The following is a 72,089-nucleotide window of genomic DNA, read 5'->3' as shown; positions in this document are numbered from 1 at the left end:
ATAACACTGGTGAACTTTCTGGGTAATGAAAACCTACTGCTAACAGTTCAATATCTGTACTGCAACGATGATGCTTCACAGTAACATGTCCTGGATTACACCATCTATTGTTGACAACTATTGCTAGTCCACCTCCTTTGTATTTACAGCTCCTCTATAAATCTCTGCCTGCTCGTATGGTCAGAAAGCCTGGCAGAGAGACGCTGGAGTCAGGGATATTTTCCTCCAGCCATGTCTCAGTGAAACACATAATACTGCATTCTCGATACTCTGGCTGGGTCCTTTGTAAGCCTTGGAGTTCATTCAACTTGTTTCCCAACGATTGCCCATCATGATCAATGGAAGAGATGGTTTGAACTTAATCCTTCTCTCTCTCTTCTCTTTGCTCCTGTTCTGCATTCACGGCCCCTCCTTTTCAACTCATCAGGGATTTGGGGTTGTAGTTGATGTATTATTTGAGCTTTTGAGATAATAATCAGCTGCTCTGGCCATAAAAAAAAAACAATCCCGTTGCCATGGTGACATCACAACAAATGTCCAAAAGTAAAAAAGTATCAGCGAAAATCCTTCCAGCTGCGTAGCATCTGACACCGGAGAGGATAATCGTCTAAAAATCAATTTTATCCACCACAAGAGGAATTTCTGTTGTTAAAAAGAAATCAGAATAAAAATAACAGAGCCACTCAACCTGGTGCCACCTTGAGCGGCTTAATTCTAGAATATCAGAACATATATATGTACATATATATAATAATATATATATATAATACATATATAATCTAATCTATAATCTAGAACATCAGATTGCAATTGTTGTCCAGCTCCTCCGTGGGAAGCCCAAGGTGATCCCAGGCCCGCCGAGAGACATAGTCCCTCCAGCGTGTCCTGGGACGGCCGGGTCTTGCTAGATTTGCAGTAGTCTGATACTCCTTCCATTTCAATATTATTGCTTGCACAGTGCTCCTTGGGATGTTTAAAGCTTGGGAAATCTTTTTGTATCCAAATCCGGCTTTAAACTTCTCCACAACAGTATCTCGGACCTGCCTGGTGTGTTCCTTGGTCTTCATGATGCTCTCTGCGCTTTGAACAGAACCCTGAGACTATCACAGAGCAGGTGCATTTATACGGAGACTTGATGACACACAGGTGGATTCTATTTATCATCATCAGTCATTTGGGACAACATTGGATCATTCAGAGATCCTCACTGAACTTCTGGAGAGAGTTTGCTGCACTGAAAGTAAAGGGGGCCAATAATATTGCACGCCCCACTTTTCAGTTTTTTATTTGTTAAAAAAGTTTGACACATCCAATAAATTTCATTCCACTTCATGATTGTGTCCCACTTGTTGTTGATTCTTCACAAAGAATATGAATTTTATATCTTTATGTTTGAAGCCTGAAATGTGGCAAGAGGTTGAAAAGTTCAAGGGGGACAAATACTTTCGCAAGGCACTGTGTATATATATATATATATATATATATATATATATATATATATATATATGTATATATATGTATATTTATATATATATGTATATACATATATATATATATATATACACATACACACACACACACACTACCGGTCAAACGTTTTAGATACACTTTCTCACTTCATGGGTGACTGTTAGGGTTTGAAAACTTTTGTATTGTTTATCACTCAAGGGAGATGGGGGAGACGAGTGAGTTATGCTTTTATCAGCAACATCTGGGGGCTGTTACCAAGTCCTCACTCCCTCTCTGTTTAAAATCAAGACACATGAACACTAACCTTTCTGACCCCACGCACAAACACACACACACACACACACACACACACACACACACACACACACACCCTGAATATTTGTTGAACTGTGTGTGAACCAGCATGTATAAATAAAGAGAGAGGGGTGCCAACCCTTTGTAGTCTGCACTGCAGAGAGTGAGCTACCCTTGCTGCAAGTAAATCTGACTCTGTATCGTTCTTACCTCTAAGTTGACTAATTAATACCTAACATTAACTTGGTCCTTCGAGCGGAGAGATTTCAATTACCTTGTTTTCTTTGCTTTAACAGTGACTCTCAGAGGATCCAGAGTCACCAAGAGGTCAACTCTGAGGTGAGACAGTTTTGAAATAGAATAAGTGCTAAGATAAGAAAAAGTCGTTGGTAGTGTCTCACCGTAAGGAGACAACAATTGGATAGGTTTTATTTCGCCGGAAGGAAATAGCGATAAATTTAGGTAGGATCTCGCCGCAAGGAGATCAGAAACGACCAGGTAGTTCCGCCTTAAGGGAACTGGATAATTTGGTTGGTAGCATTTCGCTGGATGGAAATGAAATGAAATGTTGCATAATAAGGGAGCTCATAAACTAAACTAGGTCGACCATACATATTGCTGAAGGGACATGAATATGTCAAAATACTAACTGTGTGAGTGTTGTTGTGTGTGTTTGGAGGAATAAGCATTTTTGGAAGAATCATAGCAAGATTCTGCTGGTCCTTCCTGTGTTTTCTTTTGCCCAGATTAAAACTACGTACTGGTGACTTTGGAGATTCAGGTTGGATTTCATTCCAGGAAATTAACACCGCTGCGAACTAGTCGCAGTAGAAGGGCGTGTTAATGTCCTCCCCACAATTCTCATGCCAGTGACCTTTTATCTGGGACATTCATACTATAATTGATCTAACGTGCCAGAGGAACCGCAGGAGGGGACACGGACGCCTGGCCAGCCTGGAGACGTTGTTGTCAGTCCACCTCCATTTTACGGAGGGGAGTCCTGGTGCCCGCCTGCAGCTTCTGGCCGATTGGATCCAAACTATTTGTCTACAGATATATCTGGGTGAGAAGTTGCTCTGTATGATATAATCTATATATATATATATATATATTTATTTTTATTACACATTAACCATCATCTCCTAAAAAATGAAAGGAAAAGGTGGGGATGATTGTGTTAAATGTGCTTTAACTTGGGAAGATAAGTTTGGTTTTTCACAGAGTGGAAGTTTGAGTGTAAATAAGTTAAATAGTTTAAATAGTTTCAAATAAAACAGTTGATGGATGGAGATAAGAAAAATTAAAAACATAAGAAAAAGATTAAAAAGCACAGAATGCATCAATTAAGGTGTTAAAGAGTTAAAACTTTCCTGCAGGAAGTTTCGTTTGTCTTAAATATTGCGATCAGTCGGAAAAGAAAGGAGTATAGTGCATGTTATGGTGGACAACTGACTGACTGACTGATAATATTTCTGTGTGCAAAATCTGAACCTATACTAAACTTTTTCATCTGCCTCTCACACATCCACACATACAGGTCCTTCTCAAAATATTAGCATATTGTGATAAAGTTCATTATTTTCCATAATGTCATGATGAAAATTTAACATTCATATATTTTAGATTCATTGCACACTAACTGAAATATTTCAGGTCTTTTATTGTCTTAATACGGATGATTTTGGCATACAGCTCATGAAAACCCAAAATTCCTATCTCACAAAATTAGCATATCATTAAAAGGATCTCTAAACGAGCTATGAACCTAATCATCTGAATCAACGAGTTAACTCTAAACACCTGCAAAAGATTCCTGAGGCCTTTAAAACTCCCAGCCTGGTTCATCACTCAAAACTCCAATCATGGGTAAGACTGCCAACCTGACTGCTGTCCAGAAGGCCACTATTGACACCCTCAAGCAAGAGGGTAAGACACAGAAAGAAATTTCTGAACGAATAGGCTGTTCCCAGAGTGCTGTATCAAGGCACCTCAGTGGGAAGTCTGTGGGAAGGAAAAAGTGTGGCAGAAAACGCTGCACAACGAGAAGAGGTGACCGGACCCTGAGGAAGATTGTGGTGAAGGGCCGATTCCAGACCTTGGGGGACCTGCGGAAGCAGTGGACTGAGTCTGGAGTAGAAACATCCAGAGCCACCGTGCAAAGGCGTGTGCAGGAAATGGGCTACAGGTGCCGCATTTCCCAGGTCAAGCCACTTTTGAACCAGAAACAGCGGCAGAAGCGCCTGACCTGGGCTACAGAGAAGCAGCACTGGACTGTTGCTCAGTGGTCCAAAGTACTTTTTTCGGATGAAAGCAAATTCTGCATGTCATTCGGAAATCAAGGTGCCAGAGTCTGGAGGAAGACTGGGGAGAAGGAAATGCCAGAAGTCCAGTGTCAAGTACCCACAGTCAGTGATGGTCTGGGGTGCCGTGTCAGCTGCTGGTGTTGGTCCACTGTGTTTTATCAAGGGCAGGGTCAATGCAGCTAGCTATCAGGAGATTTTGGAGCACTTCATGCTTCCATCTGCTGAAAAGCTTTATGGAGATGAAGATTTCATTTTTCAGCACGACCTGGCACCTGCTCACAGTGCCAAAACCACTGGTAAATGGCTTACTGACCATGGTATCACTGTGCTCAATTGGCCTTCCAACTCTCCTGACCTGAACCCCATAGAGAATCTGTGGGATATTGTGAAGAGAACGTTGAGAGACTCAAGACCCAACACTCTGGATGATCTAAAGGCCGCTATCGAAGCATCCTGGGCCTCCATAAGACCTCAGCAGTGCTACAGGCTGATTGCCTCCATGCCACGCCGCATTGAAGCAGTCATTTCTGCAAAAGGATTCCCGACCAAGTATTGAGTGCATAACTGTACATGATTATTTGAAGGTTGACGTTTTTTGTATTAAAAACACTTTTCTTTTATTGGTCGGATGAAATATGCTAATTTTGTGAGATAGGAATTTTGGGTTTTCATGAGCTGTATGCCAAAATCATCCGTATTAAGACAATAAAAGACCTGAAATATTTCAGTTAGTGTGCAATGAATCTAAAATATATGAATGTTAAATTTTCATCATTACATTATGGAAAATAATGAACTTTATCACAATATGCTAATATTTTGAGAAGGACCTGTATATGGGATTTGAGTGCAACATCTGCATTTTTGAATCTGGACTTTAGAAACCTGCCGTTCTCATGGCTACTCCACCAGAGATGCTTCTTCATCATGACCTGAAAGAGAGAGAGCCTGTCTGCCTGCTGCAAATCACAGTGTGAGTTTCCACCAGTACGAAACTCAGAAGAAGTCTGGCCCAAACCCACCGAGATTGACAACAATCCATGCTGTTTGCCAGAGCCAGAAGAGCAATACACTGAATTTATATTGAAAGCACATCTTATGCGGGCAGAAGAGAAACAGGCCGGAGCAAAGTTCTTTCTCCCTCCTGGAGAAGTTAAAGTGGACAAAGGAGTGAACATCTCACCAACAGACCTGAAAGGCCTGGGTTGTTTTTTTTTGGTTTTTTTTGGACTGATAGAGGACTGTGTGCCATGACAGTCGGACTCTGGAGCGATTTAGAAACTGATGGGGGTAACGTACAAACACACACACATTTGCATAAATCTTTTCCTATTTTCTGCAACCAAGAACGCTTATTAACCGCTGCTCATGTGATACGCTTGCTTGACGTTGACAGATATAGCGGGTTAAAATATTATTTTAGGGTTAGAAAAGTATCTTCAAAAGGGTGAAAACTTAGCTCATTTGATATTTTCCGGTTAATTCTTTTAGAGAAGCAAGTTCTCTTTCGTCGTGGAATATTCAGGGTCAATTATTCTAGTTATTAAAAGCTATTAAAAGCAGAGGAAGTTACAACATCTCCAAAACTCAGCAGTAACCAAGTGTTTCTATGTCATTCTCAGGACAGATCTCATGAAGGAGCATTTTCAAAACCCATTGCATGCGTAACACCTGATGGGTCTCTTTCAGGTATTATTTTCTGTTGTCAGAGTTTGTATCCTATAAATCTAATGGGTAGAGACCTCATTAAAACAGGCTTAGTTCTACTGCAGATGGTCTTCATACAGTCTCTGACACAGTACTTACAGTGGGGTGCAGTTTTTGTCCACAAGTGCTAACTGACGCTTATGGAAAGTACAAATTAATTGTTTTCACAGCAGCTGCTGGGAAGAAGTTATATTAGGTTTTTCTTCCCTCTTCTGATTCATGCAGCGTGTTGATTTACACTGTACCTTATATCAGATCCTGACAAAAACTATGAAAGGCTTGGTTCTACAGTTTCTTTTTTCTCCCTTTGGGGAAGGAAAGGAAACCTAATCAGTTCTGTGCTGCACAGAAATATTAAAACACTTGTTGTTTTCTAAGATATTACCAGCTAAAACCTTTTAAAACTTTGAGAGTAATTGGTTTTGTTAAACACATTTTCCTTGGTAAAACAAACCTTTAAAATGAGAATGGAAAAAATTTGGTTATTTTTGAAGGTAAGAAAGAATCTGATTGGACAGTGGTACCACACAAAAATTAAAACAGATCTAAGCCAATGATGGGTTCCAGTCATTTGGTGGCTTTGAAATGCAATAATACTCAAAATTTCTACTCTGGGGAACACAGATTGGGGTTGAAGAGTTTTGTTTTGGAACCAAGGTTAGGATTTTTATAACGGAAAAAAGATAATCCTTCATTTTAGGAAAAGAAAAGAAATAAAGGCTCAACACTAAAGAGGATGGTCGGCTCAAACTCCAGTCTCCTTGTTTGATTTCTTAGGGTTTAAAGATAAAAAGAATACATAGGAGTAGAAAGGTACACAAGGTAATTTCAGATTACTATATCATAAAATATTGGAACATTTATCAGCATTGGATTGTAAAAGAGGGGTTCTAGTAATAATTTTCTCCCCAACTCTCAAAATTTAAATAGCCAAATTAAGGACAATTACATGTCTTCACTTTGAAACGCTATGTGGAAAAAAGTCCAGTTTGGAGTCAAGCTTCTTATCTTAATTTCTGATTAAGTCAAGCGCTGCAGTTTGTGTTTTGTTTGGGTATAACATAAAAATGTCAACGCCGACTTAAAATACTTATTTGCATTTAACCTGAGCAGAGAAATTCTTGAATGCAGCTGCGATCAAATTGAGCAAAACAAAAAGAGAATTATAACAATAACTCTCAGGATTGTAGTTATTATTATTACGGAGTTACAGCACAAAGAATTGGCAAAAGGTTTCAGCATCAGTGTTAGGGTTTTTATGACTTTTTGTATTGTTTATCACTCATCTAAGTGCTTTTCCCTCCTCACATGTTACAGGAAGGGAGATGGTCACAAGAATGAGTTATGCTTTTATTCTTTTGTTATTTTACTAGCAGCATCTGGGGGCTATTCACCAGGTCCCCACTTCCCACTTCCTCTGTTTGTTTATAATCAAGACACATGAACCCTAACCTTTCTGACACCCCCCCCCCCCCCCCCCCCCACACACACACACACACACACACACACCCACCCTGAATGATGTTTGAACTGTGTGTGACCAAGCATGTATAAATAAAGAGAGGGGGGGCTAATACTTTGTAGTTTGTGTTACACAGCTACCCTTGCAAGTATAACTGACTCTGTGTCGTTCCTTACCTCTGAGTTGACTAAATAATACCTATCAATCAGTGAATTTGGATTCATTTAAGAGAAAACTGTTGCTGTGCTTCTAAATAGTTTGAGATCTTTTTGGACTATGTGCACTCATCTTAAAAAGGATCCTGAAGATTGTCATAACAACATTGATCAATTATAGCATTAAAAGATATGGTTGAGAAAACATATTCTGAAAAGAGATTGTTAAAAATTTATTTGAATTCTTGAAGCTTCAAATTTGGCCATTTGTCTGTCTTTGATGTTTTGTCTTTGTTTTGTTGGAATGAATGTTTGTTTATATGTTGCATGAAACAATAATCCATGTTTAGAATAATGTTTCTAAATCCCAGATTGATTAAACTTTGAGTTTTCAGGAGAGTTAAGAAGCAGCTTGTTTCTGAGGTAGGTGCATGTTAACAGTTTTGCAGTTTAAGGATCACTAATATGGGTTGGAATGAAGAAACTGTGGGTCCGCCTATAGGCTGCCAATCAGAGGTTAGTTCTGCCTGACTCCGCCCACCTACCAGGTTGGTTCATGCCTTTGCTGTCATGGAAACGCTCAGCACCTCCCTTCCTGAGTTTTAACACTGTTTAAGAGACAATAGAATCAAAATGCTTGTAGTGATTGTTGCCTTAATAACATGTTTTTTTTTGGATGTAGCATGACTTTTTAGATTTATGTGTTTTACTATTAAAAGGTTAATGAAATAGTTTAAACTAATTTGAAGAATTAGTTTTACATGCAGAATCATTGGTGATTTATTAGATTGGAAGTTTCCCTGGCGCCATTAAGCTAACTGACAGTTCAAGATATGCAAAAGTAAGGAATATATGTTTGATAAAGAATCAGAGTTATGACTTCATACTTGACAGGAATTATTTATTAGATTAAATTTGTAGAGTGTATGCATCAGAATTACATTAGAAGTCCATTAATCTAATACTTATCCTCATACAAGACAAATCAGGATGATATGTGACTAATTTCTAAGTGAAATATTGATGAACCGTACGACGACTGAAGTTTGTGTTTTGTTGTTAATGGAACTGAGTTACAGTTAAAAACATCTGGATTTTATTTGTGTTGCTTTCGTTAAATTAATAGAGACACATAGTTATGTCAGAATTCATTTCTTAGGTTCTATGTAATGTGATCTTGGTTACTAGAACATTCTTGTTTAAACCTTTTGCTGGATTGTCGCACCAATTGTCGCATGCGCCAGAAGAGGGGAATGTCAGAATAAAGTAACGTGGAGTTATTGCCAAGATCATTTTCTTCCACATCTTTGTGTGAAGATAGGATGTTGTTTCACTGTCAAAACCTGTCCACTGTGTTTTCTCAAGCTTCACAGACGGTGAAGGCTGCATTACCAGAAACAGCCACTTCCACCCTCCAGTCCTTTATTCCTGGCGACTGGATTCTGATCAGTGAATCTAGGAGAAAACACTGGAAGTCCAGGCGCTGGAATGGCCCATATCAGATCCTACTAGACACCCAGGAAAGCTGCAGGAAAGCTCCTCCAGCTTCATCTGGCTTCCAGGACACAAGTCATCTTCCAACTGGATCATCCACAGCCTGAAAGATGTGAGGACAGCGGACCACCACAAGACAAAGAACTGTAAGCTGATCACTGGCGAGTGATTGAAGAGGTGGTTGAAGAACACTGTTCTTACAAGGGCACAACAATCCCTTGGGCAGTGCAACGTTATTTCAGAATCTACTTAAGGCCATCGCATTGCCTGAAAATTAGAAATCATAAGGTCATTTGCCTCACTGCACACACACCACAGTGAGAGACACATAGCAAACATACAGGGAAGATCTCTACACATTTGCACATAACCTTTCTCTGGATGATGGACTGGTGACGTCTGCAACAGAGAGACAGTCAAATATGCGCCATGATGCTTATTCTCCTTAATTTCTTAACATTTGGTGGCTACTAGGCGCTCCTTTGCCTGGACAGCAAGGGTCAGCCAAATTCTTTTCTCCCACTTTGACAGCAAAACTGACTCTGATGAGGAAATCTTGGATGCTTTTATCTAACTTTCATGTTTATTGCTTGAAATCTATCATTATGGTACAAATTTGAAATGTGTTCATTTCCACCGTTGTTTAGTTGGACTATGGAAGCCTAACTTCCAGCAAGTTAGAGTTCCTGTTTCTAAGCATATTTCTAGAGGAGCTTCCTACGACCGCCCACCTGTACCAGACTGGTAACAGGGCAGCTTGAAGCCACTCAGGAGAGGCAGCAGGATTTTTGAGTTTTGTTTATGATTTGTTTTCTTTGAAAAAAAAAAAACTGTTTGCTTTCAGTACCAGAAGAAAGGACATTCCACTTCAAGGTCACAATGCAGCTATATGGAAGATGGTCTGTTCTGATGCTAATGATTGGTATTGCAAGTATTTTATTACTCTTGTGTTCATTTGGGGAAAGGTACAGCAAAGATAATGTGGTTAATCTGAGTAATTATGCCAATAATACTCATCAGTTGATTCAAAGAGAGATTCATCACTTTCCTGACTACTATGATCATACTGATAATGTCTGGTGGCAACTGATGCATCAAACTGTGAGGAAGATAAGAAATGACAGTTGCTATGTTTGTTGTTTGATTCCACGTGTTATTAATGATCAACCATTTTTAGTACCTGTTCCTATTGATACTACTTTCTTTCCAGATAGGCAACATAACCAGCTGGTGGAGGTTGGTTTTCCTTGGGTGAGGAATTATATTGTAAGGCAAAGCAGAAATGTTAGTAGATTTTCTAGTGAGACTAATTTAATATGTGCTACTACAGGAATTCTTTAGAGATTTTGGGGTAATAGGAATCAATTGGATATCAAGATATAGGTACAGATATTTTTATCGTACAGGAGGAAAACACACCTTATTTTCTTGGAAAGACAGAAGGTTGCAAAACTATTATATCTGTTTCATGTGCTTTAATCAACAGACATGAATTTGAGTCATGTCCTATCAGAACTGCTGCTTGTACCATTTCAGGATCTTTGGTCCCAGATCCCTTTGTGTTAACTCTTAATCTGACAGCCGTACCGAATGGAAGTAAATTGTATGACCAGGCAGGTAAATTAACCAGGGTTCTTGTTACTTTTCCTAGTAGAGATGGGTACTCATGTCCTAAGAACATGGTTTGGATGTGTGGAAATAGATCATATCTGTATCTGCCTGCTAATTGGTCTGGAGTATGTTATCTAGCTCACTTACTACCTACAGTCACAACTTGTAATTCAATCAGATTTCAATCTCTATAATTAGAGAGGAAGGTTTCACTGTTCTGACCAAGGAGCAGCAAGCTCTTAGAACATGAGTTTGAAAAGTAGAATGGCTTTGGATTATCTGTTAGCTGAGAGGGTTGATGGTTTTGAAGAATTTCTTTTTTCTTTTAATTGTGATTACCTTGTAATCAGAAGAAAGGAGTTGTAATGGAAATCCTTGTATTAAGTGCTCTAAGGAGTTCCAAAGTGTATGACCTTTAGGTTACCTCTCTTTCTTCAGAACATCTGTGTTAGAGGAGGAAGCTGTAAAAACCAGTATCAGATATTTAATGGTTAAAACCCATTTCCTTTGATGTCTCAGGAAAAGCAGATGGTAACTTTGTTACCTCTGACCCGAGGAGGGTCTAGGCCATAAAGCACAAACTCTTTTAAGTTGAGATAACACCCGCATACTCTTTAAATACTCTGTAAATGTTGACACCACACTGAACCCAAAGACAGATGACTATGATGACACAGAAAAGGTTTATTTCACCGAGCTACAAAATAAAGACCACTACTCCTATGATGACATGTTGTAAATGAAAATATCTTTGATGCCTGAGTGTACTCATAATTGTACTTCATAAAATGACTTTATAGCAGAAAATCGAAAGAAGTTGCTATTTAAGTGGAATGAGAAAAAGTACAATGATGACATGAACAAGGCTTGTTTTAATTCTTTTACTTTTATTACATTTTGTTTTCTTTGATTTATTATATTATTATTGTACTCTGAGTATTTTTCCCACAATATAATCTGCTTACCATCGGTGGGTTTTTCGCTCACACAGAGTGTTTTCTTTTATATGCATCTAATCATGACTTTCTTCGTGATAAAAAAGGAGGGACTGTTAGGGTTTGAAAACTTTTGTATTGTTTATCACTCATGTCTGCTCTAAGTGCTATTCCCTCCTACATACCACCGAAAGGGATATACTTTTATCAGCAACATCTAGGGGCTGTTACCAAGTCCTCACTCCCTCTCTGTTTAAAATCAAGACACATGAACACTAACCTTTCTGACCCCAGGCACACACACACACACCCTGAATATTTGTTGAACTGTGTGTGAACCAGCATGTATAAATAAAGAGAGAGGGGTGCCAACACTTTGTAGTCTGCACTGCAGAGTGTGAGCTACCCTTGCTGCAAGTAAAACTGACTCTGTATCGTTCTTGCCACTGAGTTGACTAATTAATACCTAACAGTGACTATTTATATTGTAGATTCTCACCAAAGGCAACAAAACTCTGAATGAACACATATGGAATTACATAGTAAACAGAAAGTGTGAAATAAGTAAACATTTGTATATTTTAGGTTCTTCAAAATAGCCACCCCCTTACTGCTTTGCTCTGGCATTCTCTCCACAAGCTTCATGAGATGAGAACCTGAAATCAGGGGCATCGCCAGGGATTTTGGGCCCCATGAAAATGTTGGGACCCACAGCCATGGATTTCAACATTAAACTCCGGTACGAACTCTTCTGGAACTTTTCAAAATAAATTGCATTAACCTACTTCCGGCACAACCTAGGAATCGGGGGTAACAGCAGACTTCCCATGATGCCTCTGTCTGAATAAGAGCACCCCTTCTCCAACAAGCCAATCTCTTTCCACACGCCCTCTAGTGGGACCGGTCAGGGGAGGCCCAGCGCGCTGATGTCTCTTTGCTGGCAAAAAGACATAAACTCTTCAAACTGGATCCAAGAGTGTCATACGATCATCGATCATATGCAAAGATAAGTACAAATGAAATACTGTCTGTGTATCCAGTATTTTCATTCATGAATGGGGAAATTAAGGTGTAAGAGTTTCTTACTTTTTCCTCTGAGGCCTGTGAAGCAAATTGTCCCAGAGAAGTTCCCTACATAGACGAGCGGTCTCTATGAAGCTGAGCGGAGCGGTCTCCCAGTCTAGAAGGAAGACAAAAGAGACCCCATCACCGTGCAGTGGCGTTGGCGGACAATGAGCCGTTCTTCATCCACAGCTGGAGGTTAGCGGGAAGCTAACCCTTTTGTTCACAAAACGAACGTACCTTCTGATCGGGAGAAGCTGAGGTTAGCGGGAAGCTAACCCTTTGTTCACTATGGATACCTTCTTCAAACTTCATCGTCTTTGGACAACATTCCTCACCACGGTTCATGAGGTTAGGTGTTTTGGGCAGAGACAGATTTAGAATGAAATGATCTAAACGTTTTTGATTTTATGAAGTTTGTTTGTGTTGAACTCAGCTATCTTGGTGCTAGCAGGCTATCTGCAGCACACATGCTCAGGCTGTGCTCTTTGTGTGTTTTTAAAGTTAAGACAAACCTTTTTTGAAGGGTGATTTTAAACAGAAGATTGATCATAACGCGCCGTCCGCGCTTATGCATTTTAACCCTTTTATTAACTGTATTTTAAAGGTATGTGCTGATTCTGGTGCTAAGCTATTAGCTTCTTTTGTTAGCTCAAATGCTAACCGATAAGAACACGTGCTTGCTACTAAAGAGTATTTAACAGTATTGAGTGCATAACTACACATGATTATTTGAAGGTTGACGTTTTTTGTATTAAAAACACTTTTCTTTTATTGGTCGGATGAAATATGCTAATTTTGTGAGATAGGAATTTTGGATTTTCATGAACTGTATGCCAAAATAATCCGTATTAAGACAATAAAAGACCTGAAATATTTCAGTTAGTGTGCAATGAATCTAAAATATATGAATGTTAAATTTTCATCATGACATTATGGAAAATAATGAACTTTATCACAATATGCTAATATTTTGAGAAGGACCTGTACTCCCTTAATAATATTTCTTCAAATATTATTTCAATAAATAAAGGCAGCTAATTAGACACCGTTGAGAAATGGTCATCCAGAAGGTTGGTTTTATTCAGCAGATCATTATCTGAACTTGCATTGTGAGTGGTTGTCTAAACGCTGATTATTGCTTAAGTTGGTTCCAAGACTAACTTAACTTAACTTCCAGATTCTTCAAGATAATCCTTGGTTCTCAAACATAAACATTGCATGGTAATGTTGCATCACTCCTTTGGTCATGGTTTTCAATCACCTTTAATCAACTTGTTTATATTGCACAAAGCCCATTAATCTTCCCTATTCTTTAATTCTGCCTGGTAGTTTAGTTGGATTGTTTTAGCATAGTAAAGAGTTTGTTGATTGAAATATGTTTGACTTTGAGTTGACTTATTTTTGTTGATAAATTCTTGTATTTTAAGAAATTGTGTGAATTCTTTCCATATATGTGCAGAGTTTATGCTGTTCAATAATGTCAGAGCTCGTCTCACACCTTTCTATTTTGTCCTAATACCATCGCCTTACTGGGCTGGTATTCACAGGACAACCCTTAGCAGACCGAAATATTATTTGATAAAATATTAAAATATTAATATTAAATATTAAATAATATTCTCAGATTCATAATTCCAACATTGGCGTCCCTGGGTGGGCATTATCATGAACAGCTTACACTGTACATAAATGCGAATGAATAAACCACAACTGCACATTATTGATGTACCAAGTGATTAGCTTAAAACCAGCTGTCACTGGTCACAATAAGACTCAAAACATCAGAGTTCTAACATCAGATGTCACTGATTATATTATTTAAGAGAACATTATAACTCATGACACTCCAGGAGTTTACAAATTTAGACTTTCGTCAAAATTAATAACTCCAATATCTAGTAACAATCAACTCTGCTACATAGGCAGATTTTAGATGTTCGGACTCAGTCTGGTTTCTTCTGTGTAAGCAATAACTTGAGACTTGGTTTAACTTCAGTTAACCTCACTGTCCAGACAGTTGCTGCACATCTGTATCCAGAGGCTGTGTTTTGTGTAAGACCACAATCTGAAACCGAATTAACTTTGCAGTTAGTTTAGTATCTGACCTAATTATGATGCATATATCCATTCAGGAACTTTATAGTTTGTTTTATGGTTTGAAAGAACAGGATTTTTGACAGATTAAATCCCAAATTTAATCTAATCACCCTGCCTGCCATAAAGGGGGCTGAATCAAAAGTCAAATTGCAATTATTACACACAGGAGGTGTAGCAATTTTCTTTTTCCTTTGCATTTTAAACAAAATTCCCTTAAAGGTTAAGAGTAGTGTCTAATCACTAGTTCCTCCCAAGAAAGGTGAAAAATTAATGCTAAAATCATAAAATATCCTTAGAGAAAGGAGTAGCATTGCAACACTTGGAGCATAGTGTTGTCATAAGTCACAGGTTGAATGATCAACTGGTGCACCCATTTTACAATCAAATGTTTCCAATATATGTATAGTCAGATATACATATATAGCTGGATATACATTTGTTGTTGCTTTTAGCAATTTCTCATAACTTTGTTGTTGTTTGGATGTGTCTGCCAGAATGATGGAATCAAACTCCATTATGAATTCAGCAGACGTGGAGATGCAGAAAGTGGTGGTTGCTGATCTCATCCATTTGTCTCCAGATGAGCGGGATGTTTTAAATCAGTTTGACCTTGCCACCTGTGATGAGAGGATTCAGGAGTTAGTAAACTTCATTAAGTATCCAACTAGAGAGGCTCTGATTTCAGATGTTTTTGTCAGCTTACCTTGTTGTATCGGCAGAAATCACAACTGGAAGCTAAAAGATATCTTCAGTTACAGACTGACCATCAGATGACTCTTCAAAGGGAGAATGCTGCAAAGCTTGAGCTCTCAAAAGCTGAAGAGAGGATGGAGAAAGCTGAAGCAAAGTTAGTGGACCTGAAGGCAGATGAACTCAAGAAAGTTTCATCCCAAAAGCAGGTACAGACCCCCACCGTTCAGGTACCAAATTTCCATTTTCACTCACAGCAGCTGCAGTAGCCACAGCAGGGGACATACTCAGACAGCAGGCATCCGGCACATAGGTCAGTCTCCCCTTCCTAAATCTAGTCAAAATGTTCAACTTACTTCCACAGACCTTAACAGAAGTGTTGGAAGTCAGATGGTGTCCTGCCAAATTCCATTGCAGTGAACAACCACCAAGATGACCAAGTGCCGAACTCAGTGTGCACAAGTGGTCCAATTCGGTGGGAGGAGCACCGTTCCGGCCTGATCGGCACCCCTCTCCCTTCTGACTCTGTGTCGACCCCTAGGGACCAGGAGAGATGCTCATGGTTCTCAGGTGACTCAATCCAACCTGACCCACCACCATGTGCACGACTCCATTCATTAGAAAGCTCTCATTTAAATCATGAGAAAACGTGTTTCATTCCCCAGAGGTTAGATCAGGATCTTCCACCATTTCATGAACCTAACCAACGTGACTTCTCAGATGGATGTGGTCCACCTTGCACTGGACAAAAAGGATTGGAATCCGGGAAGATGCAACCCGTATTTTATCCGTATTTTTCAAAGATAAAGGACATATCCGAAGAAATGCAAAATGCATATTTGAGGTATGCAAATTCCGGATAATTCAGGATCGGGACTACTTTGCATCCGGAGATATCCGGACTTCGGATACTTATGTCTGGAGTATACTGATAAAATCCAACACACAGATTTTCAGAGGATCCACCACCGATCTTCTTGCATTTTAAACGGATTTTCCTAAGATCTCTCGACACGTATCCTGAAGTATACGCTAATTTCCTGGGCCCGCATTCTCAGAAGATCTCTATTAGCATTTCCTTGTATATTGCTTGGATCTTCAGAAGATCTCTCGACACGTATCCTGAAGTATACGCTAATATCCTGGGCCCGCATTCTCCTAAGATCCTATTAAGGATTTCTTTGTATATTGAATGCATCTTTTGAAGATTTCCCGTTATCCTTACATATCCTTAGCTTTTATTCTCAGAAGATCCCAAATTGGATTTTCTTGCATTTTTTCTGGATCTTCTGAAGATCTCGATACATATCGTACAGTGAACCCAAACCCTTAAACAATGGCATCTGGGATCTTCGCATCCTACACATGACATTTGCAAGATGGTATTTATTCCTGTAACGCATCAGGTATTTCAAACTGAAATATCTAGTTTAACTTTTTTTTTACTACAAAAAAATTAAAGAATAACAAAGACTAATGGACTATGTACAATATAAACAAGTTGATTAAAGATGATTGGAAATCATGACCAAAAGAGTGATGCAACATTACCATGCAATGTTTATGTTTGAGAACCAAGGATTATCTTGAAGAATCCGGAAATGAAGTTAAGTTAGTCTTGGAACTAACTTAGGCAATAATCAACAACATCTAGACAACCCTTCACAATGCAAGATCAGATAAGATATTATTTTAATAAAATAATGTTTTAAATAATGATCTGCTGAATAAACCACCCTCATGGATGACTAATTCTCAACGGTGTCTAATTAACTGCCTTTATTTATTGAAATAATATTTGAAGAAATATTATTGAGTATTTTGGAAAAGAGCCAAATCTTTCTGGAGAAATGGGGCTTAATGGTGTTTACTTAGGTATCAAATCTAGTAAATGATGTTCAGGGACTATTATTCACTAGCTTGAAAACCAACAACCTTTCTTTTGAATAGTCTTTAGTAGCACATGTTCTCTACCGGTTAGCCGTTAAGCTAACAAAGAAGCTAGCTAAAGTGCTAAGCTAGAAGATAGCTTAGCACCAGTATCAACACATACCAGGGTTAATAAAAGGGTTAAAATGCATAAGCGCGGACGGCGCGTTATGAGCAATGTTCTGGTTAAAACCACCAAATAAAGTTTATCTTAACTTTAAAACATACAAAGAACACATAACCGGCATGTGCCGTAGCTAGCCTACTAACTCTAAAGATAGCCGGGTTCCACAAAACAAAACTTCATAACATGAAAACGTTTAGATCATTTCATCCTAAACCTATCTGTTAATCTGCCCAAACCTAACCTCTGACCATGTTGAGGGAATGTTGTCCAAGGGCGATGAAGTTCGAATAAACGTCCACAGTCAACAAGCGGTTGGCTTTCAGCTAACCTCTGCGTTCGCTCTCTGAGCAATAGCGTTAGCTCCGGAGGGCTGGGCGGCTGTTCGTTACCGTAACACTGTGGTGCAAGCCGTAGTCCGTCCCTCAGACTCGGCTTGTAGAAACAGCTTATCTGCCAGGGATCTCTTCGACACAGTTTTGCTTCTGCGGAGCTTCGGAGAGAAAATGTAAGCAACTCTTACACCTTAATTTCCCCGCTCATGGTTGAAAATACCGGATACACAGACAGTATTTCCTTCTACTTAACTTTGCATATGATCGATGATCGTATGGCTTTGGATCCAGTTGAATTTATGTCTTTTTGCCAGCAAAAGACATCAGTGCGCTCTCCTATCCGGTCCCTCTGGAAGGCCGCGTGGAAGAGAGCAATATGTGGGAAGGGTGGGGGTCTTATACGGGCAGTGGCATCACTGGGACGTCCTCTGCTACCCCCCTTTCCCCCTTCGGAGTTGTGCTTTATTTTGGGTAATGGCGCCACAGGAAGTCTGCGGTTATCCCCTTTCCTGGCTGTGCTGGAAGAAGGTTAATGCACTTTATTTTGAAAAGTTCCAGAAAAGTCTGTACCAGAGTTTTAATGTGGAAATCCATGGCTGTAGGTCCCAACATATATATTGTTTCTTTGTCTTAGAACCCACCACTGATGACCTTGAGGATTTCATCTTGTCACAATCAGAATATGTTAAGTAATGTTAAATGCAACAATATTTTATAGTTAACGAATAAATCAGCTAACATTGAACAAATTTATAGATTTGATGAGAGAGGTAAACCTGAATGATCAAGTTGGAGGGATCAGCGGCAGGAATTGGCCTTCCCCCCCCGACAATCAAAGTTGAGAAGGAGGATTATCTTCAAAATGAGAACCCGACAACATCTGAACTTTCTTCTAACAAAGAATTAAAATCTGAATCGTTAAATACGCCTCTGCAAATTATCATCATTTCCCCTGAAAACACACCGGATAAGTTACCAGCTGCTCCCGGGCCAGAAAGTAAGCCCTAAAAACTATTAGTTTTGTTTGAGAGTTAATGTGTAATTATTAGAGACTTGTTTTAAACCTCAGATAAAAACTGTTTACAGATTCAACAGAGAACGCTCTGGAAGACATAGCAGCACCAGCTGATTTGATCAAGCAAACTAAAGCCGAACTTGGAATACTGCTATCAGCGGTGGAGGAGCAAGGTGGGTGAAAATAAATAAACAACAACAACATCTATATATATATATATATATATATATATATATATGTATTTTAAGCATAGTTCCATAAAATAATATCATATACATCTGTTTACAGATGCACCCAAAGATGCGACACTGAAGCCGCCCACCAGAAGGTCACTTTTCAAAGATCAAGGCAGCGTTTCACACAGGCGCATCAGTCCAGTACAACAAGAAGCGAAATCTGGAGCTTTCATCGCACAGACCCGCCTCTGGAGTAAGTTATAGTATTTCAAAATTCGTTTATAAACCTACAAGTAATAAAGTTATAGGAATTCACTTCCCCCTTAAAAAACTTGTTTATTTTAAAACTATTATTATCATTTATTTATGAGCGCTGTGCTGCGTAACTTTATTTTATTTTGATTTTACAGAATATTTAACACGAGCCAAAAGACAGTGACTCTCTGCTCTGCATACCAGAGCAACGATTGTGAGAGCCTTAATGAGCGGTACGTTTAATTCATACCTACTGAATTAATTTGAATTCCCCCTTTTTTTTCAGCTTTAATTTGTTTATTTCAATATACATATTTTTTGTTCAGAGCGTTGATGGTAGGACAGATCCGATCCAGACCCGGACAGGAACGTCGCAGCAAGAAGGCCTCTCAAGCAGCAGCACGGGACTGTCGGAATAAAGCCTCTTCCATAACACTTTTGGCTGCATGTCAGATTCTGTTAGAGAAGCAGTTTGGTGACATCAAGGTGATTTTAAACTGAACTGATCACTGTGTTTTTTTTGTTGTTTTTTTTTTTATTGGTTTGTTTGATTTTTCTTGTGCTCATATAAATGGATAACTGAATCAGACTTGCCCTGGATGAAATAAAGAATTTAGTAACTGAGGTTAACAAAATCCCTATAGCTGCACATGTTTTAGAGGTTGAAACATCTCTTGTTAACAACCACAATGAAGATCAGCATGGTGACTTTTTAAACTTAATTGATCAGGCTATTGAAGAATTAAACAGGCCGTCTCCACCTGACCAAAATTTAAACTTATTAAACCAGATTCATGAAAATTTAAATACACCGTCTCCACCTGACACTCATCAAAATCCTTCAACATCACACAACGCTGATCATCATGGGGGTCATTTCAATCAGGAGGTAGCGGTCAGTTCGGATCAAATAGGGCGAGATCCTCCAGCGGTTGTTGAACGTGAACGTTTTAATAACCATGAAATAAGGAGACCATTTACCATCCCGCCGCCCTGTCCGGGTAACGTTCCAGATCTAGCTGCATTCTATACAAACATCAGGCGTATTCTCATTGAATTAGCCGACGCCGCAAGATCTTTAACCAGACGTAACGATGTTGTGCAGCTGGAATTAGTGGGTGAAAATCTCAATCGTCACGTCACATTTACTGTTACAGATGATGGAAATATAATCCTGCCTGCTTTTGAGGAGTTTTTGGATGATTTAGTACAATCGAATGCTGATGTACCTGTAGACAATAACCTGGAATTTGTTCTTCAGGTAGTTAATGATCCAGTAGGAGGGTCTAAACGTAAGGCTACAGGAACGTTAGACTGAACTGATTAATAAGAAAATGCGTCACCTGTATGTTGTAGATAATACCGGTAATCAGTTATGCTTTGCAATCTGCCTCGCACACGTCTCTGACCCTGAGCTTACGGATGACCGTGCTGTAGAACTGGGGAGGAAATGGCAGGACCAGGCAGGCCCCGATGAGCAAACAGCTGTTACTTTTAGTGATATTGGTAAATTTGAAAACATTCTGAAGAGAAAAATTGTAGTGTTTTACAGAACCACGGGCTCTACAGCTCTGTGTAAATTTGAGACCAGTTTCCCTGATCGTTCAAACCCTCTGTTTATGCTGTTATTTCAAGGTCATTACTATGGGATGAAAAATCTCAAAGGTTTTATAGGGTGCAGATATATCTGTGGATACTGTTACACCAGCTATGAGAATACAAACACACATCATTGTGAAGGTTATTGTTCAGTGTGTCAGACATATAAATGTATGCAAGAAATTAGCAATCCTGTAACCTGTGCAGGCTGTCAAAGAATCTGTCGTAATTCTTTAGGTTTCAGCAGACACAGAGAACCGCGCAACATACCTAGTGCTGACAGACCTATGAGTGACTGTGAGTTGGTAAAACTGTGGAAGGTGTGCAAATGGATATACGTTATTCCAATCAGCAAACCGAATAAACCACACGTGTGTAATGTAAAATGCTGTATTTGCGGTGAAAATGTACCTCCTGGCCTAGACATTACATGCGATGATCATAAGTGTTACATTCAGCCTTGCAGTGCAATTAATCAGCTTGATGATAAACTGATTTTTTAGGATTTTGAATGCTTCATCAATGAGAGCGGTGTGCACACCCCCTTTCTGGTCTGTGCTAAAACATTGAAAGGTGATGAATGGCACGCTTATGGGTTAGACTGCACCCAAAAATGTATTCTCCGTTTAAGGAGGCCGATGTATAGAGGCTTCACTTTAATAGCGCACAACGTGCGTGGGTAGGACAGCTACTTGATTCTCACAGTTATGCTGCAGTTGGGCATTAAACCTCATCTCATCATGCTAGGAAGTAAAGTTCTCTGTTTAACCGACCCTGCTTACAGGTTAAAATACATTGATAGCCTGTCCTTCATGTGTATGAAGCTGAGTGCCATGCCGAAAGCGTTAGGCTTTAACAATCAAAGCAAGGGTTTTTTCCCCCACCTATTCTCCTCCGAAGAGCGCCTCCGGTACGTGGGGTCATATCCTGCTTCATCCTGTTACGCTGTAGAACAGTCTTCAAGAACAACAGCTGGTACAGAGAAGCGAGAAAGGGGGTCTTTGACTTTAAGAAAGAAGCTATTTGTTATTGTAAAAATGACGTTGAAATAATTTCTCAAGGATGCTTAAAATTCAGAGATGAGTTCTTTAAGGAGACAAGTGTGGATCCATTTAAATGCATCACGATAGCATCAGCATGCATGAAGGTTTTTGTAACCAATTTCCTTCCTCCTAAAACCTTAGCCATTCCCTCACCTCTGGATTACAGACGTAGCAGTAAAACGTTCTCCAGCGCGTCCATTCAATGGCTCGGCTGGATTGCAGACAGCAACCATATTTATCGAGCATGCTTTAAATAGGGGTGAAAAGAAAATCGGCCCATATTCTGTGGATGGGTATGCAGAGATTAACGGTGTCAAAGTTGCGTTTGAATTTTACGGCTGTTTTTTCCACGGCTGTAAAAAGTGTTACATGCCTCATGACAAGTGTCCGTTGAGAGGGGTGGCATTTGAACAGTTTTACGCCACGAATGTTGAGAGAAGCAAGGTGCTCCAAACTGTGTACGGCCTTCGTCTCGAGGTCATCTGAGAGCATGAGTGGACTGAAATGAAAAAAACCCACCCGGGGGTGATCAGCTTTCTAGAGAAAGTTAACGCACCCGAACCGTTATCACCCCGGGATGCTCTGTATGGTGGACGCACCTGCACTATGAAACTGAGGTACACAGCGGGGCCGGGTGAAGCTGTACACTATGTGGATTACACATCTCTGTACCCCTATGTAAATACTAACTGCGTTTTTCCCCTCGGTCACCCCACCATCATATGCAAAGATTTTGATGATCCGGACCGCTACTTCGGCATAATCACAGCCGTGGTGTACCCCGAGGTAAACTTGTGTTCACTCTCTGCCGCACAGCAGATTTTATCTTCGATCGATAGCTGCGTCACCGGGGAAGAAAATAAGTCCAGCTCTGCCAGCGTGCACTCTGATGATTTGTTATGTAAAAGAGCCATTATTTAAATATATCAAAACTTGCAGAAGACTTCCTTCCTCTTCGTTTGTCAGCTCCATCTGATCTCCTTTTTTGTGTTTGTCATTGTTTTTTAACCATCCTTAAACGATCACCAGGGGATCTTGTTCTGGGTCTTTTGGATAAAACCATAATTCCTGAATCTTCTTGACCTTCGGTGTGTGTAGAACCACTCATTTTACTCATGGCTCTACCTATGACATCCGAAACGATATTTGATGCCGCTGTTTTCAGATGGGGTTTTGCAATAGCAAATCCTTTTTTAACCAGAGGGGATATGAAGCGGAATAATTTTGAAAATAATGATCCAATTCCGCGTCCGTACATGACCGGGGCCCCATAAAACCCTGGCAGATTACCGTCTGATTGACTTACATAGTGATTTACAAAACAATTCGGATCACGTCTCAGACTTAGCTGTGCCATGTTCTCTCTTGCCTGCTTGATGCAGTGTTGAAGGACCAGGGTATTATGAATGATAACCAATCAGTCTTAGAGGTTATATATATCTCTGGAATAGTTTATACAAATACAATTTATCTCAGGCTACGTTGTGATATCACCGGTGTGAAGTGTCTTATGATGGTCTTTCCGTAGACGAAATGTACAGAAACGTTTTGGTCCGATTTAATTTCTATATTGATATTTTCAATATCCCCTCCTTGAACCGCCACCTTAACGTGGTGGAGGGGTTTGAGTGCTCAAATGATCCTAGAGGCTATGTTGTCTGGGGCCTAAATGCCCCTGGTAGGGTCTCCCATGGCAAACAGGCTCTAGGTGATGGGTCAGACAAAGAGTGGTTCAAGAATCCCTCATGAGGACCAAAATATCGAGGCACATGACGTCGCCCGGTACGGCGGAGCCGGGGTCCCACCCTGAAGCCAGGCCTGGGGTCGGGACTCGTCGGAGAGCGCCTGGTGGCCGGGTTGCTCCTCGCGGGACACGGCCAGGCCAAGCCCGAACGAGAGACGCGAGACCATCCCCCAGTGGGCCCACCACCTGCAGGGGGAACCGTGAGGGACCGGTGCAAAGAGGATTGGATGGCGGATTGTAAGACAACTACTCTTCCTACTGAGCCACAGTTCCATCTCTGTCTCAAGTTGAATAACGCTGTTATAGTAGCCACTTCTGATCCTTTGCGTATTGCTCTCCACATCACCAAAAGTAGGCATCATGATCCGGTAAATTATGCCATGTATGAGAGGTATGAAATCTCTGCTAATGCAACCAGCCATTGGCATTCTAAATCAATATGTTGAGCTACATTTACACGGAAACTTGAACTGGTATTATTTTTAAACACTTCCATGCTAGCATTAGATGGAAGAGTAACGTAAAAGCCATCATCCTCTACCTGACGGTTCATGATGCTGTGTCAACTGTGAGGTTTAGTGCAAACCTTTTTTATACGTTTCGATGTTCATCAAACCTGATCCAACTGTTGAATTTCTCAGGACAGTTTTTCCAGCTTACAAAAACCTGTTTGACTACCTTGACCGTACGTCGTTTTAATATTTTTTCCACTTGATACATCTTGTCCTTAAATATTTTTACTTTTTGAAGCTCCTCTGCGTAAAAGGAACCCTCGATAGGTTCTCCATCCAAATCTTTGAGTTTGTATACAGGAGGAGATCGGGGTATCCGCTCATACACTGTAAACACTTCATCCGTAAAACTCTGTTCGTATTTTTTGTCAAACGCTCCACGGACATTGGATATTCTGACAAGATCCCCTTGTTTAAACGTTGTCACTGAGTCCTTGCAATATCTGTTGGACTTGACATCATACAGATTCTGAAACACTTGAAAGGCATTTTGTGAGGTCACTTCAATAGGGCTCATTTTAATGCGGGAGTGGTAGGAATGGTTGTAGCTTCTAGCTAGGTTTTGCAGGACATCGACGTACCGCCAGGTGTTGTTAGCTGTAAAATATCTCCACATCCTTGTTTTTAATGTGCGGTTAAATCTCTCGACCCCAGAAGCTTTTGCTTCACTCGCTGTCACGAAATGTTCAATACCGTGTTTCTCCATTAAAACCTTAAATTTCTTGTTAAAAAATTCTTTACCGGCATCAGTCTGAAGTTTTTTGGGGATCTGACTTTCTTTAAAATCTGATTCAAATACCTTTACCACCTCAGCGGCTGTTTTCCTCTTCAAAACTTGTACATACGCCCTTTTTGAAAATATGTCAATGACGGTTAATAAATAATTATAACTGTCATTTTCCTTGGCCAGAGCTTGCATGTCACAGAAATCAGCCTGGAACTGCCTCAACGGTCTGGTGACAAAAACTCTGTTTCTCGGGAACTTTATTCTTGCAGGTTTATGTAGAGTACAGGTATCTTCTCCTGATAAAAAATCTTTAACTTTTTCAACCGCAACCTTTTTTCCCATTTCATCTTGCATAACCACCTCAGCCTATCTATACCCCCAAAACTTCCCGGGTTTGAAGGGCTATAATATACTTTCTTCATCAACCGTCTTCCTGCCATCTCTGCCTTATGCTCACTCTGACGATTACTTGTTACATAATGAGAAAAAAACACACCGGAGGGTAGATTTATCCCTTTTTTTTTTTTTTGTATTTAATAGTAAAAAGAAAAAAAGAAGAAGAATCAGATTATGCAGATTAATGCAGATTAATTCAAACACTACTAGCTTTTAAACAACACTTTCGGGAAAGGTTAATATGTTCCCACTTTAAATGTATTTAATAGTAAAAAGAAGAAAAATCATATAATGCAAATTAATTAAAGTACTTGAATACTAAAAATGATACAACAAGTCATCAAACATGTGAGATCAGTTTGTCAGTCCGTAGCACTCTGAAACAGAGTTAAGTTGTTTGAGGTGTTTCTCTTCAACCATGCGATCATAAACGTGCGCTATTGCACTGTGGATGCCTTGTACCGATTTCAGTTCATATAAAACCGTCATGGCAATCGTCTTCACTCTGAAGTCATCCGCTTGTATGCGTCAAAGTACCAGAAGATTCTGAATAGCAGGAACGAGTTTGGGGGTTACGAGTCGTTGCATGATGTGTTTAAAGTTGACTTGGTAATAATCCTCCCCCAATACCTCCAGGCATTGGTGCTGACGCTGGCTCGGGTGGTTCGTTATGCACCCGTAGCAGGTTTCTCTGAGATAGTTCAAAGAGGTTATGTTGAATAAATGAAGTATCGCTGTTTTCACCGTATTGATGAGGGTGGTTGAGAACCAACCGTCAATTTTGTCCCCCTGGTTACTCTCATCCTCCGCTGAAGGCTGAGGGTCCTGCATCGGTTCCAGGGTTTGTGTAGGGGCTTCGGTAAAGGGTGAGTAGCTGGTAGCTACCTCATCCTCCACAACCACCTTCTTGTCTTCAGGCAGGACATTTGCGTCTACAGACTCAGCCATGAATAGCGGCGATGGTGAGTAGAGGTCTGGAGAAGGCGGTTGATACATTTTCATGTTGTATCCTGTAGGTGATGCAGGACTGAAGTGGGTCTCTGAGAATGAGGACGTTGAGGTGGATGGTGAGAAGAGGTCCGAGGAAGGCGGATGATATGGTCCAATGTTGAAGCTTTCATCGTGCTCAGGAGAGAAGTGGATCTCTGCTCGGTGGTTGTAGAGATCCCTGTATGGTGTTGCCTCACTCATTCTCAGGATTCGGTTCTCAGTGTCTGTGAGCTTGCAGTTATCCCCCCGTATATATATCATAGGAAGGGGTGGGTCCTCAGAAGAGGGTTTGTTTTAGACGTAAAACAGGAAACGTCAGCGTTTTTTTCACTGACATGACATCGATCCAACTGCGTGAGTTGTGGAAAAGGTCGAAAAGATGCTGTCCAATTTCACTCATCTTCTCTGCCCAAGCTTCAAACGGCAGAGCCAGCATTGTCTTGAATATGCCGCGGTCCTGATTGAAAGCCTCCAACACAACAGATCTGAGGGGTTCGTCTGCTTGTTCCTGCGTTGGCTTGCCCGAAAAAATCAGGGACCATTTTCTGTGGTTTTTGACCCCCACACTGCGCTAAAGAGAGGTTCTCTCTCAGCTATTTCAACATCGGATGGCATATGAAACATTCTCGCCCGTTTTGCAGGTCGAGGAGACAGTTAATTTTCTTCTTCTTCCTCCCTCTCCTGCATTGAGACTGTTTCAGGGCATCATTAAGGTGCGGGATTGCAAGCCTTGACACGGCCCAGTCGCTGTGGGTGAGAGTACACAGAGCCAATGATCCATTAAATACCTCGTCTTCATCCAATTGATACAGGCAAAGCTCTACTATTTCATACATGAAAATATAACCCCAGCTACCACTCAGGCCATATGGCTCCAAAGACCATTCTTCTTGCAGAGTGTCGAACGGGGGTCTTTGTACCTTGCAGATGTAGTATGTTGATTTCTTAGGAGCATTCAATTCACGGGATGAATGCTGGTAGACGGTCACTGGGGTTTCGCACAGAACTGACGTACCTCTTGGCCGACCCGAGGTCTAATTTTCAACTATGGTTGTTGAAGTTGATGTTGGATCCTCATCATCGGTAGAGTATGTTATGACGGGAATTCCGATAGGTATCTCAGATGAGGAAGTAGATGATATAGATGACGCAGTTGCTTGTTCATCATCTTGGAACGCGTTGCGTTTCTCCTCCGCTTGACGATTAACTCTCTTAACTCTAACCATTGCCGAACGGGTGTTCTTTTCCAACGAATGCTGCATGTAAAGTGCAGAGTTTTATGCCTGTATTTAAAGCAAACACTAAAACACACCCCATTGTTTTCATTGGGTTATTCAAGGTTTAACGAGGCTTACAAACACACCCCTCTATTTTTTAATTGGTGCTGATGCCATACAGTTTCTGATAATACCATAATTGTCTTGTTCTATTTATAACATACACACCCTGTGTTTTAATTGGTTCATTTAAGGCCTTCCCCATAACACCCTTAAACACACCCCTGTATTATAATTGGTTCATTTAATGTATCGCCCCTAATGATGACAACCAATCAGCATGCACGGTTACGCCCCTTGGACACACCCCTGTTGACCCCATGACCTCCCCGCCCCCATGACCCCATGAGGTAGCTCATTTCAGCCGCTTGTCTCCGGGATCTCGTTCTTTCTATCATGACCCAAAGTTCATGGCCATAGGTGAGGGTAGGAATGTAGACCGACCGGTAAATCGAGAGCTTCGCTTTTCGGCTCAGCTTTCTCTTCACCACAACGGACCGGCACAGCGTCCCCACTAGTGCCAGCAATGCGGACCAAACTCCTGCTCCGCTCGTACAGGGACCGGATGGCCCCTAATAAAGGGCCCCCGATTCCATACACCTGGAGCACCCCCCACAGGGCACCACAAGGGACACAGTCGAATGCCTTCTCCAGGTCCACAAAACACATGTGGACCGGTGGGGCAAACTCCCATGAACCCTCGAGTACCCTGTAGAGGGTGTACAGTGGTCCAGTGTTCCACGGCCGGGACGAAAACCACACTGCTCCTCCTGAAGCCGAGGTTCGACTATCGGCCGGACTCTCCTCTCCAATACCCTGGCGCAGGCCTTACCAGGGAGGCTGAGGAGTGTGATGCCCCTGTAGTTGGAACACACCCTCCGGTCCCCCTTCTTATGAAAGGGGACCACCACCCCAGTCTGCCAGTCCAGAGGCACTGTCCCCAACCTCCACGCAATGTTGAAGAGGCATGTCAGCCATGATAGCCCCACAACATCCAGAGATTTGAGGTGCTCAGGGCAGATCTCATCCACTCCCGAAGCCCTGCTACCGCAGAGCTTTTTAACTGCTGCTTCTTGCATCAATAGTAGTAAAACTTTCTTTCTGTGACTGTTTTTAGCAGTTTTTTATTATTTATGTAACATTTAGTTTGTCGTGCACATACTACTTGTCAGTGTTTATAAGACTAGATGCTTCAATGCTGCTTATATGCACAAAATACCATGTAAAATATTGTTTATTGTCATTGTTGTTGTTGTAAGATAGCAATATGAACCAAAACAAGCGGGAAACTGGAACACTACAACTAAGAGACGACGTAAATTGCATCATCCCAGATCTGACTTCTGCAGCATAAGACTGTGCTTGGAGACACATTAAATCTTAGGGCAATGGCACGTATTTCTGTGTCATCCTGGTGGAGTTGGACTGGCTGTGCAACCTTTGTAGGGTCCAGGTATCACCTCATGCTACCAGTAGTGACACTGACCCTGGTCAAATGTAGACCTACTGAAAAGCAGTCAAAGAAAATGAGGAGGGAAAAAATGTCTGTGGCCTCCACCTGTAAAACTATTCCTGTTTTTGGGATTGTCTCATTGTTACTCCTTTAGTGCACCTGATCTTCATTTATTAACACCAAAACAACTTAAACTGATTAACAACCCCCTCTACTACTGAACTGACCAGGTCAATATTGCAGAGGTTTAACTGACTTGATATTATGCTCTGATTGCAAAGTGTTCCTTTATTTTTTCAAGCAGTGTAAATACACTTTGCAACACACTGCAAGGAAATGCTTATTCACTAAATATACCACATTCAAAGACATATTAACAATATTTTCCTAGTATGAACTTGATGTGGATGTGAGGAAGAGGTGACCACCACTGTAAAGTGCCAGATACTTTAAGGCTGGGGTATCAAACTCAAGTCCTCGAAGACCAATGTGCTGCAACGTTTAGATGTGTCTCTCTGTCAACACATCTGAATGACATAATTGAGTCATTAAGAGGATTATATAGAACTTGAGGTCACAAGGACGTAATCTAGTCCTATGATTCAGGTGTGTAGGACTGGGACACATGAAAAAGGTGCAGGTTACCAGCCCTCAAGACCTGGAGTTTGTCTCAACTCCTCTAAGGTGAGACAAAACATTTGGTAATCTGTAAACTTGTGCTCAAGTTTCAATCTGAAAATCTTCCCTGAAAGGCCTATAGTAAAATGAGACAGAGCTTTTAGTTTAACCAGATTTAAAAATATAATTTAGGTTAAATGTTGCCCTTGTGTAGATGGTATGCCCTAATCCTCATGTGAGGGTGGCATGTAAGTTATCCCACTGGAGCAGATCAGCAGCACGCAAACACTTGCTGTGAGCTATGACAACCAACAAATGGCGGTAATAACCCATACTTGTGAAAAATAATTGATATTTACACACACCAAGAAGCACTGTTTGATAGGCAGCTTTGAGAATCAACATTATAAACAAACTGAAACTTTGTTGTCTGTAGAAATGACAAGGGGAAAATATTTTGTGCTAGAATATGTCAATAATAAAATACCCAACACTGGATGATCAATACTAGTTTAGATATTTTATTGTCAATTTTCAGATTATAGAATTATTAAAATTAAATCTAAACTACTGATTCACTTTAAATATAAAGTGTTTCAGTAGTTTTTGTTGAATTTTGAAGACCAGTTGCATTTGGTCAGTGTGTTTCAGTGCAGAGATCTCAGTGGAAATGCCTTTGGAAAAGAAACTGAGTCAAATGATGGACCTGTGGCATTTATTGCATGGTAGCAGTTTGAACAGATAATGGTGGTATGGGACTGATCCTTAAAGGTTTCGTGTCTCTTTTGCTGGTAACAGGGGGGGAAGATGATATCCAGGGCTGGCAGCTGTTGATTTATTGAGTTCTGTCAAGCAGTTCTGCTGCTTTAGGATCCCTTTTTGCAAGTTTACTTTCTATTGAATAATGGCCCCAATAAAAGATCATGTGACACATCTACATTCCTAGATATTCACACAATCCATGTCCATGAGATGTCCTCTGAGGTCCCTGTTGATATACAGTGGTGAAAATCCATCCTTTTTTCTCCTGAAATCATTTCTTAGGGTTTTACTGCCTCTCTAAATTAATGTACTTTTAAATTTAATTTGGTTGTAGAGAAGTTGAGAAGCACGCAGACATGTGAGTCTCCTGGTGTGAGGTTCAGGGTTGTGGGAGGTTGTGGACATTCCATAGAACTTGTGGCTGGTTTTCTGGGAAGCTTCCAGAAAACCAGCCACAAGTTCTATGGATGTTGTATTGGAGGACTCTGTCAGTCATTTTTCAGGACAATCTTCTTGGTGAGGTTATGTTCAACACAAAGAAAATGCATCTCAGTTGACTGAGTATTGATCATACTCATACATATTGATTGATTAATTAAATAAAAAAGTAAAACTCATACCGTATATAGCTTCATTCCATATTTGTAAAGTTTTGCCTTATGATCATTTTGATGACTATGGGTTACAGCTAATAAAAACCCCAAATTCAGTTAATCAGAAAATGAAAATATTAGCCTACATATTCATGAGGAAGACTCCCGACTTGATGGTTGTCTGCAAACAACTATCAAACTGAAAATCAGCCTTCACAAGGAGGGTAAGTCACAAACAATGATTGCTATAGAAGCTGGCAGTTCACAGAGTTCTTTGTCCACAGCATATTAAGGAAGGTTGAGTGGAAGGAAAATGTCTGTAGAACCATTAGAGGATTGTGATGCAAAGCCCATTTTGAGAGTTGGAGGGAGATTCAGAAAGTTCTGACTGCAGCTGGAATCAGAACTTTTAATGTAAAAATTAAGACCCCAAAATCTCAAGGAAGAGAGGAGATTCAAAGAATCCAAGCAGCTTAGGACCAGTTTCAAGTTTCCACAGTCAATGATGATGTCATGTCCTGATGTTGGTCCACTATCCTTCATCAAGTTCAAAGTCAGCACAGCCATCTACCAGGACATTTTAGAGCACTTCATGCTTTCCTTCTGCTAACAAGCATTTTAGAGATTATAATTTCATTTTCTAGCAGGACTTGGTACCTCCCCACACTGCCAACACTACTAATGCCTGCTTTAATGAGCATGGTGTCATTAGAAAACCGGCCCCCATAGCGAATCTATAGGCTGTTAACAAGAGGAAGAAGAGAGAAACCCCGGCGCCAAGGGGTGGGCCTTCGGGGGCCGGGCTCGTCTATTCAGGTATCTGGGCCCAAGACGGATTATGACCCCTGTGTAAATTAGGTTGCAAATGTGCAATTTGTTATATACATCTAACATAAAAGTTATTTTAAACATTTTAAATGGCTGATTTTTGAGCGAGAATAAAAATTAAAAGATAATAAAACAAGAATATTCTCAAGAAAACAAGCTTATAATATGACATGCCATCAGGTATATAGGGGTAAATAAAACCATGTGCAGTTATTTACAGTGGAGACAGCGGGGTTAACCTTCAGGCTCCATTTTTACAGCTTCACAGTTCTGTGCTTCACCGTGTCACGGTTGCTAGGCGACAGAAGTCATGCTGAGGTATGGGCAGAACCAGCTGATGAAGGCTAGACCATCCCAATTCACAGCTGATTACTTCAGGTCTTCGCGGTTTTTACGGCCACCTGTCCTACGTAGGCCAGTCCTTTGAAGGTTGCAGCCCCTGAATTTGGACATAGCACTCGGACACTCCATAAATGGATGGCATTTAAGGTTTGTGCAAAAACAAAAAATGTCCAGTATTTTTTCAAAAACATTTCCATGTCTCTTCAGAAAAAGTTCATGTAGGCTACAGTTGCCTTCAGGTTTCTGGAGTGGTGATTAGTTTGTAAGATTTCTGCAATGCACGAGCTAAAGTTTATGCAAACATGATCATAATTACTCAGCATGTTCTGGTGCCTAATGCACGCTTACATGTCATTAGTCATGTTTAAGTCATTGTTCTTTATTTTGTATTAATAAACAACATGGTTATTTCATTAGAAAGGCTACATAAATGTTTATTTACATTTTACACAAATTTGCCACAGCCCTCCCAGCTAAATTCCTCTGAAGCTGGTCGGAGTTATGCAGTAATTAATTGAAAATTAGGTCTGACCAAGTATTGAGCGCATACACTGTACAGTACATCGACACCCCTTCAATAAGCCCACATTTGAAGGTTAAATACTTCTTTTCAAGAAATTTAATTTCTGGGTTTTATTAGCTCTCAAAATTAAGAGACAAATTAAGAAACAAATGTTGTGAATACATCACTGTATGAAGTTCATATATAAAATATGGGAGTTTCCCTTTTTGAATTGAACTACTGAAATAAACAGATATTGCAGATATTTTAATTTACTGAGCTGCACCTGGAACTGTAATCCCCTTTTGTTTTTCCAGAAGGAGCACAGTGTGGAGGGTTGCCGAGATATGGTTATCTGTTGACCTGTTAGGTCTGTAGTCATAATGGTGGGGATCAACGATGATGGTAGCTTACTTGTCACCAGACATCTCATGCAGATTTCTTTTCAGTTGCAGTTTTTGGCTTTGCAAACTTGTAAGTCCTGTTCTTTGACAACAGATTGCTTTCTGATTCTGTCTGCTGTCATGACTTCTAGCAGTCGGTCTTTGGCTTCGACACAACCGGCAGATAATCTGCAAGAAACTTTGACCCTGCTGAGTGGATTTTCCTGCTGTCAGCAAGTTTCTCTCTACAGGACTCTGACACATGATGGAAAAAGTCCTTGAAGCACTAGTTCAATACAGACAGTCCTCATCCCATCTCAGCAGTCAACAATGAGACGATCCCCTAAACCCCCCCACCCCTGGGCAATCCTCGCTGTTCCATCTTGTTCACTCAGCTGGGCTATCTGGCTCTGTGCCCTGTAACCACTACCATTCCCTCCACTGAGAGAGCAGGTACACTGTGTTCAGGACTTTAGATCACTGCTGGGCTAAATTGCATTATTATAAAATGTCAGATCAGTCTTGGCTTTTTGATTTGGTGATACGAGTGAGCAAGTTGTTTTCAGTGTTTTTATACGTAGGCATTTCTACATAAAAGCCCCCTTTAACCCTTTAAGAAGGCTGGTATGGTCTGAATCAGAGCCGTTTAAGGAGAGTTATGACACTTTTATTGACTTCTATAGAACTACCAGAACACAGAAGGAACGTGGATCATGGAGTTGGGAATTCCAGACACGGAGCATTTCAAGAGTACGATGATATTCACTCCGCATTTCTGAAGCACAGCCGCCTGGTAAGTAAAAAAAAATCTGTGTTATTTATTTTCTCTGTTACAATAATTCATAAATTGAACTCAGTTCATGGTAATCCTGTTTTATGCAGCATTACTAAATGTTTACAAAATAATGAAGAAGCTTGATTTTTAACTACAGTTAGCTTCACCACCATAAACTAAGTAATCCCACATTTACCTTCTTGATTTATAGGCTTTAGAGGTTGTATCCTTGATTTATAGATGTTTTGCTAAATTTATCAGCAGCTAGTTACAGCAACATTTGATCTAATCATTCAATGAATCACAGCTTGCTCTAGAATTTAGATTAGCATGTAATCTGCGTAATGTGGTCATAGTGATGTAACATTTAACACAGTTTAACTTGAATAATAAAAGGAATATGGCTTATAACTAGGGTCAATTGGAATGAATATAATTGACTTGGAATCTGTATGATTTGTTTGAACTGACTTTGTAAAGTGCCTTGAGACGACACGTTTTGTGAATTGACGCTCTATAAATAAACTGCATTAAAACTTGAATTGAAATAAGTTCCATGGCAACTACCTAATATGATAATCAGAATAAGAATTGATGGTCTGGTAACAAGTTATGGCTGATATTGAGTTGACAATCTAGTCAAAATAATACAACGAAACACTAATTATAATAAATATAAAATCTGAAATATTTGCTGGACAGATTAATAGTATATTCAGAAGAGTGAGCAATAGACATCCACAAAATTCCAGTCTACAAACACGAACAAAAAAATGGTAACAGAATAAATATAAAAATATAAAATTGGTAGTTCTCAAGATGGTGGCTCAGAACCAGGTCAGGTTTGGTAGAGCTGGTACAGAACTTCCTTAAAAGCTTGAATTAAAGCTTCAGGAGGCATGCAACTCTGAATTGAGCATTAAGACTCATTTTCTGAAACAGCCTGATGCATCACCACGCCAAAAGAATCAAGTCGCGGTGCTCCTGAAGGATTATCTATTTTTTTAAAAGTACCAAAAAACCATTAATATTTTAGGTTCACCCATGATCTTTATTTATACCCCTGCTGCTCAGTTACCTATCTCCACCAGCAGTTATTAGGCGAGAGGTGGAGTAAACCGTGGACACGTCGCCAAGTCCATCACAGGCTAGATAAAGACCAGTTCATGAAAAAAAGTAGGTTAACTAGGTTAAATGCTGAAACAAATTACGCTGAAAGATTCTCTGCTGCTGGGTCCCCAGGTTAAAACCATTCTAACAAACCAGTCTTGCTGATTTGTTTGTTATTATTGATGACTACACGAACCATGTGAAAGCATATCATACCTCTCCTTACATGACTGGTCTGAATGAGCTGGGGCCATGTTAAACAGAATCAGTGGTGTCCTGTTAAATGCATTGCAATGTAATCTTAACACCTCAGTTCATTTGCAAAAAACAAACTTTCATGTTGACCAAGTTGACCAAAAAGTTACTTTAACTCAAGTTTTATCTCAAAAAAACACACCAACATCTTGTTATCATAATGACGAAACCACACAGAGTACAGTTAACAGTGATAATTTGTCCGTGTGTGAATCTCAGTCTGAACTGGTATGGGAAGGCTGGTTCATTGTGGAATTCACTGTGATGAGTACAGCAACAGAATCCTGAGGTTCAAACTAAGCGAAATCAACTAGATCATTTGTTAATATAAATACTGGGCAAGGAAGATATTATTGTCTATACATATCGCTGGCCAGATCTGTATGAATTCATTCTTGTCACTGATAGCTAGTAGTCAACGTACTGGCTACACTGTACCTTATTTATTGACAGTCAATGAATTTATGTCCTTACATGTCCCTTGAGATCTGAATGTAAAAGTATGTCTAATCAGCCCACCTTGATTAAAACAGACATATGTATGACAAATGGTTGATGTAAGGCTCGTCTTATAATAGCTATCACACTGTATTGGTATAAAAGAGGCGTCCTTGTCATACAACCCCTATTCCTAATTGGCCATTTTTTCAAAAATAATCAGAGATGGCTTAATGCTGAGTGTGCTAAGCTCCATAAACGTGTTTACTTATGCAAACCTGTGCAGCATAACCAGATGAGTGACAACAGTATTAAACCGTCTATTTGTGTCAGCTTGATTTGCACTGATCCTTCCCATAGGCACATGGGGACAGTCACCAAAATAGGTAAACAAACTCAAGTGTGGACTCTGTTTAAGCCAACTCTGCTGCTGAATAAACCGATGTGACATTGGACAAAAGACGTCCTAAAGGTGGAAGGGAACAAAGAAAAAACAACAACATTACAGTTAAGCAGTTTTTTTAGAGAATGGACTACAGCTCGAAAACAATATATGCAGAATTCTGCTGCCTGGATAAGAGTGCAGAAACATGAACATTTAATACAGATTCTATACTTGCTCCTCTGGCTTCACATCACTGCAAGAATTGAATATAAGATTCTCAGTGCATCCATGGAAAGGTTCCTGATTTAAAATAACTTCTCACCCCACAAATTGTAACACGTTCCCTTCTCTTTACAGTCAATCTGGCTCCTATCTCCCGAGGAGAAAGTTATGCATTATGGAAGATGAGGCAATCTGTGCTGCTGTTGCCAGACTGTGGAACGTTCTTCCTGACACTGTGAGGGTATCATGCACATGAAGCCTGAAAATGTGGTGTCCATAACATACATTCAGACCCACTCCACCAGCTCCTACTTGCCAGAGGAGATACCATGACAGTGTGTTTAAAAATTCTCCCACTTTAGAGAAACCCAAAGCAGCCATTTTTAATGTCTGCACAATGAGCTTCACTTCATTAAAAGAAAACAAAATAGCCTTTTGTAAGCTTCATGCATACTGATGTCACTTAGGAACATGCCTAAGATGTTACTGAAAAGAACATTTTTTTATGAATGCAAAATTATATTTCTATGTATATCTAGATGTATCTAAAGAGTGAATTGTAACAACCTTGATCCTGTCTGAATTAAGAAGTAAAATCTGCATGAATTTCTTTGAGAAGTTTTGAAATAAAGAAATATAACACTTAACTGGAAGATATACAGCTGAAATCAGATATTTACAAACCCTTTTCTCCCTCTGAAAAATAATTAGATTCAACGTTTCCTGTTTTAGGTCACTTTGAACTTCAATTCTGGTTCATCCTTAGGTTCAATTTCCAGATGCCAGAGGTTGCCACATTCATCTTTTCAAACTATATGTCAGCATAAACACCTTTGGAATATGGTGTCAGTGTCTCAGAAATGAATGTTTCCTTCTATGAAATGTGCGTATCAACATCAGTACCAAATCCAGAGTGCTTAAGCAGAAGGAAACTAGACTTCTTTTGTTTCTTGAAAACATTTCAGCTCTTGTCCTGGAGGTTTCTTTAGTTCTGAACAGAGGTTGAAAGTATTAGGCCTATAAGTTGTAGTCAGGACAGCACCCAGTAATAGGGCTGCAAAGGCCATTAAATAGGCCATTAAGGTCACATGATTTGCTGGCCTACCCTGCATTCGGTTAATGTTGGGTCGTTGTCACTTAACTTTAAAACCACCACATAAAATGAGTCAGGCCGAATTGTAGGGGTTAGAAAGGTGAAACCTGAGGTCACCTCCAGCTTAGTGCTCGTTTTTTTAAGCTGAACATAGATGGCTTCTTTCACTACTCTCAAAGCACTAAGTCAGACTAAACGTTTCCTATTTTAGTTTAGGTCAGATTACCAAACTTTATTGTAACTAATTATTTTCTTTGGCTTCCTGGCTGATGTTGCTTCAAAGTCTCATTCCACATATTTTGCGAGACACACCCTTCATGATGTCATCTCAAGGCCTCTTTTCACAAAGTTATGTTAAAGCTTTAAATGCATACAGTGCCTTGCAAAAGTATTCATATCCCCTGTTTTTCATTGTGTCCTGTTACGACAACAAACTTCAATATGTTTTATTTAGATTCTGGGTGACATACCAATACAAAGTACTGCATACTGTAGTAGTGAAGCAAAGGGAAAATGACAAATGCTTTCTAAACCTTTTTACAGGTAAAACGGTGAATAAAGGTATTTATTTGGTTTAAAAAAAGGTATCCGTTTGGTAAATTGTGAGCTGGGATCTAGGACTGCGCTTCCTATGTACCGCCACTGTCTGACATTAAACAATACTAAATATTTTCTGTTTTAAGTCAGTTAAGATTAGAACCAAATCAGAATGTATGGAAATATCTGGTTTCAACTGCAACTACTTAACACGCTGAGATAAAATATTTCTTTAGTCAATTCTTTTGTTACAGATTTGATTGAGTCTGTAGCAGAGTCTGTCATCAAATATAAAATGGAGGTGTTGATTAATGTAAAAATATCCTTAAACAGTCTGGTTGGACAGTGGGACTAAACATCAACTTCTTTAAGCTCTTAAGTTTAGGTGACACTTAAAATGTCACTCTGTTGTCTATCACAAGGAACCCTCATGTATTTAAGAAGGGTCTCTTTGTTTTTGGCTGTCAGGCTCCATTAGACAATGTGTACAGAATGGATTAATTTGCCACATGCTATGTTTAACCAAAGGATTTAATAAAGCAGAGACTAATTGAGAAAACAGAACAAGAAACCATGGAAAGCTGTGTGTTTGTGTGGGATGGGCAGCCATCTCCTCTAGGTACCATTCTAATCTATTATGCCAAAGAAAGAACACCACTTTTAGTTTCTCTCTGGAATGTTTAGTGGAAGAGTTACAATCTATATTTTCAAAATGTTAACTGGTGCATCTCTCTCTCTCTCTCTGCATGGGTAACACGTGCCTGATTGCCATTGTATGAGTCCATTAAGAATCATTTATCCTGAAAGGTTTTTGGTTCTTATTCAAAATAAGATTTCCCTGAATATTATTTAATCTTTCACTAATAATCAGTCAGTCATTTTCTACTGCTTATTCCATAGTGGGTTGCGGGGGAGCTGGTGCCTATCTCCAGCAGTCTATGGGCAAGAGGCAGGGTACACCCTGGACAGGTCGCCAGTCCATTGCAGGGCAACACACATACAACCATACACACACTCATACACCTAAGGGCAATTTAGAGTGACCAATTAACCTAACTGGCATGTCTTTGGACTGTGGGAGGAAGCCAGAGTACCAAGTGAGAACCCACGCATGCACAGGGAGAACATGCAAACTCCATGCAGAAAGACCCCTGGCCAGGAATTGAACCCAGGACCTTCTTGCTGCAAGGCAACAGTGCTACCAACTGCACCACCATGCAGCCCTTCACTAATAATACTTCCTTAAATATTATTGCACTAAATAAAGACAGCTAAGTGAATACCATTGAGAATTAATTATCTAGAAGGTGGGTTTTATTTAGCAAATCATTCTTTGAAATATTATTTTATTAAAATAATGTTTTTCCTGATCTTGAATGGTGGTTTGAAAGTATACCAGTTATTGTCTAAGTTAGTTCTGAGACTAACCTAACCTCTTTTCCAGATTCCTCAAGATAATCCTTGGTTCTCACACATAAATAACATTAAATGGTAATGTTGCATGAATCTTTTGGTCATGGTTTTTAACCATCTGTGATTCACTTGGTTATATTGCCTGTAGTTCATTGGTCTTCCTTATTATTTCATTTTGCTTGGTAGTTTTAGTTAAATTGTTCTAGGATAGTAAAGTTTGTTGATTGAAATATGTTTGACTGAGTTGAATAATTTTTGTTAACTTAATATTTTGCCTCACAACCTTTTGAGGCAATCGCTGCAATCAAACGATTCCTATAACTGTCAATGAGACTTCTGCACCTCTCAGCAGGTATTCTGGCCCACTCCTCATAAGCAAACTGCTCCAGTTGTCTCAGGTTTGAAGGGAGCCTTTTCCAGACGGCATGTTTCAGCTCCTTCCAAAGATGCTCAGCAGGATTTAGGTCAGGGGTCATAGAAGGCCACTTCAGAATAGTCCACTGTTTTTCTCTTAGCCATTCTTGGGTGTTTCTAGCTGTGTGTTTTGGGTCATTATCCTGTTGCAAGACCCATGACCTGCGACTGAGACCAAGCTTTCTGACACTGGGCAGCACATTTCTCTCTAGAATCCCTTGATAGTCTTGAGATTTCATTATACCTTCACAGATTCAAGACACCCTGTGCCAGATGCAGCAAAGCAGCCCCAGAACATAACAGAGCCTCCTCCATGTTTCACAGTCGGGACAGTGTTCTTTTCTTCATATGCTTCATTTTTCTGTCTGCGAACATAGAGCTGATGTGCCTTGCCAAAAAGTTTAATTTTTGTCTCATCTGTCCATAGGACATTCTCCCAGAAGCTTTGTGGCTTGTCAACATGTAGTTTGGCAAATTCCAGTCTAGCTTTTTCATTAGTTTTCAACAATGGTCTCCTTGGTCGTCTCCCATTAAGTCCACTTTGCCTCAAACAACGTCGGATGGTGCGATCTGACAATGATGTTCCTTGAGCTTGAAGCTCACCTTTAGTCTCTTTAGAAGTTTTTCTGGGCTCTTTTGTTACCCTTCGTATTATCCGTCTCTTTGTTTTGTCATCAATGTTCCTCCTGTGGCCACGTCCAGGGAGGTTGGCTACAGTCCCATGGATCTTAAATTCCTGAATAATACAGGTCCTTCTCAAAATATTAGCATATTGTGATAAAGTTCATTATTTTCCATAATGTCATGATGAAAATTTAACGTTCATATATTTTAGATTCATTGCACACTAACTGAAATATTTCAGGTCTTTTATTGTCTTAATACAGATGATTTTGGCATACAGCTCATGAAAACCCAAAATTCCTATCTCACAAAATTAGCATATCATTAAAAGGGTCTCTAAACGAGCTATGAACCTAATCATCTGAATCAACGAGTTAACTCTAAACACCTGCAAAAGATTCCTGAGGCCTTTAAAACTCCCAGCCTGGTTCATCACTCAAAACCCCAATCATGGGTAAGACTGCCGACCTGACTGCTGTCCAGAAGGCCACTATTGACACCCTCAAGAAAGAGGGTAAGACACAGAAAGAAATTTTTGAACGAATAGGCTGTTCCCAGAGTGCTGTATCAAGGCACCTCAGTGGGAAGTCTGTGGGAAGGAAAAAGTGTGGCAGAAAACGCTGCACAACGAGAAGAGGTGACCGGACCCTGAGGAAGATTGTGGAGAAGGGCCGATTCCAGACTTTGGGGGACCTGCGGAAGCAGTGGACTGAGTCTGGAGTAGAAACATCCAGAGCCACCGTGCACAGGCGTGTGCAGGAAATGGGCTACAGGTGCCGCATTCCCCAGGTCAAGCCACTTTTGAACCAGAAACAGCGGCAGAAGCGCTTGACCTGGGCTACAGAGAAGCAGCACTGGACTGTTGCTCAGTGGTCCAAAGTACTTTTTTTGGATGAAAGCAAATTCTGCATGTCATTCGGAAATCAAGGTGCCAGAGTCTGGAGGAAGACTGGGGAGAAGGAAGTGCCAAAATGCCAGAAGTCCAGTGTCAAGTACCCACAGTCAGTGATGGTCTGGGGTGCCGTGTCAGCTGCTGGTGTTGGTCCACTGTGTTTTATCAAGGGCAGGGTCAATGCAGCTAGCTATCAGGAGATTTTGGAGCACTTCATGCTTCCATCTGCTGAAAAGCTTTATGGAGATGAAGATTTCGTTTTTCAGCACGACCTGGCACCTGCTCACAGTGCCAAAACCACTGGTAAATGGTTTACTGACCATGGTATCACTGTGCTCAATTGGCCTGCCAACTCTCCTGACCTGAACCCCATAGAGAATCTGTGGGATATTGTGAAGAGAACGTTGAGAGACTCAAGACCCAACACTCTGGATGAGCTAAAGTCCGCTATCGAAGCATCCTGGGCCTCCATAAGACCTCATCAGTGCCACAGGCTGATTGCCTCCATGCCACGCCGTATTGAAGCAGTCATTTCTGCAAAAGGATTCCCGACCAAGTATTGAGTGCATAACTGTACATGATTATTTGAAGGTTGACGTTTTTTGTATTAAAAACACTTTTCTTTTATTGGTCGGATGAAATATGCTAATTTTGTGAGATAGGAATTTTGGGTTTTCATGAGCTGTATGCCAAAATCATCCGTATTAAGACAATAAAAGACCTGAAATATTTCAGTTAGTGTGCAATGAATCTAAAATATATGAATGTTAAATTTTCATCATTACATTATGGAAAATAATGAACTTTATCACAATATGCTAATATTTTGAGAAGGACCTGTATTTCAAGATGGAATCCTATTTGCAAGTTATACTTTATTAAATTAACACTGGATTCAACCTTAAAGTAGGCAGACCACATTGATGAAATAGTAACCTGTGTTTGTATGAAATCTGACCATTTAAATTATTTGTGTGTCAATGAGTTGATGTGAGTGTATTTGCAGAAATAAGTGTGTTTGTGTTTAGTGGGTGTATCCAAGCGAGGTTCTCACCTAAAGGTGTACAATTGTTAGAGTGGCAAGAACTGTAGAAGGCCTGTGACACACAACACCAAAGAACATCACATTACCGGTGGGCTCAGTTCTGGAAGGCTGCAGGCGGTTGGTCGGCCCGGGTGCAGGTACCAGGCTGGTGCATTTTTATTTTATATGTTGGGGTCTGGCTGGGGACTGCTTGCCAGGTGAGTTTGTCGCATCTTGATGTGGGGTTGGGGTGCTGTTGTAAGTAGGAGGGTGGGGTGCAGTGGAGGTGGTTGGACCAGGGCTGTGCGTGGAGCTTGCTCTGTATGGATGTGTCTTTATCAGCTTTTCAGTGGTGGAGCTCATCTGTGAGGGTGTGCCCCTGTGGGGAGAGGTTTCATGGCATTTGGGTTCAGGGGCATGTGTTTGATATCTGCATCGTGGTTGGGGGTTGCTCTGTGGGAAACTTCATGTTGGAGTTCATGCGGAGCGGGAGGCTTGTGGGGTTGAGATAGGAATTTATTGGGGGTTGGGACTGTTTCGTCCTGGCACGGCTCTGGTTGGCAGGCTTGCTTGGACCAGGTAGATCCCTCTTTTGTTTGTGGTCCCCTCTCGAGAGGGGTCGTTGGGGGATGGGGTCGGAGCGTGGGGTCAGGGTCTGGGCCAGGGTCGTTCGGGTTTGGTAGGTGCCATCACTAGTCTGGGCTGGTGCTGGGGCGGTCTGCACCCTGCATATAAATGAAGGGGACCACCTCCTTGGTCCGGGGGCTGGTTGCCCCTCTGGGGTATTAGTACCGGGACCTGGGAGTATATTGTATGTATGGAGATTGTGAGTGAGTGTACGACGTCCATTATTGTGTGTCTTTACTTTGGGTGTGAGTGTTTTTATGTGTACGCATGAGGATGGGAATGTACGATTGTGACTGTGTGCGCCTGTTTTTGTGTCAAGTTGGGTCTTAGGCTGCTCCCTCTCCTGGAACAGCTTAGCCCCCCCGTAAAATGTGGGGTCCATTTCCTCCCTGCCAGTGACTGGTGTTTCTGCCTGCTGGTGTATTGGTGTCTCAGTGTCTGGGGCTGGGTGCTTTGACGTGTACCAGCTCACTCCTGGTGACTGCTTGCCGAGGCCTGGGCTTCATGGCAAAGTCAGGCCTCTGCTTAGGGGGTGATGTGCTCCAGGGTCTCAGGTCTCTGGGTCCATGGCTGGATCTGCTCCGTTGTAGACGGCTGCCGATGGGGCCTGAGGGCTCATCATAGCTCCCTGGGGCTTCTGTATTGTGGCTGGCTGTGGGTGGTTCCTCTAGCGCTCTCCTCTGCTCTTATCTGGGGGAGGGGTCGTGGTAGTCCCAGCAGTGGTTCTCCCGGGGTTCCCGTGCTCTGGGGGGCCTTTGGATGTCTATGGTTCAAATCTACTCTGTGTCTGTCTCAAGTCCAGGGGGGCAGGTCTAGAGCTCCTCACACTCGCTATTGCATATTTTTGTGGAGAAACCTTATATACACAAGCACGCTCACACTTATACCCACAGGTGTTTGGATTCAGGTGTTTACAGATAGACAGATGGTTCTGTATTGAGCCGCAGTTACCACTTATATACACACACGGACAAAATTGTTGGTACCCCTCAGTTAATGAAAGAAAAACCCACAACGGTCACAGACATAACTTATTCTGACAAAGGTATTAATGAATAAAAATTTTACGAAAATGAACAAATGAAAGTAGGACATTGCTTTTCTAACATGCTTCAACAGAATTATTTAAAAAAAATTAACTCATGAAACAGGGCTGGACAAAAATGATGGTACCCCTGAAAATAATTTGACCAAAGGGACGTGTTAAATCAAGGTGTGTCCATTAATTAGCATCACAGGTGTCTACATTCCTGTAATCAGTCAGTGGGCCTATATACAGGTCCTTCTCAAAATATTAGCATATTGTGATAAAGTTCATTATTTTCCATAATGTCATGATGAAAATTGAACATTCATATATTTTAGATTCATTGCACACTAACTGAAATATTTCAGGTCTTTTATTGTCTTAATACGGATGATTGTGGCATACAGCTCATGAAAACCCAAAATTCCTATCTCACAAAATTAGCATATTTCATCTGACCAATAAAAGAAAAGTATTTTTAAGACAAAAAACGTCAACCTTCAAATAATCATGTACAGTTATGCACTGAATACTTGGTCGGGAATCCTTTTGCAGATATGACTGCTTCAATGTGGCGTGGCATGGAGGCAATCAGCCTGTGGCACTGATGAGGTCTTATGGAGGCCCAGGATGCTTCGATAGCGGCCTTTAGCTCATCCAGAGTGTTGGGTCTTGAGTCTCTCAACGTTCTCTTCACAATATCCCACAGATTCTCTATGGGGTTCAGGTCAGGAGAGTTGGCAGGCCAATTGAGCACAGTGATACCATGGTCAGTAAACCATTTACCAGTGGTTTTGGCACTGTGAGCAGGTGCCAGGTCGTGCTGAAAAATAAAATCTTCATCTCCATAAAGCTTTTCAGCAGATGGAAGCATGAAGTGCTCCACAATCTCCTGATAGCTAGCTGCATTGACCCTGCCCTTGATAAAACACAGTGGACCAACACCAGCAGCTGACACCACACCCCAGACCATCACTGACTGTGGGTACTTGACACTGGACTTCTGGCATTTTGGCATTTCCTTCTCCCCAGTCTTCCTCCAGACCCTGGCACCTTGATTTCCGAATGACATGCAGAATTTGCTTTCATCCGAAAAAAGTACTTTGGACCACTGAGCAACAGTCCAGTGCTGCTTCTCTGTAGCCCAGGTCAGGCGCTTCTGCCGCTGTTTCTGGTTCAAAAGTGGCTTGACCTGGGGAATACAGCACCTGTTGCCCATTTCCTGCACACGCCTGTGCACCGTGGCTCTGGATGTTTCTACTCCACACTCAGGCCACTGCTTCCGCAGGTCCCCCAAGGTCTGGAATCGGCCCTTCTCCACAATCTTCCTCAGGGTCCGGTCACCTCTTCTCGTTGTGCAACGTTTTCTGCCACACTTTTTCCTTCCCACAGACTTCCCACTGAGGTGCCTTGATACAGCACTCTGGGAACAGCCTATTCGTTCAAAAATTTCTTTCTGTGTCTTACCCTCTTGCTTGAGGGTGTCAATAGTGGCCTTCTGGACAGCAGTCAGGTCGGCAGTCTTACCCATGATTGGGGTTTTGAGTGATGAACCAGGCTGGGAGTTTTAAAGGCCTCAGGAATCTTTTTCAGGTGTTTAGAGTTAACTCGTTGATTCAGATGATTAGGTTCACAGCTCGTTTAGAGACCCTTTTAATGATATGCTAATTTTGTGAGATAGGAATTTTGGGTTTTCATGAGCTGTATGCCAAAATCATCCGTATTAAGACAATAAAAGACCTGAAATATTTCAGTTAGTGTGCAATGAATCTAAAATATATGAATGTTAAATTTTCATCATGACATTATGGAAAATAATGAACTTTATCACATTATGCTAATATTTTGAGAAGGACCAGTATACGTTTTGTAGAGCAAAACTGCCCAGGCATATGTAGGCAACCATTTTCTCCATACAGTATGCTTTAAAATGCTGCAAGAGGACACGTTAAAAAGAAAACCTCTTCAGAAGGTTTATTAGGAATTTCTTTAACTTTAACTGGTCACCTGAAGCTGACAAAGCTTTCTCTAAACTTAAAGATTCTCCACAGCTCCACCTCATCTCAATTTATCCTCGAATCAGATGCCTCCAAGTGTGGAGTGGTTATCATCCTTTTCCAGAGGTTATCATTGGCTAGTGAGCTGTAACCTTCTGCTTTCTTTTGTAAACTGTCACTGGTTCGATTCCTAGCCCTGGGACATTTGCTCCATGTCTTGCTCCTCTCTCTGCCCTTCTTCCTGTCCAGCTACCAATAAATAAAGGCCACTAGTGCCACAAAAACTTTTAAATAAATTGGGGTGTGGCTGGGGTTTGTGATACCCCACTGTTTGCTGACCGCAGAGTCTCCCCCACACCAGGGAACACACTGATTGATCATAACCTCTCATCAGAAACTTACTTTAAAGATTTAAAGCTCTCTCTTTAATACAACACTACAGTTTCATGGTGCCCAGTATTCAACTCATCCAGCATTTTCTGCACACAACATTATAATGTCCTGCAACAGCACACTTCATTTTTACACAGGAGAAAGATAGGGAGACCTTTTAAAATTAAAAAAGCGGCAGAGGAAAACCTTCCTTTGTCAGAAAGGACCCCTGTGTACTCATGCAGGACTGACCAGTAGCTTGGGAAGCCAAGCTCCACTGGAGCCTGTGAGGTTAGTCAGCGTGGGTCTGCAGGTCCCTTTCACACTGGGCTTATCCACAGCACAGTGAGCAGAAGGATTAAAGTGGTAAGCGATAGCAATGAGCCAGCTCTAGGTCCTCTGAACCTGCTGTGAAGGGCCAGGACCATAATGGTGTGGTGGGGAACAAAAATAGGGTTCTGTGTGGGATGAATTTCTGACTTCATGTAAGAGCAGATTAAGATTAATATTAACAATTGCTGCACGTGTATTGGTTACAATATACTCTAGCAGTCAAAAACAATTCCTTATTTTCTACTCTTTTCGCAGATGAACAAGAATCCCCACAGCTACATTTTGAGGCTACTTTATGTTTGATCTATATCTGCAAACTCAATTTAGCCCATTTGTGTCTGATATAAATATGAACCCTTCAGCTAATTTGTAAATTATCTTAGTAAAGGAAAGAAACACAACTACAGTTCAGGTCCAACCCCTTGTAGAATGGTTTTAGCATATTGTCCCACTCAGTGATATGTGAAATCACATCATTATAGAATTCCCAGTTTTACTGACTTGCAGAGTGCACATCTTAAGAAGAAATAACCAAAAACAACATCCACCTAGAGACACTGTGGTTAATTTAAGTGAGCTTTAAATCTTCCATTATTTTCCTAAAACAGGATCTTTGCCATCTGATGTGGGGCAACTGTGGCTCAGTGGGGAGGTTTGTCGTCTTGCAATCCAGAAGTGGTGGGTTTGATTCTAGCTTCTTCCTGCCACATGTTAGTGTTACCTTGGGCAAGTCAAAAAACCTCAAGATGCCCACTGATCTGCATATGGGTGTATGAATGTTAGTGCAGCTGGGTAAATGTAGTTCTAGTGTAGAGTGCTTTGAGTGGTCAGCATGACTAGAAAACTGCTATATATATTTAATCTATTTTCCATTTTTACCACAACATTAATACCAATAATGAGATTTGATAACATTCCTTTGGAGAAAGTGCAGAAAATAAAGCAGGCATGTTGTTTCAGACATGTTTTCCTTCCAGTTTAATAAGTTACGGTTAAACTTTATTTGTAAAGCCTGGCTTAGTAATAATCAGCATCTTAATAAAACATTAAATAATAACCGCAAGACATGTAAGACATTTTTTCTCTTTAGGAATCTCCATTGATTCCATCATGCAATCATCATCAGAAAACAAACACTTCTGCTGCAATTTGAGATTCTGTATCTTGCCATCAGTAAAATCAGCTTTACTCCCCTCTAAAGATCATTTGTGGGATTGAGTTCCTAAACTAATTCCCTGATTCCTGAATGAACAGTGAGCTAAGAGGAACAGGAAGTGTCCCCTAACAACAAAGCTCTCTTTTCGCTCCTCCCCCTCTGAGAGGTTTTGTACAGAGAATAGGAAGATGACCTCTGCTTTATCTGCTGACTCAAACGACATGAGTGAACAAACAGCCTGTCAGAGACAGCAGCTTACAGTGCTATACACTTTGGGCTGCACTGTCTCTAAATGCTACATATAATTATTATTAAATAAAAGGAACACCGCATTAGAATGGCAACTGTCCAAACATAAAATATTATTACACTGATAAAGAGATGAAGCAAAAACTTCAAAAACAATTTCAGTCGTCACTGTGAGATTTTTTTTGTCTTAATAGGATAAAGCATATGCTAAATAAAAATGAATCAAACCAAATCAACATGGAGCTGTTTGTGGTATAAGAAAACTATTTAAAATTGAATATTAAGAAAAAAACAATCAGTGTCAGTAAAAAATCAGAGAATAATAGTTCAACAATAAACCACAATCAGGATTTGGTATTGATGTGTGTGATGGCACTACATTGCTTATAACTAATTGTAAATAAATTGTGTTAATGTTGTTACAGGGAAAGCAGTTAGGCTCATTCGATGCACCAGTGTCTGCTATTTACCTTGATCTCTCTCTCCTGTGTCTTTGTGCCACCTCTTCTCCTTCCCCCTGTATTTAAGCTTGATGGCCGTTGTTGTCTTTGACTTGTTCCTTCTGTTTATTTCATGCTCCCTCTAGCTCCGTTAAACTGCCTTTCTATGACCGGTCCACTTCCTAAAATGTACTTGGTACAAAAGCTCATCACACTCTCTACTCGACTGATTTTTGTACAATTATGTTTAGAATTACATCTCTTGTCCATCCCTCCATCCATTCTTTATACCCGCTTGTAATAATAATAAGGAGAAAAAGGAACAACGTAAAGGGTTGCCAGTGTAATGGACATGGAGTCAGGTACAGGAGGAACCAGTGCCCAACAATGAAAACCAGAGAGGATAAGTACTCAGGGAACTCGAGTATGGACCAATCAACAGAGGAGGCTAATTAGTAAGAGAATCAGGAGCAGCTGGTGGAATGGACACTGCAGAATACTGAGAGTTAGTGACTAATTAACACAAATGAGCAGGGAGTGCAGTGAGAAAACAGAAAAATATCTAAATGAACCGAACAATGAACCTAACTTAAGAACATTAACAAGTGGGAACCAGATCTAACCAGGGAAGTTACAAAACCTCAACAGAATGACTCTAATAAGCCTAAATGAACAGACATAAAGCAAGTGAGAAACATGGCAAGGTAAACAGAACTCAAACCCAAAACATAACACGGGCAGATTCTGACAAACAATCATGTTTTTAGACTGTAAAAGGAAGCCCAGAGACAACTCAAGCTTTCACGGGGGGAACATGCAAACTTTATGCAGGAAAACCTCAGACTGGGACTCAAACTTAGGACATCCTTGCGAGGCAACAGTGCTATTGTATATTTTTTAAGAGATTTTTTAAAATCAAAAACCAACCATAACCCATTTTAAGTAACATTGTGAAGTGTGGATGGCAGCAAATAAATTGGGACATTTACAATATTTTCCTCTGCTGAACTCAATGGTTTATATATTTTAACATTTTGTTTCATGAGGATCTAAAACAGTTGGATTGTTACACAGAGATTAAAACCTTCTCTGATGTCCATCTGGTCACACCTGCAACCTTTAAATCATTTTCATTTCCAATGACAAAATGACATTATAGATCTGATGACAGAATATAAACTTAGATATTTGCAATACATCTGCCGGCTGGACGAAATAATGTGCACAATTTTTAATTTATGCCGTACAATAATATCCAAAATGATTAAATAGATAATTCATCAGTTAAATAATTATTTACTTTAAGTATTGCACGGCTATTTTAAACAGCATGTCTGACAACTGGAGAACATTACTGTACACTTTTCCAGTGCTTGTGCTTGTGAGAGAGATTGTGTGTTTCAATACATAAATATCTTCTAGAACACAGAACCCCATCACATGATGGAGGTTAAATAAATTTCTGAGGTTCTTGAAATTGTTGTAGCCATTAAATAAGATAAAGGTAGTGTGAATGAGCCAGCGGTACTATTTGTTTTCAATTCAGTTCTATTAATGAATGTACTAATAAACCAATACCCAAATGAGTACAATTGAATTTTTTTTTAAAGTTTACTCAATCCAACTTTTTCCAACCCAATTCATTATACTCACACCCCATTTCTGTACAGTTCAACATGATCCAGTTAAAATGCAATTCAGTCTCTGAAATAATGCCAGTTTGTAAAGTTAGTTATACAGAAAACAAGCAGATTCCACTTGTAATAACTTTGATCTATATTCTATTCTGAGCATGCAGGGGGCAGCTGGCAGGAAGACTGGCTCGCCTTTACCAGAAAGAAACCTCCAGCAGAACCGGGCTCAGGTTGAGCAACCATCTGCCCTGACCAGCTGGACTTTGAGAGCACAGGAATGAGGCAAAGACAAACACTAAAGCTGTGGGCTATGAATGCCAGCATGGAGAACCAAGAAACACAAAGTAACAATACTGGTGTATAATGGTAACGTGGTTAAATAAAGCAGAGTGGAGATAATGTTCTCCGTGCTTTAGGTCTACCAGCGGTTCTGGCTGCCAGCAGCATAACTTAACACTAGGCCTAACTATAAGCATAATGCAAAGATTACAAGTGCCTACCTCCATAACTGAGACAGTCTCTTTAAGAAATGAAAATTATGTTTCTAGTTCCTGCAATATTACTTGACTAAAAAAAACACAGCCCATGTATGTTGAGTGTTGAATGGCATTTCTTACACAACTGAAAAATAATACTAAGCCTCCCACACTTGTAGATTGTGATGCTTCAGTCAAATCTAGCAAGCAGCTGTTTATTTGTTTATGTCTGAAACCCTGTAGATGCACTGGGCAAATGTGGCCCAGTGGGTAGCTGTCTTGTAATCTGAAAGATGTGGGTTAAATTTCAGCTCCTCGTGCCACATATCCATGTGCCCCTGAGCAAGGCATTTACACCTGAGTTGCCAACCGATCAGCATATCAGTGTGATTGGGAGAATGTGGCTAAAATGTTTGGTGTTTTGAGTAGTGGTATAAGTAGAAAAACAATATATAAATTCAGACCCAAATGCAAGATTGAGTGGAGTTGATGAAAAACCATAAACCACATGAAAATCCAGGCAACAGACATGAAAGAACTTAGGACCAGAACAGGGCAGGGCAAAGACACAGGGTAGGTAACAAGGTATAAACGAGTGTTAACAGAAGGAACCAGCAAGGAACAATGAAAACCAGAGAGCTTATAAACTGAGGGAAGTGAAGTGAGAACCAATGAACTGGGAGACAGGCTAATCAGGAGCAATATGACAGGTGTGAACCAGGGCTGTAGGGAGACAGAGGGAGTGACTAATTGAACCCGATTAGCAAGGGAAATAACCGGGACATGAGAAACTGAACAGAACAAAGAGACTAGATAACAAAATCAAGGGAAACAGATCTAAAGGGAAATGTAACTAAACACATGAAACACCAGAATCGAGAAAGTAACAAAAACTAAACAGAAGAGATCTAATGAACCTGAATGAACAGAAACACCTAGCTGAGAAAAGTAAACAAACTCAAACCAGACAGAACCTGACAGTTAGGGATTAACACTTTTATTTTTCTCAGGCTGTATAGTGAATCAAAGAGTCTGGAGGAAAATCCGAGATGCCACCATCCACGTTGCTTGAAGTCCAGTTTGTAGTCAATGAAAAGTTTTGGAGCCATTTTATTTGCTGCTGTTGGTCAACTTCTTTTCTTACATCCTCCATAATTCAGAGAGACACTGGAGCAAACAATCCAGATAAGCTGAAGATTACTATTAAAGCAAACCTAGCAGAACCACAGGCTAATCTCTTCCACCACGCTGCAGTATTTAATGCAAAAAGAGCCCTGATCAAGTACTGAGTGCAGATACTGGATAGTACATAGACACACTCTTCAATAGGCCCAAATTCCTAACGCACATTTTCAGTTCTTTACACACACACACACACATATATATATATATATAGAGAGAGAGAGAGAGAGAGAGAGAGAGAGAATAAACTCACCACGTGAAATGAAGTAAACACAATATAGACATTAATTTCACACAGACACTAATTATGATGATTTTCTGCTTAATGCGAATGAGAACACGAAAGAATATTACATCAGACCAATAACAATTTTAGTGCAGAAGTGTGGGCTTAAAGAGAAGTATATTTCATAGCTGCTTAAAGGTTATTTTCAAAGGGTACTTTTTTAACCTGACAAACGAGCAGATCGCAGATTCTCATTTATTGACTATAAAATAGGCATAATCTACTTAGAAAATGGAATTCCGGGAATTCCACATGATATACACTCTGTGAATCTATTGGTCAGAAACACGTGTCCGAGAGGCCCTGAGTACGACGTCAGCGCGGAGTCTTGCAGCCAATCAGAAATCAGATCCAAAAATGTTTAGTGGAAGTATTTGAGCGGCATTTTCATTTAGTGCAGCAGGAGAAATCCATAACTGTCTGCAGGGAGCAGGAAGAAGTCTGGAGTCTTAACACTTTGTCTTTTTTTAGTGCTTCAGTCGTTTCTGCTGCCGTAAAAAGAGAGGTGAGATCAGTGTGGAGAGGGATGCTCTCATCACAAAGGAAGCATGATTGTTCTTGGCCAAAAACCACGAGCGCGTTTTCAGAGCTGAACACTTTTATCTCAGCTGCACAAACACTGCTTGCTTCTCTTATCGAATTCGTGTTTTTCAGTGGTTCTAAACGCGTCACTTAATCGTCAGAAGGAAATAGAGACTGAGCGAAAAATTGGAGTTCTCACTTTGGAGCTTAAGGTCATCATCATCATGGAGGAAAATGTTCAACGAGAACCCCCGCGCCCAAAGAGCTCTGGAGAGGTGTCCAACCAGGCCGTACTGCCTCTCCTGCAGCAGCCTGGGAATCAGCAGTCCAACAGGGTCACTAACTTCTACATCGACAACATCTTAAGGCCGGACTTCGGCCGAAAGAGAAAGAAAGGCATCTGTGTTCAGGGGGGATACAGCCTGGAGGGACGGGGCGAACTGTCAGGGAGAAAACCTTCCAAAACTGACTCAAAGCACAGTGGGACAGGAGGAAGGGTGTCTGACCACCAGCACCCAGAGACTGAGGCGAGTGGTCCCGAACTGAAAGCCTGTGAATCAGGCCGAGGGGACTCCTGCCGCAGCCCCGAGAACAGTGAAGCTCCGGCGGCTCCTGCAGCCCCTGCAGCCAAGCCGATGCTGTGGCCGGCCTGGGTTTATTGTACCAGGTACTCCGATCGGCCTTCATCAGGTTGGTGGAAAATGTTCACTCAATCTCGACTAGAATAATTTATATACATTTTGTCAAATTGAATTTTTAAAAGTAAAATCAAATGTTATGGCTGAAACTGAAAACATATTTTTTCTGTCAGAAAAAATCTTAACAGTCTCATTATAACTTTGAAATGTGTACAGAAATATTTTTAAATTAACAGTAAAAAAGAAACAATAGTTTGTAGACAAATCGAAGCACTTTTAACGACTGAGCTGTTCTTACATCAACACATCGGGGTTGTTATATTTATTGCCTTATTATTAGAATTATTCAGCCCTGCATAAAAATAAAAATAGAAAACATTAGTAGAACGAAGAAGGCCATAAATGTAACTTACTGTTCATGAATGAAATGGTTTAAACCTAAATTCTGCTGCACTGGATATTTGACTTTTGGTTTTCTGTCCATAATACTCTGCTAAAGGGGACACAAAGGGTTTATTAAAATAAAAGTGAAATGGAAAAAATGCTCTCCCGATCAACAACATAAATAGTGAAGTAAAACCAAGTTTAACGCCATTGTTCCTCCGTCTTCTTTGTTATTTTTCCATTTGCATTTTTTTTTTCTAACAAAAGGGAATGGGGGTTGCGGGGGGCGTGAAAGCCAAAAAATCTGAAACATTTTCTAATCGATAGATAGATAAAAGAAAGAAAGAAAGAAAGAAAGAAAGAAAGAAAGAAAGAAATTGGTTTTATTTAATTCTTTGTCTGCGTGAAAAGTTGGCTGCACGTCTTAGATTGTGTCTTTGTCATCATTTTAAGATGTGTTTCGTTCATATATTTAATAACTAAATAACTAAAAGTGGGAAAACAATCAAACTGAACTGGCTCAAAAGTTGTTGGTTTTGTTGCGCAAAAACATGAAAAATAGTCATTTGACGTCCCGACCTAAACTGAGCAGAAAGGACCCAAGGCCACAGTTCATCCGGACCCCTTCTGCAGCGCGGCCCAGAAATAAATTTAACATGCAGCTTGGATTATTCTGTTTCATCTAATAATCTAAGTAAAAAGTCCGAGTATTGTTTTTACTCATTCAGTGTTTCTACTGTCTGATCCAGTAAACCTGCAGCCGTGGAGTTTTCTGCGAGTTATTTTTCCTTTTCTCCAAATCAAATTTGATCTGTCTTTGAAAAAAACAGGCATCCATCTGACCCCCATGTACGGCCCCTTTCCTCCTCTATGGTTTGGTTCGGCGGCCAGACAACTAGGAGAAATAAAAATAAAAGTTAACTTCCAGCCAAACATTGTTGGGAAACTGGGAAAATTTGGTTTGGCTCCTGAAAAGATGGGATCCAAACATAGCCCCTAAAATATCTGATTTAAGAACAGATGAAAAGTTGAACTGATTAAGTTTAACTCAGATGGAAATCCTCTGAGGTATTATCCTAGAAAACTGATCTTTTTCAGAACAAACAGACCTTTCTTTAGTTTAGTTCAAATGTATTTATGCACAGGCGGCAGAAGACATGGGACAAAGTGTCATGATGAAAATCATCCGCTTAGAAATAATGAATCATTTACAATTCTCTGTATTTCATGTCCGTGAGTGAAGGGACCAATAAACAAAAAAAAACCCTGAAAGTTCTGCCCGCCCGGGTGCGCTTTGGGTTAAAGCGGCCTTTAACTGCTGACCTCCAGCCTATCCGCCTGAATTAGAAAAACTTTAAAGAAAGCTTAAAAACGATATAACTGAATGTCGTTTTGTTTTGTTCCCCACTTCCCAAATAGGGCCCAGATCCCGCAAACCAAAGAAAGAGCCGACCCCGAGCAAGGAGGACAAGCGGCCCCGGACGGCCTTCAGTAGCGAGCAACTGCAGCGGCTGAAAGCGGAGTTCCAGAAGAACCGCTACCTCACCGAGCAACGGAGGCAGAGTCTGGCCTTGGAGCTCAGTCTCAACGAGTCTCAGATCAAAATCTGGTTCCAGAACAAACGAGCCAAAATCAAAAAGGCCTCTGGGAATAAAAACTCTCTGGCGCAGCACCTGATGGCGCAGGGACTGTACAACCACTCCACCGGCAGTGAGGTCCGCTCCGACAGCGACTGAAGCACATCATCAGAACCCCATCATCCTGGTTCAGACGACCGACACCATGACCTGACATCATACTGTCCGCGCGACTGACTGTTCAAAGCACGCGCACACAGGGAAGCACACAGCGCGTGACCCATGAAGAAGCAGGCTCAGAAACAAGAAACTTGAAATGTTTTAGACATTCATCTTGAACCCAGAAACGTCTCTTCCAGGCCCAGCTGAGACACAAAGCTCCTGCCCGCACGCACTGACTGCAGGGTGGCTCTTAGAACCATACGCTGAAATCCAAAGAGAGCTTCTCCGGCCGCATAATGAGGACTGTTAGGCGTTCTGTTCGTTGAACTCTTGTTCTGTTGCTACAATAAAACTCAGCGAAATGCGAATCAACATTTCTTTCTTTTTTTTTTTTTTGTCCAGATCAACTTTTAGTAGCTGATCAAGCAGCAGGCGCCTGAAGAGCTGCGGGTTTCCTATGTTTTCAATCATTTTATGGATCTAAAACTGACCGGAAATGCCTTTGGATCTGTAGTTCCGCAAATCATCTCCAGCCGCGCCCTGCCTTATCGCGGTTCCCTTGACCCAATTTTCTAGAAAACAGTTGGTTTCAATAAGAAGGATCATGTTATTCGTTTATACTCTTATTTATATCAAACACAGTTAGTATTCAGAGCAAAGGGGCTCTAACATGTTTACATAACTTATTTTTTCTACGCGAACCTTTCTTTGAATGCAACGTTTGGCGGATCAGATTAATGTGGATCCAGACCAGATGTTGGCCTTACAATGCAGTCAAGTTTTCTTTGTTTCCTTAAATTGCTTCTGTTTCCACATGAAGATTTTATGTTTCTACTTGTTTTTGTCCTTTCAGCTAAAGTTTTCCTTTTTATACAGCATGTAAATAATTTATATCGTCATGATGATGTGTAAATAAAGAATGCAGATCTGACTTTTTAGATTGCTTTTATTTCATGTTAACATGAAAAACACAAGACACACTTAAAACCCCCCAAAAATAACTGTCCCGAAGATCGCCTCACATACATGTATATATTCAGATATTAAATGTGCAGACAGGACATCCCGTTTTCATACCACTGCCTCCGCTTTAACTGCTGCTTTCAGTTGCTGCTTCGCTCAAAAGACTTTCCTTTGCAACTTTTTGGCGTTAATAGAAAATGCACCGGAAATTTGCCTCATCAGTTGGAAAAAACTAATCAGTCACGGTAAGAAGTTTCTGATTAATAGGCTATGTACGTACGTTTTTGTTTAGACATTTTTTTCCAAGTAGAACAAAAGCTTAAATGCGGCTCTGTTTACTCCGATCATGAATATTTTCCTGATATCCCAGCTATTTAGCCATTAAATTCTTCCCAGGTCAGAAAAAGCAAATCCTTGCTACAGTTTGAACACAAAAATCAAAGAAACACCTCAATAAAATTAGACAAATATTTGCAATTATGTAAGCAATGTAGAAACAAAGGCATGTAAGCTCAGTTCAGTTTGTTTAAGACACACATCCAATAGATGCAGGAACATATCACTCCAATCCAGTCACATAGACTGATTGCATTATATCATAACTATAAACCGTCAAATTCAGTTAAAAACTATTATTCAGTAAAAAATTCAAGGGTTGTCTTTGTGAGGAAGATTTTCATGATTACTTTATTTCAGATGAGTAAGTGTGTAGGGTGTATATATGTAGGTCTAGAGAGTCTATCAATCGGTACAAATGATCCATGGACCTGACATGCTGCACTTCTAGTTATTGAAACAAAACGTTAAGTGTACCAAAAGCAAACTTGATTCTTTGGGTACGTCACTACATTTTCTCTTTATTGCAGCAATCATCTTTTCATGGTTGAAGCAAAAAGTCAGATATTTGGAGATTAAAACAATCCTCAAAAATGATCAAATGGCATGTTAAGCAGTTAAACTCATGTCCTAAACCACAACACGTCCCCATTTCCAAGCAGGATCCAGCAGCCAAATTATTCAGTCGCTGAAAACTCCTAACTTCACACACGTCTCTTCTCTTCTGTGTGACATCTGTGTACCAGAGGATGGGAACAGTAGAAACAAGAGAAGAGGACAGAAATATGAAGGCCAGAGGAAGATCCACAGTGTTTTCTATTGGCAGTGATAGCAGCAGCAACCGGGGATCTGAATGGCTGTAGAGGCCCTCATCTGCATTTCCTTTCTTAGCTGGCTTGTATGTGGAAGTAATGCCCAACGGTCGCTGACTTGAAGAACTCAGCTACTCTTGACTTAGGAGAAAAGGCTGGGAGCTGAGTTTCTACGCGCTGTCAGGGGTTGACAGTTGAAGGGCTTGGCGGTGTGGGGGTATTACAGGGTGTTTGGTCACAGAACCTGGATGAAGGTCAAAATATTTCATGTTTCCTCACACAAAGCAGGAAATGACAACACTCACGCCAAAATCTGACATCTTTGTTCTTCCGACTCCAAAGGGGAATTTTAACAAGTGAGAGGGAATAATTTGGCAACAACAATAAGTCTAAACTGAGGTGTACATTTAAAGCATTCTTTTATTATTATATATGAAACCATTGAGATGTTTCATGTGCTAATCTTGTTCTTGCAGGAGTTGTAGTTACATCACAATGGAGAGGTTCACTGTGTTCCTATTTTTCTAAAACATTCCTTCACAAATAGCTGTTCTGGTGGCAAACTAGAAGACTGCCTCAGTTATTTTAGTTTGGAAATAATGTGAGGGCAAATGTTCACAGCTTAAGTGTTTTTAAATGTCCACATTCAAAGGTGTAAAGAAAAGCCGCAGCACATTTCTTGTGGAAAAAAGGTGGCCATATTTTTTGGTCCATATTAATGTTGAGACACAGGAATAATTAGTTTCTTTGCTGTGACAACAAAAGAACAAGTGAAAACCTGGACCAGGGCAGAAATCGCTGAAGTACACACTCATGTGTTGGTCTGTTATAACAAAACAGGATTTACCTCAGCAGAGCCTTCACAGGCATAAACATCCAGGTAATGGTACTTCTGTTTTTTCAAAGATGGCTTCAGTTGGTGCCATGTAAATAACCTGAATTTAACTGAAATAAATTGCAGTGTGTTGTCATGAAAGCCTAGATATGTTAAAGAGGAAATCAACTATCTGGGTCCATCTGCATTGCATCTATTTCAAATGGACACATTAGTTCTTTAATGAAAGCCAGCCCAAAGATAGGATCTTTTGCAGTCGCCCAAAATTATCAAGTTGAAAGTGCTTAAAAAAAAAAAAGAAAATCACATTTTTTATTAATAAAAATGCAAAACACATTTTATTGTGATTATTTCATTATTTTTACAATCTCAACCATAAACTAAATAGTTCATATTTTAAGGAAAATTAAAAAAGTAATTTGATTTTTGTAGAAAAGTAATCTGCAAATCCTTGTAGATCCAAAACATCAAAAAGTGTCTCACATGTTATTTTAAAAAATAATAAAATTATGTGTTAGATCACTCTTTTTTCAGAAATGCTTGCTATATTTAGCCAGGTTTAATGAATGGATGAGCCTAAGTCAGTTTCACTTACTGATTTGAGTTACACTTCAATAATATTCTCATTTATTAAGATGCACATATATTTTTTTCCTGTTGCATAGTAAGGTTTAACTTGCATTTATAAATGTAATGATGATCTGAGATGGTGTACAATGAACCACTACCTAAAGAATATTTATGGCTGACTTTCAGTCCTCTATTTTTCCAAGTGTTAAAAAATTATACTTAAAATCTTTTGTAATGTTTTTAAACAATGATGTTCTATAACACCCTGTTATATGACTAAGGTCTTGCCAGATACAATGATTATTAAACCCCTACATCTCCAGCCTTTCAGTGCCCTATTTGAATTTTGTACATTTTACTGGCATTACATTCACAAAAACCCTAATTTCAAAGAATTATAAAACTCTAAATATGCAGAATAACATTTAACCTTTTATCTTCACATTTTCCATGCTTTGGATATCACAATTAAAAAAAAGTCAAACACCTTTCAAAACTTCCCATTACCAAAGCCTTTATCAAATAGAGAAAAGATGGAAATGAGGTTTGTTGACCAGCACTCAAAAGCTCATTCACGACTCTGGGTCCATTGACATATGTCTAAGGCCTTATTTAGTATGGTTCAATCCTTGGTATGGTAACATTTTAGCCACAATTCTCTTTGCCCCTGTTAAATACAAGCAAAAAACAAAGCACCATCTTATTTATCCAAAGTTCAGACATCCTCTTGTCATAAACTTCACCTCTTCAACAAGCAGAGGAAAAGGGCAGATGAGCAGAGAAAAAAAATACATATCACAAAGTACTGATGTCTTCTGTGTCTCAGTCAAACAAAAGATTACCCATCCAGTCCCCCTTCCCCCCACTGAGAGATTTGCCCATAGTTCTCTAAACGCTTCCAAGTCAAACTTGGAATATGGAATGAAGAGGACAGGGGCTTTGTGGCGGAAATATAATTACAGCCACTAAAAGCTGGTGACGGTGAAGAAAGGGGGATGACATCAGACCAATTTCACACTCGGGCCTTCGATGGCCAGGCCAAGCCTGGACCTCGCTGCACTACACTGATCAAAGCCCACTGCAGATGGCTAAGAGGCCCGCAACCCCCGCCCCGCCCCAAAAAAGGAGACTTAGCTATGCTAATCTCCAGGACAAATATATTTTTAATCTTGTTAGAAAACAATTTAATGCTAAAATCCAGTGACCAAACTTTATTAGAAAACATTGAAGAATTAACAATACACGACTCTGTTTCTGATGTAATACTTTGTTTTAAAGTTGATGTTCATTGTCAGAATAAAAATAGTTTAATAATACAGTAGTTGTCTTACTGCAATAATACGAGTGCTTAGTGCATCTGGACATGTCCCCTTAAGTGTGGTGGGAGACTTTTCAGTCACATTCTTTCTCTATGTTTCTAAATAATTTTCAGACTCAGATAAATGTCCAGAACATCTGGCAGAAACAGAGCTATCAAAATTAACGGCATCGTTTGCTGTCCTGGTTTTGAGTCTTTCTGTTCCTTGTTGTTTGAATGTTTGTGGCCCTCTTCTGACTTCTCGGTTTACGGCAATTTTTTTTAAATTTTGATAATGAATTTGGATTGCTACTGTCAGGATTAACAGACTCTGCTCAGATTCCAGACTAAAGAATGGGATCATAACCACAGCTAAGTTAGCAGTATTCTAATCAGGATGCTAAACCAGTTTCCAAAGAGATGTTGGGCCTCTGTTGAAACAGCGATGCTTGACTTAACATCTGTCAACTAAAAAGTGGCAATTTCAATCAATCAGGGACCTAAAAAGCAGTAGTCCATAGAGGAAGTTGATGTCATTAAAAAGTCATTGGATGTCCTCTTGGCAGAACTTCCAGCAGCGGCTCAATAAGGAGATAAAATACCTGAGGGTTCAAAACGTGGAAAAGGACGAAAGACAGACTGTTCTGGGGAATCGGGTGGCTGAACTGGAACAGTATACCAGAATGAACAACATGATCGTCAGGAGGCTGACCATCAAGCCTCAGTCATATCCTCAGGCTGTAAGAAGTGGCAGTGTGGAGGAGCCTGCGGACCTGACAGGAAGCGACAAGTGGCCACTTTTTTCCAGTCTAATGCATTACGTTGGACTGCAATAAAACTGAGGTCACCTACCTAGACAACTGGAGAAAAATCTGCCATCATTCTCAAGTTTGTAAATACGAAACGCAAGATTGCACTTTTTAGGCAAGGAAAAATACTGAAGAATTACATTGTTTATCTAAACAAACATCTCACCAACCAAATTGCTGACATTGCTAGAAAAGCAAGAGAGCTAGGGAAACAGAAGAAAATTCAAAGCACGTGGACATTCAACTGCAAAGTGTTCCTTAAACTAAATTGAATGCCAGAAGAGTCCAAAATGATGGCTGTGAGAAGTCTGAAGGAACAGGCTAAATACACAAAAAACAGGACATAAAGGTATTGTGACGGGTCAACAGTAAAGGATAGTCAGGCACAGGTTAAAGTTCAAAGAAATGGGCTTTTATTTAACCAGAAAAAAAACAAACTTGGATAAATTATACAAAATTCAAGATATTGAGCCCATAAAAGAGGTCAAATTAACAAACCATAGACAACTAACAAACAACTGGCAACAAATAATACTAACAAAACAGACCTCTCTAGCTGGAGTACAAGGTGAACTTAAATAGTGGCGGATCAGTCTACACAGACATAAAAATGGATGAAACTCAAAAACCTAACTAAAACTAACACAAGCAAGTCCCATTTCTCCCCCATGGTCCTGAGTTGTGATATGAACCAGTTTGCAGGTCTACATATTGGCTTGCTCCGCCCCTTTCAGCATCTTTGTTTAGCCACAGGAATGAAGCAGTTGCCACTAAAGAAAGTCACGAAACAAAAAGGATTAAATCAAAAAGTACACACATAACAGGGCAAACTAACATGTGCACACCTTTTATAATACATTGCCATGTTGTGTAAATAGACTAATTCTAAACCTAAACCAATTCTTTATGTAAATTAAATCCTATATTTAAAGAAAGCAAAATATAAGTGTAGTGAAATGTGTAATTCCCTGCTGCAGTAGTGTGATTTTGGATAGAAATGACCTAATATGTGTGACTGTAACTGCAGCCATCACAGGTATCAACACTGCACACACAAACACAACACAAATGGACACAGTGAACAGAACCTCATTCAATTCAATTCAATTCAATTCAGTTTTATTTATATAGTGCCAATTCACAACACATGTCGTCTCAAGGCACTTCACAAAGTCAGGTTCATACATTCCAATTAATCCTAACAATTGAACAGTGCAGTCGGAGTTAGCTTTTTATTCAAATTGGATAAAAAGTTTTTCTATCTAAGGAAACCCAGCAGATTGCATCCAGTCAGTGACTTGCAGCATTCACTCCTCCTGGATGAGCATGTAGAGAGAATAGCTGGTATTGACTTTGCAGCAATCCCTCATACTGAGCATGCATGTAGCGACAGTGGAGAGGAAAAACTCCATTTTAACAGGAAGAAACCTCCAGCAGAACCAGGCTCAGTGTGAGCGGCCATCTGCCACGACCGACTGGGGGTTTGAGAGAACAGAGCAGAGACACAAAAAGAACACAGAAGCACTGATCCAGGAGTACTTTCTATGGGAAGGAAAAGTCATCTGGACATAATGATGACACAGAATGGATAAACATAAAGGGTCATCTGAAACTAACGCTGTTTGACTATACAGAGCACAACCTAACTGATTTTGGAAGTAAAATTGACATAAATGTTTTTCAACTACAAACACCAGCTGTTGTTATACAAATGAACAAAATAATCACAACTTCACTTCAATCCTTCAATCTGAGGATAACTTGAAAATCTTCCATTTTAACATCAGAAGTATGTATAGCAACTTTAACAATCTAAAGGAATACCTGCAGACATTCTCACATCCATTCAACATTATTACAGCATCTGAAACTTGGATGAGTACAGAAAAGAGAACAAATTTCGAACTTGATGGCTATGAATTCCGATTTATGAACAGCAACAACATTGATGGAGTTGGATCAGCAATTTAAGTCATTATGTCAACTGTGAAAACATTTGACAAAACATTCCAACCAGAATGGCAGAGGGTTTTTTCTGCTTCACACAGTCAGTAAGAAGCTTTTATACCAAGGAGGGAGGAAATCAAACTATTTACAAAACCCACTGTAAGAACTAACTACTGGAAAGTCAAGTTGTTATGAAAACTGGCTTCTTGTTCTGACATAAAACTTTAAGACTGGGAACATAGAAAATCTGCTCAAAGTTCATACATAATAAGACATTACTCATTACTCATAAGACAGTCATTATGGAAATTAAAGTTCAACCCGTCAGGAGACTGAAAAATATTTTTAAGCAAGATACAAACTTTTTGCCATAACAAAGTCCAAAAAAATTTGGCTCGTATGTGGAGATTTTAACATCAACTTGATAAATACAAATAATTACAGACAAATTTCATAAACACCAGACCTTGTAGAATCCCTGGAATCCCTCAGTCAACAACTATCACTGACATTATTTTCCAAATGACAACAGAAAAATGTGACTGGCAGATTATTAATCAATGACATCAGCAGAGTATCCGGCATTTTTGGCATCCCAGGCGGGGGTGCGGTACTGTGCCCCTCTCAAGGACACCATCATTCTGCTGGGGTCTTCAATGGCCACATAGGATATTACAACAAAACCTGTAATGAACATCATGTTCTAGCAAAAGGGTGTTCATCAGTGCATTTGGCACCAGAACACCCTAGGCCGGATCATATTTGTACTGGTCCACATGTGTTTTGTGGACCGGGAAAACGCATTTGACCGTGTCCCTCGTGGTGGGGGGGGGCTGAAACTCCCAAGAAGCCCGACTACAACTGACCACAAGCTCCCGCAGCGTTACTTTCAAATAGGTACTTTTTTCATAACTCAAACTGAAATAGGAACAAAGTCTTCGAAACCCTGGAATAATTCTTAAATCAGCAAAGGTTCCAAGAAAGACTGAGGTGAATTACTCTTACACAGCTACTGACACACTGATAGCTGATATTTCTCGTTTACTAGAGAAACACAGAGCCACCATTGCAGCCAACATCAAAACTTCATTCACTGCCGTGGAACTGAAACTTGACAAAATGCAGTATTTGGTGCTGGAACATGGTCAGCATATGCTGGAATCCAACAGCGAACTAGAAGAGCAGCAATTTACTGATCTTGAGAAGAAGTGTGCAGCCATATCAAGCAGCAATGCTAAGCTAATTGCCAAAACTGTAGACCTTGAGAGCCGCAGCCATAGAAACAATATAAGATTAATCGTCTTACCGGAATTCACTGAAGGACCCAGACTAATGGATTTCTTCGCCAAACTCTTGGTGAATGTTTTCGGCAACCAGATTCTCCAATCTCGCCAGGAACTGGACTGCACGCACAGAGTGCACGACACAGAGTGTCGACTGTAAAGACGCAACTTGGTTCATGGCCAAGACCAGCGATAATTTGTTTCCACCGCTACTAGACCAACGAGAAGATCGTCAGTGAAAGTCGCAAGAGACGAGGGACACTTCAATACCGTGGATAGCCGATCCAGATTTTTTAAGGCTTCACTCCAGAAGTCGCAGAGGAGCCAGCTAAGTATTGATTGGTGATGGCTAACCTTTACAAACTAAATCTCTGACCAGCACATCTGTTCCCAGCCCGGCTACAGATCACCGTGGAAAACGGCATGAAGAACAGGCTCTCTTCACCGGAGGAAGCAGCCACCTTTGCGGCAAAATACCAACGTGCCCCAGAGACTGAGTAGCCAGCTAAGTGTTCCAGTGGGACTATTTCCTCGACATATTAGGCAATATATGTACCATTTGTGGTGCATTCCTTTGCTTCCTTTTACTTATTTACACACACACACACACACACACACACACACACACACACACACACACACACACATATACACTGCTCAAAAAAATAAAGGGAACACTTAAACAACAATATATAACTCCAAGTAAATCAAACTTCTGTGAAATCAAACTGTCCACTTAGGAAGCAACACTGACTGACAATCAATTTCACAGCTGTTGTGCAAATGGAATCGACAAAAGGGGGAAATCTTTGGCGATTAGCAAGATACACTCAATAAAGGAGTGGTTCTGCGGGTGGGACCACAGACCACTTCTCACTACCTATGCTTTCTGGCTGATGTTTTGGTCACTTTTGAATGTTCGTGGTGCTTTCACACTCGTGGTAGCATGAGACGGACACTACAACCCACGCAAGTGGCTCAGGTAGTGCAGCTCATCCAGGATGGCACATCAATGTGAGCTGTGGCAAGAAGGTTTGCTGTGTCTGTCAGCATAGTGTCCAGAGCCTGGAGGCGCTACCAGGAGACAGGCCTGTACACCAGGAGATGTGGAGGAGGCCATAGGAGGGCAACAACCCAGCAGCAGGACCGCTACCTCCGCCTTTGTGCAAGGAGGAACAGGAGGAGCACTCCCAGAGCCCTGCAAAATGACCTCCAGCAGGCCACAAATGTGCATGTGTCTGCACAAACGGTTAGAAACCGACTCCATTAGGATGTTATGAGGGCCTGCTGTCCACAAATGGGGGTTGTGCTCACAGCCCAACACCGTGCAGGATGCTTGGCATTTGCCAGAGAACACCAGGATTGGTAAATTCGCCACTGGCGCCCTGTGCTCTTCACAGATGAAAGCAGGTTCACACTGAGCACATGTGACAGACATGACAGAGTCTGGAGACACCGTGGAGAACGATCTGCTGCCTGCAACATCCTTCAGCATGACCGGTTTGGCAGTGGGTCAGTAATGATGTGGGGCGGCATTTCTTTGGAGGGCCGCCAAGGTAGCCTGACTGCCATTAGGTACCGAGATGAGATCCTCAGACCCCTTGTGAGACCATAGCTGGTGCGGTTGGCCCTGGGTTCCTCCTAATGCAGGACAATGCTAGACCTCATGTGGCTGGAGTGTGTCAGCAGTTCCTGCAAGATGAAGACATTGAAGGTATGGACTGGCCCGCCCGTTCCTCAGACCTGAATCCGATTGAGCACATCTGGGACATCATGTCTCGCTCCATCCACCAACGTCATGTTGCACCACAGACTGTCCAGGAGTTGGCGGATGCTTTAGTCCACGTCTAGGAGGAGATCCCTCAGGAGACCATCCGCCGTCTCATCAGGAGCATCATCAGGAGCCCAGGTGTTGTAGGGAGGTCATACAGGCACTTAGAGGCCACACACAATACTGAGCCTCATTTTGACTTGTTTTAAGGACATTACATCAAAGTTGGATCAGCCTTGGTCCCCTTTACTTTCAGTGCAGCAAACTCACTCCAGAAGTTCAGTGAGGATCTCTGAATGATCCAATGTTGTCCCAAATGACTGATGATGATAAATAGAATCCACCTGTGTGTCATCAAGTCTCTGTATAAATGCACCTGCTCTGTGATAGTCTCAGGGTTCTGTTCAAAGCGCAGAGAGCATCATGAAGACCAAGGAACACATCAGGCAGGTCCGAGATACTGTTGTGGAGAAGTTTAAAGCCGGATTTGGATACAAAAAGATTTCCCAAGCCTTAAACATCCCAAGGAGCACTGTTCAAGCAATCACATTGAAATGGAAGGAGTATCAGACCTCTGCAAATCTACCAAGACCCGGCCGTCCCTCTAAACTTTCATCTCGAACAAGGAGAAGACTATCCTTTTCTTTTCCTTGCAATGGTTTGGTTTTGGGCCTAACTTCATTTTGTGTGTTGAACTACTGTGGTCCTCTTCATGTGCCTCAGTTTTTACAAACAATCAGCGTTCTACATTGTTCTCTCTCTTCCGTGACAATTGACAGGGATGCCCCTTGTCTCCTCTCCTCTTTGCACTTGCAATTGAGTCCCTGTCAGTTGCTCTCAAGGGGGAGGGGAGATTCAGGGATATTGAAAGAACAGGTGTGGTGCTGAAGGTTTTGCTGTATGCAGATGACTTACTGCTCTATGAGAAGGACCTCTTAGAAATCATCCCCCATATTATGTCACTGCTGAACACTTTTTGCCGTCTATCTGGATATAAGCTTAACATCTCTAAGAGTGAAAACGTCTCAGTAAACCTATGCGTTAGCAAAACTTGGTTCCGCTAAAAACAGCAATACAGGCAGACTTGTAAAAGTGGAACTTTTAACCTCTGTCCCTGGCGGGAAGGGTACAGATAATAAAAATGAATGTGCTGCCCTGGTATTTGTGTATTTTTCAGTGTTTGCACCTATTTCTCCCCAAATCATTATTCACATCTGTAAACGGTATGATTTATTCATTCATCTGGGCTGGCAAACACCCAAGGGCAAGTCAGACACTGGTTTGTAGACAGAAATCAGTCAGTGGTCTGGGACTCCCCAACTCATTGGGTTACTACTGGGCAGCCAATGTGTTCAAGCTTATCTCATGGTTTGACTCCCCCAACTTAGCTGGTGCAAAATTGAGTTGCCCTCCTGTTTGGTTTAGCTGGCAGCTTTAGCATGTAGCACCTTGCCACTTTCTCTGAAAGCTTACACCCATAATCCTGTTGTTATAGCAATACTCAAAATCTGTGCCCAAACAAGGTGACACTTTTACTGGTTGTCCCCTGCTCTAGCAACCCCCATTTGTAATAACCGTGTTTTCATTCCAGCAAACAATTATCCTCGCTACACTATCATAGAAAACAAAGGTTTGCAAAAACAGAGGGACTTGTACATCAATGACTTATCTGCAAGCTTTGACCAACTAATTTCTGCTTTTCACAAGCACATATCAGATTTTTTCCGCTACTTTCAACTGCGTAATTTTGCAAAAACACATTCAGCGGGATAAACCTTGCTCTCAAGACTAAGGCACTCCAAAGGGGTCACATCTCATTTTTATATAACCTAATGTACCCATCTGACAGATTTGTTTCAAGTAAAATCAAGATACCCTGGGAGGCAGAACAACCGTCCTTCAAACGGTGCTGATTGAGATTGAGGGAATGCTCAACTCAAAACCTCTGGGGTATGTATCCTCAGACCTAGCTGACCCAGACCCCATTACCCCAAATTTGCTGTTAATGGGGCGGCTGGACCCTTCCCTACCGCAACTGATATACCATGACTCAGACTCCTGGACTCGCCAGGGGTGCAGCCGTTTTTTGTAAGTAATGTTCAGAAGAGTTTAAAACTGGTGTTTCTGTAAGCACTGAGAAACCTCAAAAGCTACGTTTTGAAGCGGTTTACGTTGTGTTTTTGTTGATAGTGTGTGTCCATGAGACTGAACCACACATATATATGCAACTCACATAAATCTGCTCATTAAAGAAACCAGAAAGGCATCATGGTGATGGGTCAGACAAAGAGCGGTTCAAGAATCCCTCATGAGGACAAAAATATCGAGGCACGTGACGTCGCCCGGTACGGCAGAGCCGGGGTCCCCCCCTGGAGCCAGGCCTGGGGTCAGGACTCGCCGGGTCGCTCCTTGCGGGACCCGAACGAGAGACGCGAGGCCATCCCCCAGTGGGCCTACCATCTGCAGGGGGAACCGTGAGGGACCGGTGCAAAGAGGATTGGGTGGCGGACGAAGGTGGAGACCTCAGCGGCCCAATCCCCGGATGCTTAGGCTGGCTCTAGGGACGTGGAATGTCACCTCGCTGGGGTGGAAGGTCCCTGAGCTTGTGCGGGAGGTCGAGAGATATCGACTAGAAATAGTCGGGCTTGCCTCCACGCACAGCGTGGGCTCTGGAACCCATCTCCTTGAGAGGGGTTGGACTCTCTTCTACTCTGGAGTGGCCCACGGGGAGAGGGGGCAGGCTGGTGTGGGTTTGCTTGTTGCCTCCCAGCTCAGCCGTCTCGTGTTGGGGTTTACCCCAGTGGATGAGAGGGTCCTATCCCTGCGCCTTCGGGTTGGGGATAGGTCTTTGACTGTCGTCTCGGCCTACGGGCCGAGCGGTAGTGCGGAGTACCCAGCCTTCTTGGTGTCCCTGTCGGGAGTGCTGGATAGTGCCCCTCCCGGGGTCTCCATTATTCTGCTGGGGGACTTCAACGCCCACGTGGGAAACGACAGTGACACCTGGAGAGGCGTGATCGGGAGGAATGGCTTCCCCGATCTGAATCCGAGTGGTGTTTTGTTATTGGACTTCTGTGCTAGTCACGGATTGTCCATAATGAACACCATGTTCAAACATAAGGGTGTCCATCAGTGCACTTGGCACCAGGACACCCTAGGCAGGAGGTCGATGACTTTGTTGTTGTATCATCAGACCTTCGGCCGCATGTTTTGGACACTCAGTTGAAGAGAGGGGCCGAGCTGTCCACTGATCACCACCTGGTGGTGAGTTGGATCCGCTGGAAGAGGAGAAAGCCGGACAGACTTGGCAGGCCCAAGCGCATTATGAGGGTCTGCTGGGAAGGCCTGGCGGAGCCCTCGGCCAGGGATGTATTCAACTCCCAACTCCGGTAGAGCTTTGACCAGATCCCAGGGGATGTTGGAGACATAGAGTCCGAGTGGACCATGTTCTCCGCATCTATTGTCGATGCTGCTGCCTGTAGCTGAGGCCGTAAGGTCTGCGGTGCCTGTCACGGCGGCAGTCCCAGAACCCCGTGGTGGACACCGGCAGTAAGGGATGCTGTCAAGCTGAAGAAGGAGTCCTATTGGCTGTGGTTGGCTTGTGGGACTCCTGAGGCGGCTGACGGGTACCGTGAGGCCAAGCCTGCTGCGGCCCGGGCTGTGGCAGAGGCAAAAACTAAGGCCTTGGAGGAGTTCGGTGAGGCCATGGAGAAGGACTACCGGTTGGCCTCGAAGCGATTCTGGCAAACCGTCCGGCGCCTCAGGAGGGGGAAGCAGTGCTTCGCCAACACTGTTTATAGTGGGGGCGGGAGACTGTTGACCTCGACTGAGGACATTATCGGGTTCGTAACCGAGTGTGAAGCGGCTGGGATGAAGATCAGCTCCTCCAATCCGATGCCATGGTTCTCGACCGGAAAAGGGTGGCTTGTCCTCTTCAGGTTGGAGGGGAGTTCCTGCCTCAAGTGGAGGAGTTTAAGTATCTCGGGGTCTTGTTCACGAGTGAGGGAAGAATGGGAGCGGGAGATCGACAGACGGATCGGTGCGGCTGCCGCAGTAATGGGGACACTGTGCCAGTCCGTTGTGGTGAAGAGAGAGCTGAGCCAAAAAGCAAAGCTCTCAATTTATTCAAATCTTTGTTACAAACTTGGTCCTTCGAGCCGGAGAAGGGTGATTACAGTGAAGATGGATTATGACCCCCAGAGAGTAGGTGCGCGTCCACGGAGGAATGTGCGACCACCAGGTTGGATGGCTGATTATGAAGGATATACCGTACCAGCTGCTCCTATGTTAGATCAGCCTCAGCCTAGAGAGGGGTACGTCAAGATGACGTCCTTCACCCAGACACCTGTTTCTCTTGGAGCGGTAGGACAGACACCAGTGTTACTTAGCACCTCACGTGGGTTCATAGACATCGTGCAGCAACTGCAGGAGGATAACAGGCGGCTGCAGCTAGTGGTCACAGACATGAGGAGACAGATAGACCGCTATGCAGCCACAATGGCATCAATTAGCCTAAAATCTGCAAAGCCACCTGACAGTCACATATCAGCTGATGATACTTGGGTCCCCACATCTTTAGCCAATAAGTCTCCTTTTCTGCAGCAAGGGCAGCATAATGCACCCTCTATACAAGATGAAGCTGAAGAATGGCCTGTACCTTCACCTCCAGTCTTTCTCCCATGTGACTCTTCTGACCAACAGTTGGTTCCACCTTCACAGCTACCACCCATTGCCCAAGAACTTAGTCAACGCTTGCAAGCCCTTGAGTTACGATGGACCACAGCTGCAGCTACTAAAGCTCCTGACTTTCATCTCTGTGTACCACACTCCACCCCAACATTGCGAACATGAGATGAATTTGGTTTGGAGGCTAACCGTCTTTCACCAAACCAAGTGTTGGATTCCACTACATTCATGGCTACCAGGGAAAAAACTTATAGAGAACCATCACCATCCATCCCGGATTTCATAAAGGGTGATCCCAGGCAGTTTGCAAGATTAAAACCCGCCCTAGACATCATTCTCCCGGAAGATGCGACCGAGAGGTTCAAATATCAGGTGCTATGTGACCACCTTAAATTTGAAGAAGCTCTGTTGATTGCTGACTCATATAGCAACTCCTCTCGACCGTACTCCAACACAATGTCCTCACTTACTAAATATTATGGCCAGCCTCACCAACTGTCATTGGAGAGAATAGCGGAGTTTATGGATGAACCCAACATTCGGTCAAGTGACACAGCAGGATTCCGTAGGTTTACATTAAGAGTCCGTGCCCTGGTCGGCATGTTGGAGCAACTATGGGAAGATGGACATATAGAGCTACAGTGTGGGTCTAATGTTGCAAGACTCACACAAAAGCTATCACATGACCTGCGTGCTGCTTTCAGCCACTATCTCTACCCACAGAAAGATGGAATACCATCACTACAAGATTTTGCAGAGTGGCTGGAGTAGGAGCTAGTAATTCAAGAGGGTGGAGATCGTTCTGACAGGGTAGAGGAGATCCTGGGAGACAGAAGCATCAGGAAGAGAGATAAGAGAGCTGCTGAACATTCATACCCATTGCAGGCACTTCAATGGAAGTACAGACATTTGAGGAAGCTCCTCTTGCAGCCATTCACCAATGTACAGCCACTTCTTCTGATCGGCTCAGACTGTCCCCACCTAATCCCTCCCATCAGACCTGTGCATCTTGGTCCACCTGGAAGTCCTGCTGCAGTCAAGACAAGGCTGGGTTGGACACTACATGGACCTATCCTCACTCTTTAGCAGCCTACACAAGCACAAGAATGCTTCTTCCTTTCAACTGCCTCTCCCCAAGCAGAACTCCTTAGCCATGTTGTGAAGCTATGGCAACTTGACACTCTGCCATACACAAGTGAAAAGCTGGTGACACGGTCTCGAAGAGAAGAGCAAGCTGTAAATCTGTTAGAGACAAAAACAATGAGAGTGAAGGTAGAAGGGATACACAGATATGCAACCCCCCTTCTGCGTGTCAGCAATATGCCTCTACTTAGAGTGGCTCCTACTTCAGTGCTTCCCAGCCTATGTGGTACGGAAAAGCATCTCAGCCGAGATCCCGAGATGGCTAAAGCTTATCAAGCTGAGATCACAAAGTTAGTAGCAGCAGGGTATATGAAAGAAGTGAGTGAAGAGGATGTGAGGACCTCAAAGGAGTCATGGTTCATCCCCCACCACATGGTGACTCACAATGGTAAGAACCGTGAGTTGTTTAATTGCTCCTTCACTTACAAAGACCAGAATCTCAACGAGCTGCTACTGCCAGGGACAAACCTGGGGGCCTCTATGCTTGGTGTACTGCAGCGATTTAGAGAG

At 41.3% G+C, this 72,089-nt stretch overlaps 1 protein-coding gene and 1 long non-coding RNA gene across 2 annotated transcripts; both read left to right on the top strand.

The window, feature by feature from the left end:
• Positions 1-31,980: 31,980 nt before the first annotated feature.
• Positions 31,981-36,571, top strand: LOC124870701. The gene is made up of 3 exons (XR_007038867.1): positions 31,981-32,148; positions 33,570-33,679; positions 36,207-36,571. It is a non-coding gene; the product is annotated as an uncharacterized LOC124870701 (long non-coding RNA).
• A 15,383-nt stretch (positions 36,572-51,954) lies between these two features.
• en2b (engrailed homeobox 2b) lies at positions 51,955-56,061 on the top strand. The gene is made up of 2 exons (XM_047368889.1): positions 51,955-53,059; positions 54,811-56,061. The coding sequence occupies exons 1-2, from the start codon at positions 52,594-52,596 to the stop codon at positions 55,125-55,127; spliced, it is 783 nt and encodes a 260-aa protein (XP_047224845.1). The 5' UTR covers positions 51,955-52,593; the 3' UTR covers positions 55,128-56,061.
• The last annotated feature ends 16,028 nt before the right edge of the window (positions 56,062-72,089 follow it).

This window comes from Girardinichthys multiradiatus, chromosome 6, assembly GCF_021462225.1.
Source record: "Girardinichthys multiradiatus isolate DD_20200921_A chromosome 6, DD_fGirMul_XY1, whole genome shotgun sequence".
NCBI classification, from domain to species: domain Eukaryota; kingdom Metazoa; phylum Chordata; class Actinopteri; order Cyprinodontiformes; family Goodeidae; genus Girardinichthys; species Girardinichthys multiradiatus.
The sequence above is the reverse complement of the archived record's forward strand: the minus strand, read 5'-3'. Positions and strand labels throughout refer to the sequence as shown.

Bases quoted from the DNA above. Each gene is read 5' to 3' on its own strand.
- en2b (XM_047368889.1), top strand. From the start codon at position 52,594: ATGGAGGAAAATGTTCAACGAGAACCCCCGCGCCCAAAGAGCTCTGGA. The intron at 53,060-54,810 runs GTTGGTGGAAAA...CTTCCCAAATAG, and splicing joins CTCCGATCGGCCTTCATCAG to GGCCCAGATCCCGCAAACCA.